This window comes from Quercus suber, unplaced genomic scaffold (genome assembly GCF_002906115.3).
Source record: "Quercus suber isolate HL8 unplaced genomic scaffold, Cork oak 2.0 scaffold_99, whole genome shotgun sequence".
Classification (NCBI taxonomy): Eukaryota; Viridiplantae; Streptophyta; class Magnoliopsida; order Fagales; family Fagaceae; genus Quercus; species Quercus suber.
Window position 1 is genome coordinate 806,168 of NW_027069564.1, and position 72,089 is coordinate 878,256.

Sequence of the window (72,089 nt, forward strand, 5' to 3'; positions counted from 1 at the left end):
ATATCATATCATATTATATATAATAAAAGTTGGGATTAAACGCCGTAGTTGCGCCACGTGGCTTCACCAAATTACAGAAATTTTATTAAATTTTTAAATTTTTAAACAACTAAAAAGGAATATTATACTATCAGAACTCTAATTCATTTTTATCATTAAGTAGTTTAGTTTAATTCCATAAGTACAACAAGTAACTTGCAACACCCTATCTCCTCCTTCAAATAAACTCTTTTCCTAGAGATACTAATCTTAACTACACATTTAGGAATTAAATTCCTTGACCAGCCCTATAAAAGAAGACTTTAATTCCACCGACTGGAATTAAGTTCCAAAGAATGACGACTTTGCCATACCAACAGGTGAATTTCTTTCTCTCTATCTACTTCTTTTTTATCAGCCACAATTTTTATATGAAAAACCATCATGGGAATTTTTCATTGAACTTTTAAGCGCACATGTATTTGAAAATTGTATTTGCCTTTTGTTTAAGCTAATTTCCTTATGCTTTTCTTTTTTTGAGGGGGTAATTTCCTTATGTTTAATCCAATTTAATTATTTTGTTGTCCAATATATATGTAAGTTGTCGTAGTAAATTCCAATCATAGACTATTAAATTTACATACAATTTTGCAATCTATATGGTTCTTTGTTTTTATTAACTTAGTTTAATTTTCTTCTTTATTTTTTTTATTTTTTTTTATTTTTTTCAGGTCTGTCAAAAAAGATTTCAAGCATCCTAAGAAAGGTTTGTAATTTAGATATAGAACTTTGCAATACAAAACTTGATTATTAAGAGTACGTTTGGTACACTGAATGAGGATTACGACATGAATTGTAATCTTTATTACTAGAAATAAAATGTGTTGTAATGTAATAACTAAACTTATTCATTAGTTTGGTTGTGAGTTATAACATTAAAATAAAACTTAATATTTATTTTAGGAAATTTCTTACTTATACAATTATATCTCTTTAAAAATTGTTATTTTTAAATTTAAGAGAGATATGTGTTATTTTTTTATGATTGTTTATTTTTATAATTGTTAGATGTATATGGAAAGTTTATTTATTTGGGAATATATTAAGTTTTGAAATTATTGCACTTACTAAGGAATAACTAATACAACCTTTTAAAGAAGAATAATCATTCCTCATTTTGAAGAATAGCTATTCATAAGGAATGATTATTCCTTGTAATAAAAACATAACCAAATTAAAGAATAACTAAACCATAGGAATAACTATTACATTACAGCACCTATTATAATCTACCAAATATGCCCTAAGGGATAAGCACAATCCAAATTCTTCAAGAGGTGATTAATATAAATCTATCCCAAGAAACAGTATATATCTCCAATAATTTCATAATCTCTGTTTATTCTAAAAAACAGTATATATCTCTATTAATTTGATAATTTCTACGTTGATAACATTTAATATATATATATATATATATCAAAACTTCTTATAGCTATCAACCACGTTCTCTTTCTCTCTTTTTTTTTTTTTTAATTTTTAATTTTTAATTTTTTATATGTTACGTTATGTTGAATCAACTCTTTTTTTTTTCTTTTTTCATATGACCTTTTTTTAATTCCAATTTTTATGGGATAAAAACAAACACATTGATTAGATATCTTTAATTTCAATAAGATTTAAATGAATTATATTTCAAATGGAACTCTGCCAATATATATAACCCTATATATCCTTTTTGGAGTGAAGATTATTTCTATATTGAATGCCTAAATCCCATGACAATGCAGGTATGCATTCTTTTTTTTTTTTATTATTATTATTTTCATTTTGTTTATTTTCTTTAGTGTTATTATTGGTTTTTTTTCTTCATGTGATTTTAATTAATAAATTCAAAACATTCCAAAATATAGTCAAGTTTCTAAAGGCTCCTTCTTTGTTTTTGTATTTTGTTTTTATTAAATTGATTAGGTTTTGTGTATTGGTTGCCATTTGTTTAAACTAATTTTCTTAGCTTTGATCTAATTTATATGCTTAGGGTTAGGGTCTTAGAATTAATGATTAAATATGTTAGAATTAATAGATTAATTTTAACAATTTTCTTATTAGATTTCTATGTTACATCAAATTATCAAGATGTTCTACACACGCATTCTTGAATTATCAACTTTAATTTTAATTTATAATATTATCAAGATTATATTAATTTTAGATTTATCAATTGTTTAGTACGTTTTTTTAAATAATTATCAATTAAAATTAAATTTGGAATTATCATTTAATTTAGTTTTAAGAAGAAATCTTACTCCTTATTTTAGTGAGATAATTATTTACACTTGATAATATTTTCTTTTATCTTTATTGAATCTATTAAAATATATAATTATTNTTTCTATATGTGAATGCCTAAATCCCATGACAATGCAGGTATGCATTCTTTTTTTTTTTATTATTATTATTTCATTTTGTTTATTTTCTCTTAGTGTTATTATTGGTTTTTTTTCTTCATGTGATTTTAATTAATAAATTCAAAACATTCCAAAATATAGTCAAGTTTCTAAAGGCTCCTTCTTTGTTTTGTATTTTGTTTTTATTAAATTGATTAGGTTTTGTGTATTGGTTGCCATTTGTTTAAACTAATTTTCTTAGCTTTGATCTAATTTATATGCTTAGGGTAGGGTCTTAGAATTAATGATTAAATATGGTTAGAATTAATAGATTAATTTTAACAATTTTTTATTAGATTTCTATGTTACATCAAATTATCAAGATGTTCTACACACGATTCTTGAATTATCAACTTTAATTTTAATTTATAATATTATCAAGATTATATTAATTTTAGATTTATCAATTGTTTAGTACGTTTTTTTAAATAATTATCAATTAAAATTAAATTTGGAATTATCATTTAATTTAGTTTTAGAAGAAATCTTACTCCTTATTTTAGTGAGATAATTATTTACACTTGATAATATTTTCTTTTATCTTTATTGAATCTATTAAAATATATAATTATTTATACATTTATTTTATAAACTTTTTCATAAAACCATGCAACGCATAGGCCTATTACTAGTGTTATATATATATATATAGGAAATGCTAACGTGCTCTTAGGGCACTGGTTAATAATCCATTTAAAGAAAATTTTTATGAGAAATGAAAAAAAGTAATTAATATTTTGACAGTTTTTTTCATTTTCTATAAAAGCGGTCAAAACTTTCTTAAAATGATTACTAACCAGTGCCCTAAGGGCACTCGTTAACATTTCCCTCTATATATATTATATATATTTATTGGATATCCAAATTGACTATTTTCTCCATAGACCTCCAGGTGACTATCTGTCTTTCTTTTCCTTAATATACTTATATCGTTTCAGTAACAAAAAAAAAAAAAAAATATATATATATATATATATATATATATATATATATATATATATAAAGGTTGTCCAGCGAATGCATTATACTCTTATCTTTACACGTTTACTCTAGGATGGAAAAGATGATGAGAAGACAAAGGGAAGGGAAAATTCTTCATATGAAGATTGCACAAAATATTTTGAGCCCACAATTAAGGTGGGCATTAGTCTGGTTTCCAGAAGCCCACAATTAAGATTTTTTGTGGAAAATTTTCACCCTCTTAATTTTTTTAACAAGTCGATCTATTTGGATTTGGAAGACAATTTTGTGATTCAACCCAAAGACAGTCAATTCTTTGTCTTTTTCTTGCGTGAAATTATGACCAAGATAACATAAGGTGAACTCCTTCGTGGAAATTTATGCTTGCTTTTATAAGTATACTAGCTTTTTCTAGCATGGTTGATGGGTACATTTTCAATTCTTGTCGGTGCGGCATAAATTTTGGGATTACGACAAATATCTTAAAGCAAAATTAAGAGAAATCTCAATACTAAGAACCCCTAGACTTAGTATATCTTGATCACACCACCATTTTTTTTTTCGATAATTATAACCTGTAGGAGGAATTTTAACCATAGATGTCTTAGAAATATTGGGAAATGTCAATTAGTTGAGTTACAAAACTCTTAACATATATAAGACCAAATGTTCATGCAAGATAACAAAAGGAAATCTTACCCATTATAAATTTTACACAACAAATTAAATTGGAAGTTAAAACAAAAAAAAATGTTGTGCAAATAAACTACTAGGGAAAAGATTAGTTGGAAGGAAGCAAAACCTTTAATTTTGTTAGAAATACTAAATCAATAGTATTGTATTTCCCAAGTAATAAAATATAAATAAGTGCTTTTATAAGGAGGCAGAGTTTGTGGTATAAGTATGTATACTGTACAAGCAAGTGAGCTATGCAAAATAAATAAAGTGGGCCAAAAGCCTATAGTCTATAACATGTGAACAAGCCCCTCAAACTCAAGGTGGGTGTGAGACCTACTTGAGGTTGTCAACCAAAGTACAAAGACATTTCTTAGGATGTGATTTGGTGAAGATATGTGCAAGTTGATCTTGATATGCATGCTAAGAATATAGAGAACATGTAATCTGACGGTAGAATTTTTAAAGAATTAATCTAATAAAAAGTTATTAGGAGGTATAACATTATTTAGAGTTATAACACGTGCAACTAGAGATATATGTGTGTGTGTGTGTGATTCTAAATATATAATTTAGAATCACATATTTTATATACGTAAATATTAGTTTAAATACATTAGTGCAATGTATTGTTTAAATAACATGTTTTATAAATTTTCAACATTTTTTTACTGTATTGACCAAAACATCAATAATGGGCTAAACATCCAAAAAAAAAATCCATGGACAGTTAGTACCGGCTAGTACAACCGTTTACTACCTTATATTTTATCTAAGACGATCTAGAAGAGTATCCTTATCAGTTTAAGGCTGGTACGGTATATTTTCCTAATGCACCAAGTATTGGATGGTATTAACCCCATTGTCCATAACACTCGAACATAAAAGGAGATTCCTAGTTGGCTTAAGGGGATTCTGTTGTCCATAACCTTTTATGTTGTCCATCTGATTCTAATTTTCCTCCTCTTGAAAATCCCATTTACCAAAACCAATTAAGAGTTTTAAATGTTTTGAATGAAAGCTTTGAAATTGATATGGTTTCCCTATATAATGAATTCATGCTTGTTAAAAACAAAAATAAAAGAAAATACTACCAAAGTAATTTTGCTCAATTTGAAAGGGACCGTATTAAAAGGAAATGGTTAGAAAAGATGAATCAATTGAAAAAGCACATTTTGTTTTTTGATTTTCTTGAAAACCATTATGTTTCAAAAGACGAAGTTTCAAAAAATCATTTGAATGTGATAAAGAAACCAAATTTTGTTAAAGAAGATAAATCCATCATTAGGTCTAGTCATCCACCACTTGAGACAATTTCGATAACTACTAATAAGACTGATGTTAAAGCCTCCCCTTTCAAAATTGCTGATGATCAAACTCCTATTATCAGTTTTATTGAACAAAACAATTTTACTAATGAATCTTTGCAGTTATGGGTCAACAACTTGACCGTATTGAAGAAAAAATTGTTGAAAAAACTATTTCTATTGAAAAACCTATTTCTGTTGAAAAATCTTTTCTATCAAATAGAAGCCTTTGATTAATTTACCCAGTCAAGATAAGAAATTTAAGTTTAAAACTTCCCAATCTAAAACTTTTGAAATTGTTGAAAAAATGCTTGTTGATTTAAAAGTTAAAACTGAGGGTAATTCTACAAGTACTGCTTGCACTATTTCTAGAAATGAAAAGGAAATTGTTTCTGAAGAAAATACAGATTCTAATACAGTATCTTCTGTTCTTGAAAAAAGGTTTTTGATGATGATTTACCGGAAATTAAAAGATTTGTGGAAATTCCAAACCTATGTTTTTTACAAAAAAATGTGTATTCAAAACCTACTACTCCTGATATGCAATTTGTAGAAAGACCTTTTCAAACTCAAAAAAAATGATAAATCTTAGAAAAATTATATCCATAAAAAACATAAAAAATACAGAACTAATTTTAATGATTTTTATGCTAAAAAGAAAAATGTTTCTAAAAAATTTGATAAACAAAGATCAGGTAAAGGTAAATGTTTTAATTGTGGTAAACCTGGACATTTTAGTAAAGATTGTAAACAAAAACCTAATAAGTTAAAAAATAAGTTTAACATGTTAAATATTGATGATAAAGATCAAGAAGAATTATTCAGAATCCTTGAATCAAACAATTTGTTTGATTCTTTGGAAGATGATTTTCCTTCTTCAACTGATTCTTACTATCAATCTGCTGATGATTCCTCTGTTTCACCAAATGTTAAAATTGGTTGTAGAGATTCCTGTTGCAATGTTATTAAATCTGTTAATACTCTCACTAAAAGTGAAGAAAATGAAAGTCTATTGGTTAAATTGATAAGCCAAATTGAAAACCCTGAATTACAAAAAGAATATTTTGATAAGTTTAAGAAAAACTTGATGAAAGATGAAACTAGTAAAAAACTTAAATCAACGATAAGTTTCGAAGAAACTTTAGAAAGATTCAATAAAAAGAAATCCAAAAATTTAACTGTTAATGATTTACAATATGAAATTAATATTGTTAAACAGGAGATAAGTGAATTAAAACATGAATTTAAAAACATTAAAAGTGATAATAATAATCTTAAACAAGAATTGTTAATGTTAAAAATTGATAAAAAAAAACTTGACAAATCTGATAATGAACAAGATGAGCTCAAAGATGGAGATGAATCCAGTCAACAGGCTCTTCTTTCTGATAAAGGTATTGTTGATGTTTTCCCTGATTCTAAACTTAATCTTGTTAATAAAGTGCTTCCTCCAAAATGGTTCACAAAAGTTAAAATTGTTGTTTCACATGATTATCATTTCACTATTATTGCTGCGATTGATTCTGGTGCGAATATGAACTGTATCTAAGAAGGATTGATTCCTTCAAAATATTTTGAAAAATCAACTAAAAGATTAGTTTCTACTAATGGTTCTCAAATGAAGATTAAATATGAATTGAATAATGCTCATGTTTGCCATGATAATGTCTGTTTCAAGATTCCTTCTGTTCTTGTTAAAAACATGACTGATAAAGTGATTCTTGGTCTGCCATTTATAAATGTTTTGTATCCTTTTCTTGTTAAACATGATGGAATTACTACTGATCCTTTTGGATAGAAAGTAAAATTCAAATTTGCTTCAAAGTTTGAGATTGATACTGATGATGCTTTAAATTTGATCATCTTAACTTCCTTCAGCAAGAAGTTAGATACAAGAAAATTGTTGAACAACTTTCTGATAAATTGTTGCAATCAAAAATTGATAATTTTCAGAAAATTCTAATTGATGATGTTTGCTTTAATGTTCCTAATGCTTTTTGGCATAGAAGAAAACATATTGTTGATTTGCCGTATGTTAAAGATTTTGATGAAAAGAACATTCCCACTAAATCTCACCCCGTTCAAATGAATGCTGAAACTATTGAATGTGAAAAAGAAATCAATGATTTGCTTTAGAATAGACACATTATTAACTTGTCTTACATTAAACATTATCCTGCTAATGTACTTATACAAGAACCAATGATGAGTTTTGCCAATATTTCACAGATGCTTTTGAAGGTAATACTTAAAGTGCCAAACTACTAACTATTACCAATTGCCTTAATATTCTCAATGATTCTTTGCAGGAATTGGGCAATGATGTGTGGATAAATACCACTAATAAGTGGCATCATAATATTACTTATACTTATACCACTAATAAGTAGATTATTATGGCTTTCTCGGCAGAAAGGAAGAATAAAGGAAAAGCTCCTGCATAGGACTATTCTCAAAACAAAAGGCTCCCAGTGGGACAACCTTTTAAATTGCATGAAGGTGCATCTTTTGGTGTAAAACCCAGCAGATCAACATCCCTTCAGGAATTTGTCCTGGCATAGGTGACATATTCCAGTGGTGATATGGTAATTACTTTGCAGGAAGTTCTGTCTAGAAGATTACAATTCCACAATGGAACCTATTCAGAACTACTAGATTCTATCAAAATTATTCTTGATAATCTCCTAGTTGCTTTTACTAGAAACCACCGTAACCTATTTCAGAAAACCTTCCAAGCACTTGAGATCCACCTTGTTAACCTTACTACACAAAATGAGACTTATATGAGCCACTATGCTAACCTTGTTTTAGAAAATAACCATGTTTCAAAAAATAACCTTCCTTTATAAAATGAGGCTTTTAGAAGCCATTTTGAAGCCTACATTAGTCAACTCTTTGGCAAAAAGGAAACCCATTCAATGGATAAAAAGACTATAATGGGAATTGATTATGCTAAATTGAGTCTTAAGACCCAATCTTTGTTAAGAAGTGCTATTGCCAACTTGCCTACAGATATATAATCTCATATTCTGAAAAGCAAGGCTATGTTCAGGTCTTTTGACTTATGGTTCAAATATTTCAAGAAACTTGTTACATCCACTATTGCTAATCCTGATGAATTAGACAAAGCTGATAACGTATTTATCTAGCTAGAATGGGAAGAACACTTTGGGAGTACTCTCAGAGTGTATGAAAAGAAACACTCATTTCCTGGTCTCCTAATTAATTATGATGATGGTTCATATGTTGTTGATGATTCAGATAATGATGATGATAGAGATCCTAACTGGCTTTCCCAAATGTTTGAATTTGGCTTTATCAGGTTCATAAAATTAACAAGCCATTATCAAGCTAGCCAACTTCCACAAATTATTTAGAATGCTATTAGAGGATTTAAAAGTCCTTTTGTTTCCATCAGATGCAAGTGCACTTTGCCGAAGTGGGAAAGAGATAACTGGATGAATGTCCAGCCCTCAAAGCATCTCATTCTCATCAATGTACATACTCACCAAGAACAATGGCTTGAAGGAAATTCTCAATTGTCCTTTAATGATCCTTATGCTCTTGCAGAATGTTGGAAAAATTATTTTAATAACCAAATTATTGATGTTGCTTGGAACCTATGGAAAGATTATCATTTCATAGGAAGCACAGATAGAATCTCTGTTTTGGGTCCCAAACCCTATGCTAATGCCATTGCTTGTTTACGGATAGCTAATCATTGTAATCCAAGAAGTCTTCTCATCCCAGGGAGAACTCTGGTGTTTGAGCCAATTTTATATTGTGGATTCTGTAATCAATATGCTATCTACCATGAGCATGAATGTGATAATGATCTTCCATGGGATCCTTATGATGGTTACCCATCCGATGCTCCTTCCATTGATTAATGAATGGCCTTCTTAGGTTACTGTTACTGCTATAGCACTACTATTTTGAGATTCTCATCGTCTGATGGTTCCCATTGATAAAGTTATTTTCCCATGCTAATGCTACAGTCAGTAACTGTTTGGTCAAGATACTCTTGATCAAGCAGTTGACTGATGATTGATTCTACTATTTGTCTGGCTTACAAAATGGCCAAAAATACTACAATATTCAAAAAATTCTATGATGATTTCCCATGCTCTACTGAAGTCTCATGCTCAACTGTGAAGTCCTATTCTCTACTGTTAAGTCTCATGCTCTTCTGATGAGTCCTTTGGAATATAGAGATTCCTTAGGCTCATAATTATGTTCTTGGAAAAAAGAAAAATGATTTTACTCTTGGTCTTCTCAAACTCTCTTTCGACAAAGACTAGGCACTTTAGATTGATGACAAGAATTTGCTGCTAGTTTTTGGAGTCAAAAAGTGAAAAAACACTGTTCACTGATTACTATTTATGACATTGTTCACTTTTTACTGTTTATGACACTGTTCACTATGAATTTTTACCTATTTAAGGGGGGTTGTCCCTTAAATTTAGAACATAATTCTCTTCTTAAAACCTTCTTTCTTTTAGAAGCTTTCCATTGAGTTAGAGAGTTTCTACTACCACCATTTCCCTACAATCTTTGTAACTAGGACTAGTTCAAGATTTGTAACTGTTAACCTGTTGAGATCTTGTAACTACTACTATCTACTGTAAGTGTTTTACTCTACTTTCAATAATAAGTATTTTCAGCTTTCAATTTAATATACTACTTGTTGCTACCACCATCTTGGACAGTTTTATTCTGCTTTGATATATATATTGTTTGGCCGGTTCTACCGCCTAACTATTGTTTTAAATTACTTTGATTATAACTACAATACCGCCTTTTTGGCTGGTTCTACTTTGCTTACTTTACTGTGCTTCCACCTTTAGCGCTGTGCCCCTATGCCATTGTTGGTATCAGAGCCATCTCTTTTCTGGCCGGTGATAGTGTTGTTGTATCTTTATTTCTTGTCCGTGTTTACCTGAAACTTTGATACTCTATTGTTGTGTTCCCTTTTTACTGTCATTGGCGCCACCTTAGATGTAAAGTGAATTCCCAGAACCGAACAGTAAGGCCCGTTTGAGCCAGAGAGGGCATGTAGGGCATGAGAGATATAGGGTTGCTAAGGGTATGTGTTATGAAATGCAATGGTGTTGAGAAAAACATGATAATTGAGAGTTAAACCTAGGATAGTATGGATAAGTTATGGAGATCCAACTCCTCTGTCAACTCCAGTACCAGTTATCCTCCTGATATTGTAAGTGAAGAAGATCACACTGTTGAAGAACATGAGCTCCTTGATTTCCAGAAATGGAATATCCCTAAAGTTGATACTAAAACTATTTATAAGACTAGTTTTGTTGAGAGTACTTTTCATCCCATTTACAAAGTTAGAACTGTTGAACAAATATTTTCTATTTCAAAAACTCATGAAAAATGTTGCTTGTTTTCTAAAAGAAATATTAAAGATTTCCTTGCTAAAAAACTTAGTTATTTGCATATTGGTATGGTTCAAGTTGCTGTTAAACTACTCACTAGAAAAGGCTTCTGTCCTCATGTGTTTAAGAGATGCTAGATTTTTGTTCTCATGTGTTTAAGAGATGCTTGATTTTTGTTCTCATGTGTTTAAGAAATGCTAGATTTAAGAACTTTAAAGATAGCATTCTTGGTATGATTACTGCTTCTTTGTATGATGGTCCTGTTTATTTCAACTGTTACCTTAATATTACTCTTGCTTTGGATGATCCTAATATTGTTAAAGCTTTAACTTTAAATATTGCTTCATCTGGTTATCACATGGAAGAAGGTAGTAAGCCTTTTGCTTTGATTTATTTCATTTATTATAGACTGTTAGGTACTCAATTGAATCCTGGTGCTAAGATCAATAGAGAACCTTCTGGTAAAACAATGTTATTCACATGTTCAACTCCTGGTGCTAAAGTTCAAGTTCCAAAAATGATTCAATGGCAAGATGTCAAGCTTCCCACTGAATGGTTGTTGGAACAAGAATCCCCTATTGCTAAACCTATCTTTGATGAGATAGATCTCACATATATTCAACAATATTTTGATGGTACTGTTAAAATAATTTTTCAAAAAAATCAACCCTTGAGGATCAACGAAGGAAGACATTCCTTTGCTAGATCTGAAAGTATTTCAAAAAGAGATCAAGATCTCAATGAATTTTTGCAAAAGAATTCTCTTGTGGAAAAACCTTCTTTCTTTAAGAAGCCTACATTTGAGTGAGAGAGTTCCCTACTACCACTATTTCCCTACAATCCTTGTAACTAGAACTAGTACAAGCTTTATAACTATTAACATATTTTGTTGAAATCTTGTAACTATTACTATCTGCTGTAAGTGTTTTATTCTACTTTCAATAACAAGTATTTTCAGCTTTCGTTTAATATACTACTTGTTACTACCGCTATCTTGGACGGTTTTATTCTGCTTTGATATATATACTGCTTGGTTGGTTCTACCACCTTACTATTGTTTTAAATTACTTTGATTATAACTGCAATACCGCCTTCTTGGATGGTTCTACTTTGCTTACTTTACTTTCAACATATATTATATTGTGCTTTCGCCTTCGGCGTTGTGTCCCTTCTCAATATATATAAGAACTAGGATTTTTTGGCTTTTAAAGTTTGAGGTTGTTTTCATTTTGTTCTTTTATGTTTCAAAATTTTCATTCTCATCATGTTTGTTTGCATTTTCATATTGGCATTATCGCTCATTCTATTACTAATTTGGAGACATTTAGGGTCCGTTTAGGATTTGCTTATTTTGCTAAAACTGAAAACTTTTTACTGAAAGTACTGTACATAAATGTAAAAGTTAGTTAAAATAATATAGTAAATATTAGTTTAAATACATTAGTCCAATGTATTAGTTTAAATAACATGTTTTATAAATTTTCAACATTTTTTTTTATTGTATTGACCAAAACATCAATACTGGCTAAAACATCCAAAAAATTCCATGGACAGCTAGTACCGGCCAGTACTACCGTTTACTACCTTATATTTTATCTAAGACGATCTAGAAGAGTATCCTTATCAGTTTAAGGCTGGTACAGTATATTTTCCTAATGCACCAAGTATTTGCTGGTATTAACCCCATTGTCCATAACTCTCATAAAAGGAGATTCCTAGTTGGCCTAAGGGGATTTTGTTATCCATAACCCTTTGTGTGTGTGTGTGTCTATATATATATATATATAAGAACTAGGATTTTTTGGCTTTTAAAGTTTGAGGTTGTTTCCATTTTGTTATTTTATGTCTCAAAATTTTCAATTTCATCATGTTTGTTGGGAAATTTAGACCCCGGTTGATAGAATTAATAAGTTTTAAACCCAAGTTGTTAATTAGATTTATTATGTGTAAGGTTGAAATTTATCAACCATCTTGTTAGCTTTATTTCGTGCCAATTTGCTTGTAATTTAGCACTTAGTAACCCTGTATTTAGGTGGGATTCATGTAAGGGTAGTGTGTGAAGAGAGTGTGAAGAATTGCTCAACTTTGTGCCAAGAAGCAGGAACTTGCGGCTAGGACTCACGACTGACTCGCGGCTTGCTAGCCACCAACTGTTGTGCATGTGAGAAGCATGCAGGGAGGTGAAGGGTCACGCCAGCTGTCGCACTACAGGACAAAAGTCCCAGGCTAGCCAGGCCGTTATCTCGCAACTTGAACTTGCGACTTGGAACAGTCGCGAGGCAAAACCACCAACTAGCCCTGTTTAGGAAAACTGACTCTTCGTATTTCAAACACACACCACTATATATAGATCCTTATACCCACGAAATGTAGAGAGTTTCTAGAGAGAATTTTGAGAGAGAAACCCTAGAGAAAAACAAGATTGTCTCATCCTCAATCTTCACTAAGAGACTTTTCAAATCCCTCTACTCTCTTCCTCTCCATTGATACATCCTTGAGAGGTTATTGACCAAATCCTTTTCTCACCACACCCACGTCTGTGAGAAGGTTCATTTTAGTGCTAAGGGAAGCTATTTGGAAGGAACTAATATTCATTGGTTGATGTTATGGGCTATAGCAGAATCCGGTAAGCTAGAAAAGAAAATGGTTCGGCACAACCTCGTTAGAGCAGGAAGCTTAGAGGGCTAAGTACCTAGGTAGATTAGGCTTGGAGGGTCTATTATTTTTCATGTATCCCAACTGCATTTTCTAGTGAATTTTTGACCGTTTGGAGGGCGGCGGAGAGGTTTTGCGTCGAGAGCTTCGGTTTCCTATTCAATAACATATCGCGTGTTGTCCTTGTGTTTGCATCTCTCTTCCTTTTATCTTTACAATTTAATTACTGCTGTGATTGTGATTATTTATGGTTTAGATTGTTTATCAATTCTGTTATAAGCTTGTTATCATTTTTCGCGCATATATTGTTTGGTATAAAGTTTGAATTGGTAAATAAGATAATATATGATGACCTAGGAAAACCAATGAAACAAACTAGTTTCACAGTAAAAAACTTGGGGGGAAACTTTACTGAAATGCAATCCACTATAGTAAAGAGAAGTTTCAAATCTAGTACAAAACCTTTGTCCCTAGACTCTACAATCCCCGTAGATGAACTCATAGCAGAAGCCTTCTACTGCTTCAGAACCTTTGAACTCTTTAATATATGAACATCACCTTTTGATGCACGAATCCCAATACGTGACTAACCAATTGCGTGGATCCCAGTACATGACTTAATCACCAACTAAAAGAAGATTGTTGGCTGCAAAGTTCTCCACTTCATCAACAATGAAGATCAAAAAGCACTTGGTTACAAAACCCTAAGGTACAAAGACGCAATAGCTTCTTTCAGAGAGAATAAGGCATCGGTCACCTTTTACATATGTTCTCCTTTTTATTTTCTTATGTGACAGCCTCTAAAATAAGCCTTATATAGGTCTAGGGTTGTGAGAAAAGAAACCCTACACATACATGTCAACATGGGCCGAAAATCAAAAATTTGAATTCCCGTAACCTCGACAAATAGCAAGTGTCGAGTAGGTGTCGAGCTTTAAACTTCAGTAGATACAACTATTGAGAAGGTGTCAAGTAGGTGTCGAGGGGATAGAAGTTTTCTCGATCGATCGACCAACTATCGAGATTGTGATAAGGATCAACTGAAGAGCTCGATAAATAGCCTCATTGTCGAGAGGTGTCGAGCAGTTGTCGAGATATCTATCCGCAGGTGTTAAGCTATCTGTCCAGTTTTATTAACAGCTTTTCTTCACTTATTTCTTCGTCTAATCTTCATGGCTTTAATACTAGACTTGAATAACATGTTTCTTCAAGTATTAAACACATCATAGATCTATCCAAATACAAGTGAAGTGCATTTTATCAAAGGATTAGCCAATTACACAAAATGTGTCCTTAATAATCTCTCTCTTTGGCAATCCGTGACAAAACCACAACAAACAAATAAGATATGAGAGAAGTCATAAATTACTCAACTCATATTCATTTGTTGAATACAAAAAAATCTATCATAACATAAACTCTTAAAAAATTTTGCAAGAAGAAAATTTATGGCAAGAAGACTTTGACAACCTGTATTTCTGAAACACTTTAAACAAAACTCATCAAAGCATCTTTGTGTGAAACAGAAATAATAGATTGCATACAAGTAAAGAAACATGTAAAGAAAGAAAAGAAACAACACATATAGAGGTAGGTGAAAAAGACATACATCACCATATATATATGAAAGATAAGCATAATGTATGTAAAAATGGTCACAAGACTAGTGTACAAGAAGAAGGAGGTAAGCACTCCCCCTAACAAGATGAAACACCACTCCCCCTTACAGAGGCATGTATTTCTCCCTCTAACATGTAGAATCTTAAAAAGAAACCACATATTCTTCACAATTTCTCCCCCTTTTTGTCATGATTGATAAAAGGTATAAAAAACTATAAAGCTTCACCCGAGAAACAAAAAGATGATCAAGGATGATCTAGGGGGTACAAAGAAATCCATATAAATGCATGAATGTAATGAAACAAGATGCTATGGATGACAAGATGATAGAAATATGCAAAACATGTGAAAAACAAATCTCTTAACAAAAAAAAATGTTAAGCACATTGATCCCAAAACACACACACACACACACTAAACAAGTCTAACTAATTTTATATTTCAAAAAAAAGTCAAAACAGTTTAGTGAGCATACATTAACACATGTAAACCTTGTGATGGCCAAATCACATTGTACTTGCACATGAATCAAGAGTAGCAAAGAATATTGCGTGTTGTGTGTGAAAAATATCGCAAGATTGCATAAGTGTATACATGTTATGACGATTTGAGATTTGAGAAAATCACTTTAACTCACACACAATCATAACTGTTTCATGGGGACTATCACCTTCGAGGTACATCCTATAACTCTCACATCTCCTAGAATACACGCTTGCAATCATATTTAAAAGAATTTTTTTTTTATCTTTTTGCTTTTTGCTTTTTATTTTCTTTGCATATTTTTTCTTTTATTTAACATATCATGCATGAGCATATAAGAGAAAGAAAAGAAATGCCCAATGATAATTGACATTCCAATTTTGCTATGCTGAAGCACATAAATGTCATTGACATCACACTTTTGCTATGCCAAAGCATACAAATATTTTTCATAATTGGAGGGCAACAGTGGTGAGATGGTTATTTATACCTTTCTCTTAGGATTTTCTAGTCCTTTTTGTCAAAAAGAGTGATATGAGTGTTAAGTATAAGAGATAACTTAATCTTACTCATCACAAGCAAGAGCCGCAAGCTCACTTGCTTAGTTGCACATCTAAGCTACAAAAGATACAAAGTTTAGAAAACTTTGTTTCAATGGCCATCCAAGGTACACAATTACCAATGTACACAAAACACATATTGTTTTTGTATTTTTCTAATTCTTCCCTTTTTATTTTTATTTTGAAAATAAAACAAAATAAAAACTAAACAACCAAACAAAAACAGACAGGTAACATGAAAGCAGAAAGAAAGATGCATATACATGAAGGCATGATAGAAAGATGCAGATGCATGCAAGTATGATTTCAAAAACAAATAATAAATCAAGCAAAGAGAATCCTACTCTAGGTAGAAAGAATTAAAGTAGAGGATAAACAGAAAAGATAATTAAGTCTTAGGCTCCTTTTTCACCCAAACAGCACGAGTCTTTGGCTGTGAAGATGAAAAGGCACATGTCCTAGTATGTCTACTAAAGGACATAGAAAAATTAAGATTCTCCTGAAATTGAGTTAAAAAGTTCAAGACTTTAAATAACTCTCCAAACAAAGGTGTAGGTCCTTGAGAGCAAACCTGTGACCATTTGGACAATTACTTTTGAGGATACAACTTAAAGTAATTAGGATGAATGTGTCCAGAAACACCACAATGGTGACAAACATTAGGTCTAACAAAGGATTTAAAATTAAACAAATCAATTTGGGATTTCATACCTTTATTACCTTTCTCATATTGTGACACAAAGACAGCCTTTGATCTAGAAGCTGTGGAAGGGGAGGGGCCAGAGGAAACAGCATATCCTAAGCCAGTCTTATCAAAACTAGGCTTTTAAGCACTCAAGACCTCATCAAGCTTTCCACTAGACATCCTTTCTATTTGAGTTCTAGCTTGACTAAGCTCTACCTCAAGATTCTTGACCTTTTCTTCTAATGAGGTGTTCTCCATAATAAGAGTCTCAACTAATTTTGTAGTCTCATCTAGTTTGACTAATAGATCAGCTTTTTCAGTTTTTACCTCATTAAGCTCTTTTCTACAAAGAAGAGAAGTTTTTTTTAGATTTTATGAATTCAGTGCATAGCTTATCATAGGCTTCCTGAATGATCATCTTCTTGGGTATTTCATCATCAGAAGAATCCTCATTGTCACTAGCACTCTCCACAATCACCTTACCGGTTATGGCAGCAAAGGCTATAACATGACGACATTCATCCATATACTCATTAGAAGAGTCATTCTCAGTATCACTCCAAGTAGCAACCAACCCTTTATCTTTCGACTCGTTGGTCTTTTCCTTCATGAGGTAGTTTGGACACTCTATTCTCATATGACCAAAACCTTTGCACTCATGGTATTGGATAAAAGGTTTCTCATTCTTGCCCTTCCTAAAGGATTTAGATTTCCTAGGAGGTTTGCCCTTATCTTTTTTCTTAAATTGAAGAAGTTTGATAATTTCATCAGTTATGAAGGTTGGATCCTCATCTTCATCTTCATCTTCATCTTCAGAGTCCTCAATCTCTTCCTTTATACCCATAAGAGCCAAGTTTATACTATTTCCACTTTTTCCCATTAAACCTAATTCTATCTCATAGGTTTGAAGGTTCCCTACAAGCTCAGTCAAAGGAATTTGATCAATGTTCATTGCTTCTTCAATGACAATGATCTTGGCACGGAATCTTTCAGGTAAGGACCTAAGGATTTTCCTAACAATTTTGGATTCCACAATAGATTCTCCAAGATTGAAAGTAAAATTCACAATATCCTTGAGTTTAGCATAGAACTCATCAAATGTCTCGTCCTTCTCCATCCTTATTTCTTCAAAGCTACTAGTGAGTCTTTGAAGTTTCACAGTCTTTACTACCTTAGTACCTTCATAGGTGGTCTCAAGAATGGTCCATGCTTCCTTGGAAACTTCTGTGGATGATATTTTCTTGAATTCTTCATTGGTCACCCTGCAAAATAAAGCATTCAAGGCCCTATTGTTGAAATTTGCTGCTATGATTGTTGCATCATCCCAATCCACCGGTGCTTCCTTTGACTTAATCCAACCAACTTCAACAGCTTGCCATACCTGTTCACCTAAAGCCTGCAAAACGACTTTTATACGAACTTTCCAGTACGCATAATTAGTTCCATCAAAAGAGATTGTCCACGATCCATGACAACAAGGGTCAAGGATCACACTCAAGAAATTAATCCAATCAGAGTGAACCCCCTCTGATACCACTTGTTGGAAAATTTAGACTCCGGTTGATAGAATTAACAAGTTTTAGACCCAAGTTGTTAATTAGATTTATTATGAATAAAACTTGTTAAAACAAACAAACATCAATATCATGTCAATAATGAATGCAGTAGAAAAGTAAGTAAGACAAGATATGATGTCTCAGGAAAACCAATGAAACAAACTAGTTTTAAGTAAAAGAACCTAGGGGGAAACCTTCCCAAAAAGCAATCCACTATAGTAAAGAGAAGTTTTAGATCTAGTACAAAACCTTTGTCCCTATACTCTACAATCCCCATAGATTAACTCACAGCAGAAACCTTCTATCGCTTTAGAACCTCTGAACTCTTCAATATATGAACACCACCTTTTGATGCATGAATCCCAGAATGTGACTGACAAATTGCACAGATCCCAGTACGTGACTTAATCACTAACTAGAAAAAAATTGTTGGCTATAAAGTTCTTCACTTCATCAACAATGAAGATCAAGAAGCACTTGGTTACAAAACTCTAAGGTGTAAAGACGAAATAGCTTCTTTCAGAGAGAATAAGGCATCAGTCATCTTTTGCATATGTTCTCCTTTTTATTCTCTTATGTGACGGCCTCTAAAATAAGCCTTATAAAGATCTAGGGTTGTGAGAAAAGAAACCCTACACATACATGTCAAAATGGGCCGAAAATTAGAAATCTGAATTCCCGTAACCTCGACAGATAACAAGTGTCGAGCAGGTGTCGAGCTTTAAACTTCGATAGATACAGCTCTCGAGGAGGTGTCGAGCAGGTGTTAAGGGAATGAAGCTTTCTTGATCGATCGACTAGCTATTGAGATTGCAATAAGGATTAGCTAAAGAACTCGATAGATAGCCTAGCTGTCAGGAGGTGTCGAGCAGCTGTCGAGATATCTATTCGCAAGTGTCGAGCTATCTGTCCAGCTTTATTGAATAGCTTTTCTTCACTCATTTCTTGGTCCAATCTTCATGACTTTAATACTAGACTTGAACAACATGTTTTTTCAAGTATTAAACACATCCTAGATCTACTCAAATACAAGCAAAGTGCGTTTTGTCAAAAGATTAGCCAATTACACAAAATGTGTCCTTAACGATGTTTGTTTGCATTTTCATAATGGCATTATTGCTCATTCTATTACTAATTTGGAGACATTTAGGTTCCGTTTAGGATCTGTTTATTTTGCTGAAACTGAAAACTTTTTACTGAAAGTACTATAAATAAAGGTAAAAGTTAGTTGAAATAGTACAGTAAGACCCATGAAAAGTACCAAAAAGTACAGTGGAGCCTATTACTCTATTTGTTTTAGCAATGATGTTTTCTAGAACATGAGTTATTTTCCAATAAGCATTTTTTTTTATAACTATCTCATTTTCTAATGTTTGGTGGCAACTTTAAATGGGTTGAAAAACAACTTCCTAACTTACTTTATTTAGCTTGCTCTGAGATAAAGTTGTTTCCCAAAAAATATTAATGGAAAACAATCTTTAAAAATAAATCATACATTTTATGTTGACCAAATATAGTTTTTCTTTGGCTTATCTTTTTTTACACTTCCAAAAATGGAAAACACGAAAAACTATCTTTACATAAGGGTTTCCATTGAAAAAAAAAAAACAGAGTGTGTGAATCAGTGGCGAAGCCAGAATTTTAATTCAGAAGGGGCAAAATTAAAAGATATTATTTAAAGTGAAATTGATCTAAAAAATATTAATTGATAATAATAATAATAACAAAATAAATAAACAATTGTAAGAAAATAAATATATTTCATATCATTAAAAAAATTTTAAAAAATATTCAAATCATACTACAAAATTTACAACAAAATTTTTACAAACTAATGTGGTAAAAATGTTATTAGTGTTACTTAAACAATATATAATGAATAAATGTTTGAAATTATTTTTTGTAATTGGTGACATATCAATTTGTAAGATATAAGTAGTAAAATATGTAGTATCTCTAGTATCAATCGACAATAAAATATTGTAAAGAGTATCATTAATAGTGAAAATTGTGAAAAAAATAATAGAAAAGAAAAAAGAAATTGTAAAACAGGTGTCAAATTTTGGACAAGATAAAAGCTGCCTACAAGGACAGTAAAATAGGTGACAAGGTGGAAGATTTGATGTTTGAGAAAACTTTTTTTTGCTTTCTTTTTTCTTTTGTTAGAGCCACTTTGTTTCAACCAAGGGGGAGTCCCTTTTTTTGTTTTTTCTCTATGCGTGGAACTACTTAAAAATTAAGGTTACATGTACATGAAAATTTTAGTAGTCAGGGGGGGCAGGTGCCCCCCCCTCGCCCCCCTCTACCTCTGCCCCTAGTATGAATAGTAGCAAAAACAAGCTGAATACTAAAATAAGTTGGCAAAAATAATCTTTACCAAATGGATACTTAGAATTTTTGGATGTTGCGGCTCAATGTACACATCACTTGTGTTACACTTAATGGACAGATTTATAGTGAAAAATGGACATGAGAGAAAATATGAAATTGAAATCATACACAAAGGGCCAAAATTTTTGAAACATAAAGGTGCAAAATGAAAACAAACCCAAAGTTTAAGTGCTAAAAGTTTACTTTAGTCTACTAATTTATTGTAATGTATTAATGGGGTAAATTAGAAAATGCATTGATTATCTATAGATGTTGCACTACATATTTATGTGGTTATTTTTATCAAATTATGTAAGAATAATTTTTATCAAAATTAAAAGAAAATAATGATTTAAAATATAACATTTTTCCATATATATATTTGGGAAACAATTGAGACAAAATCATCAAAAAGGTAAATGCAAATTTAATAACGCATGCAATTAAAGATATAAAAAAAATTGTGTACTTAAATTATTAAATATTTATAACTTTACTAAAATAATATGGTAATGTTTTATTTAAAGTAATATATATATATATAATTAATTTTTATTTGTCATTCTTACTCAAATTGAGTTGCTTTAACTACAATTGAAATAAGGTATAGAAAAAAATAATAATTACACACAAAGATATAAAAGATAATTACAAACTTAAATTAGTAAAAATAGTTAAATATTTATAAATTCACTCAAAAAATTGGTTCATATTCTTAATATCCTCTCTTTTTAATGACATGTTATATAAATTATCCAAATATTCTAACACATTATCAGTACTATACATAAATATATAATATAATCTCTTCACACAGGGCATTAATAGAGGGAATGACGCTAATACTCTAATTTAAAAACTTGAAACACGTGCCCTCAAAAAAACTTGAAACACGTGAAGGGCAAATCCGTCACATGGGACTGCACCAAATATTCCTTTTCTTACAACGTTTTTAAAGCTTGAAACACGCAAAGCTCTGAAAGCAGGTCGGTGATAACAATTTTAGACTTTTCCGGAAAACTCTTTAGTTTTTTATTTTAAAAAGGCTATTGGATAACAATTTAATGATTGACCCCAAATACAGAGTTTAGTCAGTCTACTTTTTATTCTTGCATAGAATAACCTAGCCACGTTTGGATAGAGCTGAAATCAGCTGTGTTGTGCTTTTTTTTTTTTAATAGATTTTGTACTGTTTATAAAACTCATAAGTATTTTATTCAACCAAAAAATATTTTAAAATTAGTTTTACGGTATTATTTACATATTTAAAAATTATTTTATTATAATATTTTTAATTTTTAATTTTTAGCAATAACTAGTTTCTCAAGCTAATGTGGAAACTGTATTAGAAAATCCGAAGATAAATGAGGGCCCCGGCTTCTATAAATATATACAAAGCTTTTCTCTCATGGCTCTCTTTACATTGTTTTCCATCCCAGCGTTTGGGTAAGAAAGTTGGCTGGCTGGTAAAATCCAGACAAATTTTCTTAACTTTTGTTACCGCCGTCTATACAATTTTTGACGTATAGAGCATCAACATTTAGGATCTAGATCCTCTGAATTTATTTTTCAGGTATTTTACTTAAATCTTGATCATTCTTTAATAATTTAATGGCCCAAATTTTGTCATGTCAGTATTCTACTAATAATACTTTTAAAATAATATAATAATGTGGCAAATAAAACAATTAAAATTATTATTAGTAGAATGTTGACATGACAAAATTTAGATCATTAAATCATAAAAGAATTATTAGAATTTAAGGAAATATCACACACCTTTGGTGTGATGGTCATTTTATAAGTATAAGTGTCTGTAGGATGTGGGGTATAAGGGTTGGGGTTTAAGGGTCGGAGTTCAAATGTTCAAGAGAGAGCTTCACACATATATTCACTTAGATTATTGGTAGAGTGCTCTGGAAAATCTAGAGAATTTGAATCCCAACATTTGTGGTGTCAAAAATTTAGTAATTTAGCACCACAAAGACTTACTTTATCTATTTTATCATCCAATTTTACAAAATATCCAATATGAGTAGTTTTATTTTAGTATTCAACACAATAAAATAATATAAAAGATACAATAAAATAATATATCTGCTATAATAAATAACACCCACAGCCACCACCACAGTGCTGTCTTAATAAAATAATTATTGGCAATGGGAAATAAGAAAGGAAGAGGAAAAAAAAAATATTTGAGCTACAGTGGTGTCTTAATAAGAAAGGAAGAGAAAAAAAAAATTAGTGGTGTGAGAAGAGAGGAGCTTGCAATTAGAAATAAGAAAGGAAGAAAAAAAAGAAAAAGAATCATTTAAATAATCTGAGCTATATTTTTTATTTTTTATTTTTTATTTATTTTTATTTTTATTTTTATTTTTTTTACATTAGTGCTATGGTGTATAGGCAAATATAGTTGTGTGCTATAGCTCAGCAGCAAAAAATTATGCCTTTAGCTCCATTGATGTACTTGGCTTTTGCTATATTTTGATGGCAAATTTAGCATTTTAGCAAAATGCCTCCACCAATATTAATGCTCTAATGATGAAGTAAATCATGTCACTTAAGATTTTAACATCAATAAAAGAGGAGAGTAATCCTAGGATTACAAATTATTCTACATTTTTTTTTTTTGCCACAATTTTGACGTAATAGACTATAAATGGTTAACCATTACTTTCACATAAACTGATTATTTTTTCTTCATTAATTACACTCTGTCACGTCATAGTTATGACAAAAAGTTATAAATTTTTTTTGGCCTCTAATGTAGCTGCTTGTAGCACTTAAGTTTTTTTAATATTATGCAGTAATATTCCCAATAAAAAAAAAAGTTATAAAATTTTTTTTGGTCTTGAACATCTTCTAAAACACGATGACACGAAATCTTCATGACAATTAATAACTTTTTGCATCATCCTTTTCGCTAATTGATGCCGAAAACTTATTGAGCATCATCAATTAGGTTGGCTCATATTGTATTGAATCCTCATTATAAAATAAATTAAAATCTAGAGATTCAGTGGAGGAGAGACAGAGAGGGCACGTACTACTTGTGTTACCACACAATCTGAAACATATTTAGGGATTTGCTACGTAATTATTATAATCAAAAGTTTAAGTAAGAGGCATAAATGTGGTCGGTAAGATTCTCGCGCTATATCTTGTTCAGGGCGTTGTTTTTGGTTACAGCAAGCACTTTTGGGGTATTTGTTTTATCGGCTTTGGAGCATCTACATTAGTGGATACAAAAATTTTGTAAATTTTGCAAAAAAATATTTATTTTTTCTATTTTACACTCTCATTTTTACAAAACACCCATATTAATTTGTCTATTATACACATTTATTCTAATAAAATATTCATCTTCACCTACTATCAACGATCAATCCACACCCACCATTAACCCACTAGCCACCATTATCAACCCTCCATCATCAAGCATCAGCATCAGCAACCATCATCAAGCACCGTCACCCCAAAATCCACTGATCAAACAAAGAATTAAAAAGATCAAAACCCCAAAACCCACTGATCAAACAGAATATCCCAAAACTGATTAAACAAAAAATTAAAAAGGATCGAAACCCCAAAACCGACTGATCAAACAAAGCTTTAGCAGTGATCGGTGGTGGCACGGCGAGAGCTTCAGCAAGTGAGCTTCAGAGATCGCATTGATGAGTGAGCTTTGGCGGCGATCGCGGCAGCACAACTAGAGCAAAGGTGGCATAGCTTGCTTCCTCGGCCGCTTGCTTCTTCGTTCATCAATGGCGGCTTGCTTCGGAGATCATCAGTGGTGGCTTGCTTCGGATATCAGTGAGTGAGAGTGAGGGACTAGAGATAAAAATAGAGAGAGGTGAGAGTGAGAAGCACGGAGAGAAAAAGAGAGAGTGAGGTGAAGGAGAGAGAAAAAATAGTAAAATATTAAATGCAAGAGCTACAATAACTGTGCATATATGTATGATTACTGTAGCATTTGTGCATTTATGCACAACTTTACACCCACTGATGTGGGTGTTTTTTTTATCAAACTGTGTAAAATGAGCTACTTTTTCTATTTTGCAAGATTTTGCAACCACTGATGTGGCTGCTCTTAGGCTTCTCACTTTGCTTTACTAACACCATGGGCTTTCATACTGTGTGATGTCTAAGCTTAAACACTTAATTTTGTACTACTTATAACTTAATCCTTTGTTCTCCAGCAACAATAGTTCAAACAAAATATATCTCATTCAAATACATACATACATATATATATATATATATATATCCTTTGTTCTCCGGCAACAATAGTTCAAACAAAATATATCTCATTCAAATACATATATATATATATATATATATAATTATATATTCAGTAATCAAATATATTTGTGATAATTCTTTATTTTTTACTTTAAATCAATGTAACTAAAAGAATTAAATAAAATTGTAACAATTATAAACAAAATTCAGTAGTTAAAATACAGGAGTATAAGCAAAATAAAACCAATTAGGATAAGGTTACTTATCTCAACTAGCTCACCACAAAAGTACTTCTCTTTAACACTTTTTCTAAAATTCTTAGATATCACCTAAACAATTTTAAAGCATCATTTACACAATAACCAAATAATTCAAGAAAAATTTATAACGGTACACGGCCAAAAGAGAGACTACTAAAAATATCCAATAACTATTCACTGTTATCTCACACCAAAATTACATCCAATCATAATATTTTTCTTTATATATATATATATATATTTTTTTTTTTTTCCTGTCACAACTAAAGACCTAGAGATAAGACCATAACTCCTATTACTATGTAGGCACGTGGGCCATCTTCAAGTACTTTTGTTCCTTTGATTCTTTTCTTTCTTTTTCTTTTTCCTTTTTATTGATAATTATAACCTGACTTCATTGACTTTCCTATTCACTTCTGTGGGCTAGATATTTTGCTGAAAACTAAAATTTTATTGTTAAAAATACAATAACAAACTATTTTTTAAATGACAAAACATTGTTCACACTGTGTCGTGGGTTTGCATCTTTCTTCATTTGTTTGCAACAGTTACGTGGGTCTCACACTTAAAATGTGTGAACATGGCCTAACGCTGCAAAATGTGTTATCTAAACGCATGCTAAGTATGGGTTTAGATTGCGTCTGGCATCTGGCGTTTAAATAGTGGGTCCCATATACTATTCACAAAACTCACAAGTACAGAATTCAACAAAATTTTCATTAAAATTGGGTCCTGCAGTATTATTCACACATTTAAAAATTATTTTACTATAGTATTTTCAGTTTTTAGTAATAAGCGGTATCTAACCAGATCGAAAGAAGTTGAGCGCTGCCTTATTTTAATTTATTTTTATTTTTTAACACATGACTTTACGTTAGACCTCAAAGCATGCCTAGACTACTAGGCTTCTGTATTCCCCCAATACCACTTCGGGTTCAGTTATATATCCTAAGAAGTCACATTAGGCACTATTTATCAAAGAAAAACCGTGCAGAAACCTAACCATTAAAGCGTCCTTGATAGTTTAAATTTTGTAAGTTTATTTTACTATTTAACTTATTTTTATTACTATTTTTAGACATTATTGCACTTTTTGATACTATTCATGAGTTTTACTGTACTATTTTAGCTAACTTTTACCTTTATCTATAATATTTTTAGCAAAAAAATTTCAATTTCAACAAAATAAACAGGTTCTAAACAGACCTTAAGCCTAAAAGTTTGCGGCCTCTATCTATGCTTAACGTAACAAAACTATAGAAAAAGATTAAATCATTGAACTCAAAAAAAATCTATAGGTACATCGTCCAGTTTACCAAAAAATAAATCTAACTTTTCTTAATTTGTATCATTAAACTCTAGAATATTTAAATAGTTTAACTACTGTCCAAAATACCCACACAAACAAATACTCTAATTTCTAATAAAACTTAGATTTGACAAGAAAGAGATTCTTAAACTTTTACCTCAATTATGTAGTTAAACCTTCTCTATTTGAATATTTTGGATAGTCTCGTCTTTCAAAATATCTATCATCATACGCTGACTTAAATTAACTTATATATAGCTAAGATTTCAACCTTATTTTCTACAAACCCCCTTAGTAAAATTAATTATAAAATTGACCTCATAAACAAATTTACTTAAATGCCCCTCCTTTTAATCTCTCTCTCTCTCTCTCTCTCTCGGGTATTACAAACCTCTTAGTTTGCTTTTCTTGGATTCTCTTTGGAGTTAATTAATTTTTAATCAACGAAAGTGTTGAAGGGGGAGGTCCAATACACTGAAGATAAATGGGATTCCTAGTAGGCCTAAGAGGTTTTGCACCAAGGTAAAATTTTATTTTATTTTATTTTTTACATGTTTTGGTCATAGATGAAGGATTTTTCACGGAGATAGGATTTCATTTCGGAAATTAAGAGAATTTCAGGGTTACACAGATGATCCAAATAGAAATATATATATATATATATATAAAGACAATTGTCCAGGAATGCAATATACTCTATCTTTACCCTAGCGTTAAGTTTACTCTAGGATTGAATAGAAGAGGAGAAGCAGAAGGGAAAATTCGTCATTTTAAGACTGCACCGAATATTGTGAGCCCAACAACAATTACAGAGGGCATGTGTTCGCATCTGGGGCAGGTTGGCCGTATCTATTAAAACTTGAAACAGTGGATGATAAAATAAAAATAATACTTTTCTTGGAAAAATATACCTCTTTATTTTAGCAAGGCTTTTGGATGACAATTTCGTGATTGACCCCAAAGACACGGTCAAATTTTTTGTCTATTTTCATGTGGAATTATGACTAAGATAACATAACATGAACTCCTTCGTGGAAAAGTACTATAGGAAAATACGAAGATAAATCAGGGCCTGAGCTTCTATATAATAATGATTATTACAATAAGAAGGACATAAGAACAAAAATTAATTGAAGATTTTATAATGTTCTAGTTGTTCCCACACACACACACACACACACATATATATATATATATTGCAGGTTCTTTTTTACCCAAGGAGCGCACAACAAAGATAATCTCGGCAATAGAATAGATTACCTAAAACTGTACTTCTTCCAAATTAATTCTACCCTTTCGTTACAAGAATCAGCAGATCTCCAAAGGTGAATTTATTTCCTCCTGACAAACATACAAGATAATTAACGAAAGAAAATTGTACCATTTATCAAGCATCCATATCTAAAATGGACAAGCTGTTCACCGTATAAACTTCCGCTCTTTATTATTATTATTTTTTATACAATATAGAAATTTTACTTTAGCATAATTTAAGTGTATATGTGTATGAAGTTCATTCTTGGAGACTTGAGGGACTATAGAGGGACCCTACACTCCACAAGCACTCATACTTATGAAGAGACTATCGCGTTAAGAGTGTGCAGTGGTGGTTCTTTATTATTAATGTTTGCTACAATTGTTTTCCCTGTAATAGAAATCTTTAGATTCGTACTTTGATTAAGGAGTATGTTTTTGGCTTTTAAATCTCTATGGATTACTTTCAACCTTGAATATTTATGGACATGTATCAATCCTTGAGCAATTCCTTAAACAATGTTAAAACATTTCTTCCAATCTTGTAGCTTGCTTCTATTTGAATCTGGCCAATATAAAAATTTATGTATAAACAATAATCTACTTTGTATAAAGTAATCTAGATTAATATATAAATATTTTGGAGAAAAAAAAATTAAAAACAAAAAAATAAATATTGAGTGTCAACGTAAAAGCATAACAAGATATGAGTGTCAACTCATTCTTAAACTCAATTAATTCTTCTCCTGAATTTCTTGATAGTCACTTTTTGGCTATTTCTCAACCAGTTGACTGTTACTCATCATCTCACGGTTACTCCACACCTAATACACATGCAACATAACAAAAGAAAATCATACTCTCTATCGTGGATCCATATCAAAAATGGATATTTCATATGCTGTATGAACTTCAAATTCTTTCTTAGGAATAGTTACCCCAACTGGTTTCCTTCCATTAGAAAAGGCTGGTTTTTTAGGCAAAGGCAATTGTGTACTTTCATTTGTCAACATAGATGGCATATCTGACATGGTAGGGCGATCAACAGCACCTTCTTCCATGCATAAGAGGCTAACATGAATGCATCTTAGCACTTGATTTGCAACAAATGAAGCACTCATTGTTGGATCAACTAGGTCTAGTCCTTTATCTTCTTTCCACAAGTCCCATGCCTAAAAATAAAGGTAATAATTATTTAAAATGTTGGATACACAGAACTATGAAAATGTAGATGATCCAAATTTTATATTTATATTAAGTACATATCTAACTAGATTGAGCACAAGATCAGACTGATTGAAGCTGTTGTTTCTTCTACCACTCATGATTTCAAACATCAAGACACCAAAGCTATAGACATCAGATTTTATAGAGAACACACCCTCCGTAGCATACTTAGGAGACATGTAACCACTACACCAAAACAAGAAACAAATATTTGCATTTCACATATGAATGAATGAGCTTATAAGAGCAGAAATGTTTAATTAGCAGCCAAATAAATGCAAGTATAGGGCTGCCTTGTTAACTTTTCTTTTTCCCCATGAAAGATGTGTGGTTAACTTACTATGTCCCAACAATTCTATTAGTATTCGCTTCTAGTTCATTTTGTTTGAAAATTCTTGCCATGCCAAAATCAGAGATCTTCGGATTCATACTTTCATCAAGGAGTATGTTGCTAGCTTTTAAATCTCTATGAATTACTTTTAACCTTGAATACATATGGAGATAGATCAATCCTTGAGCGATTCCCTCGATTATGTTGAAACGTTTATTCCAATCTAGTAACTTGCTTCTATATGAATCTGTTCAATATAAAAAGATATAAATGGTCAATAATATACTTTGTATAAAGTACAACAAATAATTATATATATTCATTGTGGAAAAAATAAAGTCTTCAAAAAAAATAAATAAATAAATGCTTTTCAAACCAAATAAGAGGTAGTCCATGCTTTTATTGGGCATGTATTCATAGATTAACATCCTTTCTTCTCCAAAAATGCAACAACCGAGAAGCTTAACAAGATTAGTGTGTTGGAGTTTAGATATGAGTATCAACTCACTCTTAAACTCAATTATTCCTTGCCCTGAATTTTTTGATAGTCTCTTTACAGCTATTTCTTGACCTGTTGGTAGTTTTTCCTATTGTGATGATCAAATAAGGTATAAGCCAATGTTAGATATAAGTTAGTTTAAACATCTCTCTTTATAGTTTTTTTTTTTAGAGATTACCCTGTAAACAGGTCCAAATCCCCCCTCTCCAAGCTTGCTTTCTAATGGGAAATTGTTTGTGGCAGTCGTTATACATTCGTAACTAAATACGCTTACATCATATGCTTTCTTTCTATTATTTGGAATTCCATTTTCTCCCATAGATATCTCTGAACTAAACAATTGTTTGTCATCATTTGTGTCATTATTGCCTGTATAAATTTGCATAAATTCATAACTTCCATATCGGTAACAAATAATCAAGAAATAATCCAACGAGTACAATCTATATGTGAACCATCTACCTTGAAGTACAATTATTCTCCTTCTGTGTAGATAACACAATATACAGAAAAAAATTACAAGCAGAGCAATGGCGCCAATGGCAATGGCAATCCATAGCCACTTAGTTTTTCCTGCATTTAGTCGTAGGTATATAGGCATCAATAATTATTTGAACCCCCCCCCCCCTCTCTCTCTCCTCTTGTGATCTTGAAAATTATACATTACTAGTTTATAACCTTATGTACATGTACAAATACAATTAAAAACAATCGCAGTTGACACGTACACACACACATATGTAATATATTTGTCTGTCTCTACCTAGTTAGCAACGGACCGTTCATATTCATAGTTGTTAGGACATATATGTTTCACATGTTAGGAACATAAGTCACTATTTTATGTAATTGGCTAATTCTTTGACAAAATGCACTTTACTTGTAATTAGGTAGATCTAGGATGTGTTTGATGCCTCAAGAAACCTTGTTTCAAGTTCAAGTGTTAAAGTCATGCAAGTTTGTTCAAAAATCAAGTGTGAGAAGTGTTGTTCATTAAAACTCGACAGCTAGTATCTATCGAGACTTAGAGTTGTCTGAATCTCGTGGCTTGACAATAGCTCAACAGATAGGGTGTCTATCGAGGTTTATGAAACTCAGATTTTTGAGTTTATTTTTCATCCAATCTGTGATTATATGTTTGGGTTTTCTTTTCTCACAACCCTAGACATATATAAGGATTATTTTAAAGGCCGTTGAAAGAGACATAAGTTGCAAAAGTGTTGAGCAAAGTTTTATTCAAGCAAATTGTGGTCGAAGACATAATTTGCCGTAGTTCATGTTTCTTGTGAAGAAGTTGCTATGTTTGTACACCGTAGGGTTTTGTGACCAAGGAGTTTTGTGATCTTCATTGTGTGATGAACTAAAGAACTTTACAGCCAACAACCTTCTCTAGTTGGTAATTAAAGATGCGTATTGGGATCCACGCAATTGGTTAGTCACGTACTGGGAGCCGTGCATCAAAAGGAGAGATTGTCACTACAGAACAAGTCCAATTGGGTATTGGGATAAGGGTTCACCTGTAGGTTAGTATAAGGTACTGGGATTCTTTTACTTGTAACCGCTTGTTGTGATAATAGTGGATTCTTGAGAGTGGGGACCTTAAAATCACTCGGTGTAGTTTTTACCATGTAGGTTTTCCCCATTCATAAACAAATCACCGTGTCAATTTATTTTCTGCTGCATACTTATTTTAATTGGTAATTTGTTTGTACTACCATGCTCATTGCATGTAATTAAACCTAATTAATTCACTTGGTTAATTAATTGGTTAATTCATCACAAGGGGTCAATACGTTTTTGGCCTATCAAGTGATATCAGAGTATAGGCACACTCTGATTAGGGTTAATCTTTGTTGTGTGATCCATTAACCCCTGTTTGTCATGGATAAAGGACAGTCTCTTATTATACCTCCTTTATTTGATGGCACTAACTATGTATACTGGAAAGTACGCATGAGAGCTTTCTTACAGTCTCTAGATGAGAAAGTGTGGTAAATTGTGGAGATAGGATGGACAAAGCCGAAGGAAGCACCGGCCGATTGGGATGATGCTAAGATTAAGGTAGCAAATTTCAACAGTAGAGCATTGAATGCCTTATTTAGTGCCGTCATAAATGATGAGTTCAAGAAAATATCCTTCACTGAAACTGCAAAGGAAGCATGGACCATCCTCCAGACAACCTATAAAGGAACCAAGGCTGTCAAGGACTAGAAGCTTCAGAGGTTCACTACCAGCTTTGAAGATATCAAGATGGAGGAGAATGAGTCATTCGATGAATTCTATGCCAAGCTTAAGGACATAGTAAACTCAGCTTTCAATCTTAGGGAAACCATCCTTGAACCCAAGATTGTGAGAAAGGTGCTTAGATCTCTACCTAAGAGATTCCATGCCAAGATCACCATGATCGAGGAATCAAAGGACATTGACAAGATTCCCTTGATAGAGCTAGTTGGTAATCTACAGACCTATGAGTTAGGCTTAACTAAGATTCGTAAGTCGGGTAAGGGAAGGAGCATGGCCTTGAAAGCCAAGAGCAGTGACACTGATGAGTCTTCAGACGAGAAAGATTCTAATGAAGTCCTATATTACAAGGCAATTTAAGAAGTTCATGAAGAATGCAAATGGGAAGGGCTTCGACAAGGACCACAGGCAATCTAGCTCCTCACAGTTCAAGAACCAAGACAAAGGGAAGAAGGATGCTAGGGATGGTAGTCAATACATTGTTCCCTCAAGACCAAAATGCTTTAGGTGTCATGGCTTTGGACACATGAAATAGGAGTGCCCCACATATCTCAAGACCATTGGGAAAAGTAAGGCACTTATTACTACATTAAGCGACACCGAGCCTAAGGATGATTCCGACCAATGAGGATGACAGAATCCTAAATGCCTTCACTACCACTATCAATCCTACTGAGGGAATTGTTGAAGATGTGTATGAAGAAGATGAATTGGTGGAATCCAAGTTTGAGAAGATAGATGAACAAGATAACATCCACACTACCTATGCAAAGTTATTCAAAGTCTTAGAAAATCATGAGAAGTTATATAGGTTGACCACCAATAAGCTTAGTGATGTGGAGCTAGAGCGAGAAGAAATCTCTACAAAGTTTGATGAAGCCAATCAGACTATTGGAGCACTAAGGTTTGAGAATAACTTCTTGGCTGAGAAGATCAAGAAGCTTAAGGCAGAACTATTCCAATCAGAGCTCAGCTGGAAAGGACTTTAAGCACTAAGCTCGATGAGATGCTCAGTCTTCAGAAATCTGCTTTCGATCGAACCGGTTTAGGGTACGATTTCTTTTCTCTTAGTATTGCTTCTACTAGTATTACTATTTTTGTTCCTTCTGCTAATAATATTGAAACTGAGAACAATGAAGTTAGAAATGAATTAGCTAGTGAGAACATAGATAAGGGTAAATCTATCTTAGGAGCACCCCCTAAACTTGCTTAGAATGAGACTAAAAGCCCTAGGGCTAAGAATGCTAACTCTTAAAAGCTTAAATAGAAGAAACAACATCTCTATCATCACTATGGAGCAGCTGGTCATACTTGACCTAATTGCTATAAGTAATTAGCCACACAACAGAGCAACAGCATGATCACATCAGGAAACTAAAATCAGTTTTTATCCTCTTTTGCTCCCCTTGGAAATATTCTCAAAGCCCTCGTATTCCTTTCAAACTTGAACGGTTTTAATTCTTTCCCCTCATTGCCGGATCAAGGATTTGCTAGGTAGAAAGGTTCTTCCAAGGTATGGAAGGGGGCTCCAAGTGATTCTATCACTTTTTTCCTCTCTCTCTCTCTTTCTTGTTTTTGTGTGTGCATTACTTGTGTGTTTTGATTTATTATTTTGAGTCAGTCTAGTTTTATACTTTGCTTTGTTTTGTTTAATATGTCTTTGTTTGGTTTTGTTTTCAGTTTTTGCTTTGTTTTGTTTTTCAAATAAAAAAAAATTGAAAAAATTGGAAAATACAAAAACAGTGTGTGTTTGTGTACATTGGTACTTGTGTACCTTGGATGGCCATTGAAACAAAGTTTTCTAAACTTTGTATCCCTTGTAGCTTAGATAAGCATCTCTATGCACAACCAAGCAAGTGAGCTTTATGGCTCGTGTTTGTGATGAGTAAGATTAAGTGATCTCTTGTACTTAACACTCGTATCACTCTTTTTAATGAGAAGGACTAGAAAATTCTAAGAGAAAGGCATAAATAACCATCTCTTCACTGTTGCCTGCCAATCAGGAAATGACATTTGTATACTTTGGCATAGTAAAAGTACAATGTCAAATGCTTAACATAATTGAGTATTTCTTTTCTCTCTCTTATATGCCCATGCATGATATGCTTATTAAAAGAAAAAAAAATGCAAAGAAAAATAAAAAGCAAAAAGATCAAAATGCTTTATATGATTACAAGCGTGTATTCTAAGAGATGTGGGAGTTATAGGATACACCTCGAAGGTGATAGTCCCCATCAAACAGTTATGATTGTGTGTGAGTTAAAGTGATTTTCTCTTATCCCAAATCATCATAACATGTATACACTAATGCAATCATGCGATGTTTTTTCACACACAACATGCAATATTCTTTGCTACTCTTGATGCATGTGCAGGTATAATGTGATTTGGCCATCACAAGGTTTACTTGTGTTAATGTATGCTCACTAAACTGTCTTAACTTGTTTTTGAAATATAAAATTGGTTAGACTTGTTGTGTGTGCGTGTGCGTGTGTGTGTGTATGTGTGTTTTTGGGATCTAAATGATTATCATTTTTCTTGTTGAGAGATGATTTTGAGAGCTTAATATGTTGTTTGGATCCTTGGTTAAGTTGCATGTTTGATTGCATTCATGTCTTTGTTTTTCTCTTATTTGAAAAAAATGTTTTTAAGCAATCTCAACAGCTCCTCAACACCTCTCGATACCTAGCTTATCTATCGAGCTCTTCAACTACTTTTTATCGTAATCTCGACACCTCTCTATAATAAGGTCAATCGATCGAGAAAGTTTTTGTCCCCTCGATAGCTCTTCAACAGATCCATGATCCATCGAGCTTCTTTTTGCCTTAGACGCCTGTTAGATAGCTTCATCTGTCGAACCCTTTAAAGCTTGACACCTCTTGATCTGTCAGAATTACTGAGCTTGTATATAAAGGGTTAGTGCGATTCAGCTCTCATTTCGCTTGATCTCTCTCGATCTCTCTAGACTTCTTGCCTCCCAAAACCTCTCTCTCTCACTCCCAACCTCTTCCTCAAGGATTTTTCAGCCTTAATCAAGTTTTCTTCACTTGGTAAATGTCTTAATCCATCATTTTCATTCATTCTCATATGTTTTCACCTAAAAATTGGGGTTTTTGGAAAATGTTTGGGATTTTTCATATTTATGAGGTTTTTGCAAATTTATTGGGATGGGTTTTAAAGATTTGATCTTAAAAACTTCATGCATTGCATCTCATATGCATTATAACTATATTTTCATGCATTTAGATGTGTGTTATATATGTTATCTGATTGTGTGCTGGTAGGATTGGATTGGATTGAGCCCATGATGCAATTACTTTTGCATGTCACATGTTCATGCATTCCCATGCATACGTTCTTTCTATTCATTATATTTTTGCTACTTGGGACTTTTTTGATTGTTTCTTTCTCCCTCTCTCTCTCTCTCTCTCTCTCTCTCTCTCTCTCTCTCTCTCTCTCTCTCTCTCTCTCTCTCTCTTCTATTTGTGTTAGTTTGCTTCTATGGCACCCAAACGTAAATTTACCTCTTCATTTCGGAGCATCCACTTCTTCTGATCCTACACCTTTTTCTGTCTGGTTCTGTGATGGGAAGGCTAAATCGGACTTCTTTGAGAACTTTTCCCAACGAGGCATTCATTCTGAACACCAAGTCATCTTGTCGAACTTCTTCAACACTGACCTTCCCACGGTCATCCACAGTATATAAAATAGTGACATATGTTCCTAAAATATGAAATACATATGTCCTAACAATCTCTCCCTTGGGCAATCCGACAAGATGACAGTTGAACTCTTACCCAGCATCTAAGGTATTGTACCTAAGTTTTGTCCATATGAGAGTATAAAATAATACTCTCTTTGAAGTTTTTACTTATTACTTATTATATTATTCAACTTTTTGTTTTATATATAATTGTGGCAACACTTAGACTTGTTTTAAATTTTTGTTAGAGAAGTAAGAACATGGGTTTTTAGTAGAAGGAAAATGATTTCCATATAATTGGCACTCTACTTGGCAAATTCATACGATATTAGCTACGTCACTTGTCATATTTTAGTTTTCCAGTGTTTGCTTTCGAATGGAATTGAAAAATTAATACTTTATTTAATCTTCGAAGAAAAGATATTGGAAACAAAATCAAAATAAAGATACCTCTCATATCATTTGAATTGTGGTAATTATCCAAATCAAACCTTTTGTTAGGTAGACTGTTGTTCTTCTTTCAATAGTTTCTTTTTTGGTTACCAGATAGTGCATCATTTAATGTTTGCTACCAGAAGTTAAAGTACCAAATTATTATTATTATTATTATTTATAAATTGTGGTGACATTATTTCATTTAAATTTTTTTTAGAGAATTAAATAATTTTTAGTTGAAGGACAACGAATTATATAAAACTAGTCACTAACTTGTGCTATGCACGAGAACCTACCTATTTATGAGGTAAACTAAAATAATTTTATAAAAAATTTAAGAAAATACACCATTGCATGATTTGCTCTTGTATAACTTCAATTTGTGTTACAATTTGATGAAGTCATTGCTTGAATGTGTAATGGCTTACAAAAAATTTGTCAAACAATTTTAGATACTGCAAAAATAAATAAATCAAAAATACAAACAAAAAAAATTAAAGAATCAGATAATTTATTGTTTAGGAATTATTGAAACAAAATATATATATATATATATATATATATATATGACATAACAATAGAGAAAGATGGGTCGCATTCAAAAGAATAATTTCAATTATTGCAAGCTTTTTCATCTTGTAAAAAACGGCTAAAGAGAGTTTGGTGGTTCATGTACGGAAATTACTTTTTAAAAAAATACATGAAAAACCATAAAATAATTTTTTTTAACAAAGTAGAGGAGAAGAAAATAATATAAGAAGACACTACAAGAAAAGAGTCTAATAGAGAGGGTAAAATGACCTCGCAAAAATTCAAATATCATCACAAAAGGTTATTAGCGAGGGCATATGGCCCTTGAAGGATGTCGTATTTGGTCTTGTTGCTAAAAGAGATTTTACGACCATACCTTCGCAAATAAATAATTTACAAGGGCAATCCACCGTCGTTACTGAACAAATCCGCCCTCACAAGTATATTATCAAACGACGAGAAAAGATGACAACTTATTTTTAGTAAGGAGAAGCAGTCGTTGTTAACAACTATTTGTGAGGACCTTTATACCCTCACAATTAGTTATTTGTGAATTCTAAATTGACGACATGCTTTTTAGAGACAAATAATGCCGTCGCTAAAATTTAATTGTGAGGGCTTTTAACCCCTCGCAATTATTTAAGAATAATAGTGACGACATTAAGTTGTTGCTTAAAATGTTTTTGCAAGGGGTTAAGTGGCATCGCTATTCTATAAATTGCGTGGAACTTTGTCCTCACTACAAAATTATTTATGACCAAATTTTTATGTCATCGGTGATAATATTTTATATAATTTTTGAAATATTTTATTATTTATTTATTTTTAATTTTTTTTATATCATTTTTTTAACTATCATGTTACAATAGTACAATAATTACTAAAAATTGATCAATTGAAAGATAAAAATTCATATAAGTTCAAACTTTAAAATATAGAATACACAAAGAAATCCTGAAACTAAACCTTGTTTTAATCTTAAACAACTAGAATTATGACAAGATCTATACTAGTCTTCCTCTAAGTTACCCTCCAAGCTGTTTTCAACCTCCCTCATGTTATTGATTGAGTTGTCCTCTTCATCTCTACTAGTTCCATCCTAAAAAAAAAAATTAAAAAAAAAAAAACATAATTCATACACTAGAATATTAGCTTTTATAAAAATAATAACAAGTAATGGTTAAAGAGAGTGCAAGAGAGATAGAGAGAATTCATGACATGTATTTCATTTATACTCACCCCCTAATCTCCATCCATCCATTTATCCACCATCTTTTTCCAAAAGAGTGTCGGAATGAAGGAAGGACCATTCTTATAACGATCTTCTTTCTCTGTGTACTTCTTAAAAATAGGATTTTTAATGTGAAACATCCAATCAGAATAACAGCGTTTCACCAATTCTACATTCTTTCTTCACTTCCTCATCTGGTTGCTTATGCTTAAAATGTTGAGCTTTATAGCAAGAGTTTTGAGCTCAAATCTTGGGTATTCACTAAAAGTTGTCCACGTTCCATTCAGTTTTTGGTAAAAAAGAATAGTAATCTCTCGAGTAGCTTTTGGTATGATGATTCTACCTTTACTTTTACCTTCCTTTGCCATGTCTGCCTTTTTTTTATATATAAGCCCTTGCCACTTCTACCTACTATTAGTTAGTATTAATATGATGAAAATATATAATATAAATACATATTTCCAATATGATTGTGTTAAAGACATGACCCACTAGTAAAAGATGATACTCTAGTATAAGATGATACTAGACCTTATCCTCAATCCAACAATACTTATTGCGACAATCAACACACAAATAATTGTTCTGCATATCTTTATTTATTGAATGTTTAAATGCATACTCAAGAAAATTTTCAACCCCATTAATATATCTAGTAGAATGATGCATCCAAAATTTATCAACTGACATTTTGTCTACTCCCTATAAAGCATCATATTATATAACTAACAACAATAATGGTTGCTAACACAAGTATAATTATGCACTCTTAAAAATAACTAACACAGTTAACATTAGGTCTTGTAAAATAGAAATATTAAGGATTCGCATATCTAGCCACAAAATAGAAATATCAACACAACCTAAAGCAAATCTCAAGCCAAACAATTGAGATTGGACAAATATGTTGTCAACATCGTCATCCTAATTAACTTTTTCAAGTAATCTATAGATTTTCAACTCACTACAAGCCTTACACATTTAAAACTCACATTAGAGAACTCTACAAAATTTCCGCATTTAACATTCCTTATAGTGTTCCGAAAATTACCACAATATATATATATATATATATTTTCAATAAGATACAAAATTAGGGATGGCAATTTCTACTCGGCCTGCGAGTCTGGGTTTTATAAAAAATTCGGCCTGAAACTCGACTCAAACCTGAACCCAAACCCGGCCCGGTAATTATGAAATTACAAAAAGCCTCCCTTATATATATATATATATAGAGCTATAACTAACCCTAAGTCCCTCAATTTTTAGCAGCAGCTCACGCCTCCCTCCTCACCCTCACTCCCTCATTTTAGCTCACGCCTCACCTCCTCACCCTCACTGCCTCACAAAAGCACATAGCCTTACTCACTCTCAGTCACAGCCATTCCTACACAGCATAGGCCTCAAACGCTACTGTCTCTGCCTCTCATGCCTCCTCATTCTCTTGCTTTGACACTATTTGCTACAGTCACGCTCTTCCTTAGGTACACCGTACTCCTCTTCTTTCTCTCTTTAGAATTTTTGCATATAATTTCTCTCTTCACCGTACACTGTACTCCTCTTCTCTACTTAAATTTTTGCATTTTTATGCTATTTTCCTCATTTTTGTTGGAGGGATGGTGGAAGCCATAGGTGAAAGGATATTTACATGTGAAATGGATATATGGGTTTACTTGAAATTGTTCTAGAATTTGATAGTATATAATTGTAGAAGAATGTAATATGGAAATTTTGAAAACTGTTTATTAAGAAATGTTACGGGTTATTGGTAAATAGGAAGATCATTTGATAGTATATAATTTTACTGTTTATTAAGAAATGTTACTGGTTACTGGTCATTGCATTGTTTATTAAGAATTTGATAGTATATAATTTTAAGTTTATGAAATAATCATTGCATTGTTCTAGTTTACTAAATAAATAATAATTTTCCTTTAGATAGGTTTGTACATTATTGCCAAATGCAGATATGAAAGTGTCAATTACAAGGTGAGAACTTGAAATTTTGTTGTAAAAATGAGAGCTTGTACATTCTGTTCCCCTGTTCTTTCCCTTCATATCTATATAGTTTGTTTAATGGAAGAAATTGTTTATTGTTTTTTGTGTTCGTTGGGAATGTAGAGCCTAAAACGGAGATGGAAGACAAACAAATCTGGTTCTTTCTCGCCAAGCGGCTCTCCCTTGAGAACTGGACATTGTCCCTTGCCATCTATGCGGTCTCCTTCGCCATTTTCACAATCACCCTCACCATTGTTGCCTGGCAGCTCACCCTCAGGATCACCATCACCTTTATACCCACTAAACAACGAGTAAGTGTTTAAATTTGTAGTTAATCATGTTTAATTATGATTGCATTGATAGAATTTGTGAATCTGCGTAATTATGAATTTATGCTTATTAATAAATGAGTATGTGTAATAATAAATTTGTGAGTATTTGTTTTGATTCTAACTCCCAAACTTCTGAACCAATTAAGAGTCCAAAATCCCCGATAGTGGTCTTAGTGGGAGAAGACTTAGAGGTAGAGGAAAAAGAAGGGACAGAGGACAAGGGAGAGCAAGAGCCTATAAATGAGGACTTGGATACAAGTAAAAAAAGAAAGACTACCTCAGAAAGCCGAGTTTTAAGGTAATTTTTTTATCTATAAATTGAATGTTAAAGACTTTACATTTAGAATGTTTATTAAGTTATGTTAAATTGCATGTTTAGACGTTATGTTAAATTGAATGTTTATTGAGTTATGTTATAATTATTCCTATTATTTTTCTAGGTTTGTTTATGTTCCTTCTCCACACATGAAAGATGTTCTTGCTGAAGTTCTTGTTGATTGTTTTTTAGAGTGGAATATTGATAGGAAGTTGTCCACAATAACTGTTGATAATTGTAATACTAATGATACTATGATAAAACTTCTCTTGAATAAGCTTGATACTAGTTCTCTTATGTCAGGTGGGTCTATGTTGCATATGAGGTGTGCTACACATATTTTGAATTTGATTGTTCAAGATGGGTTGTCTCTTATTGGTGATGGTATTGAAAGGATTCGTAATAGTGTGATTTATTGGATTGGATCACCAAAAAGGAGGCAGAAATTTGAAGAAAATGCACGTCAATTGCGTGTTCAATGCACCAAAGAGTTGGTCTTAGATTGTAAAACTCATTGAAATTCAACTTACTAATGCTTTCTACTACATTGATTTATAAAGATGTTTTCTCACGTTTGGCTAAACGTGAAACATCTTATACTTGTTTGCCACATGATTATGATTGGTAGGTAGCCAAATATATTTATGGGAGGTTGGAATTGTTTCATAGTGTGACTGGGTTTTTCTTTGGTCATAAGTACCCCATAACTAATATGTATTTTGCTTTGGTGTGTAAGTTGAAAATTGCATTGAATGAATGGAGTTTGTCTTCAAGTAAGTTGATAAGTACGATGGCAGAAAGCATGCTTGCTAAATTTAATTCTTATTAGGCTAATGTTAGTGTTGTTATGGCTATTGCTGTTATCTTAGATCCAAGATATAAGATGAAGTTATTGAAGTTTTATTATCCTAACATTTATGGTGATAATTCTTATTTGGAGATTGAAAAAAGAATCTTTGTTATGATTTGCTTGATGAGTATGGAGATGTAGATGAGTTCCCGGTAGATAATGAAGGAAGTTCTCATATGCCTACAAGTACTTCAAATCAAGTGGCACAAATGAAATTTAGGTTGAGTTGGGCAAAAGATTTGTTTGTGAACAATAGTTCAAGTAGTTTAAAGAAGCATAGAAGTGTTAGAATGGAATTTGATCATTTCATTGATGAGGGGGATTTGAAGAGGAGTGAAGACTTTGATATTTTGGCATGGTGAAAAAGTAATGGTCTCAAGTGTCCTACATTACAAATGATTGCAAGAGATATTTTAGCCATTCCTGTCATAGCTGTTGCTTCAGAATCTGCCTTTAGCACTAGTAGGAGACTTTTAAGTCTACACCGTAGTAGGCTACATCCCAAGACTATAGAGGCAATGATGTGTGCTCAGAATTGGTTATGGAGTGAAATCAATGGTTAACAATTGTCTAATTTCTATTTATATAATAAAAAATGTATTTTTATATTTGCTAGTTACAATTTGATGAAGTTTATTCCATTTTTTAATTCATTGTTGTTGTAGATTCTTCAACTATATCTAGAGATTGTAAATTTCAATCAATTCTTGATGATGGGGAGCATAATGAAGAGGATAGGAGTTGTGTCACAATTGTGGAGGATTAGACATTTTGTATTAATTTAGTAGCCTTTTTAATTTCTTAGAATTGTTGGATTAATTTTTTGATTTGTAATTATTCTAAACTTGTGGAATTTATTTTGTAGCTTTTTAATTTCTTGGACTCATTGGACTTTTGATACTTATTTCTTGGACTTATTGAATTTATTTTATTTTTATGTTTAGTTGGTGATTTTAGTTATGATTTTGTTGATTAATGATTAAATGGTTATCTTAGCTAGGTGATTTACTAATTTAAAATCTTAGTTATGATTTATTGAATTATGATATTAGTTATGATTTATTGATTTATAGATTTATAATTAACAGGTGATTTATTGATTTATGATTAGTAGCCTATGATTTGGATTGATTTGGTATTTGGGCCACGTTATCTAGGCTTGAATTAGAATATGCACACTTGAATGTAGGCAAAAATAAATTTGGGCTTCAATTTTTTTTTTGGTTGGGCCACAATTTGGGCCAAGGATTGGACCCAAATCGTATAGTAAAAAGGCCGAGCCCGCGGGTTGGGTTCGGGTATGGAAAAACCTGGCCCAAACTCGACCTGTTGCATTCCTATACGAAATTTGTACTTGCCCGTATACGATATTATTAAAAAAAGAAAAAAAAAACTAAAACTAATTTTAAAAACATATATAAATATATAGCTTCAATCAATATTAGTATAGAAATATATATGACTAATTATTTTATGGGTTTATTCTAAAAGAAAACATAGATAATAAATTGAACTTTGAATTATATGCTTAATTTAAATGACCTGCCCTTTGCAAAATTCTTCCTAAGTCCACCAAAAACCAATATAGCTTGATCCAAGTAGAGGGAGAAAAGGAACTCCTATGTTAGAGCTGTGAAATTATAGAACATAACAAACAACTTTCATTATAATACAACTTTGTCAATAATATTGGTTAATAAGGCAGGTCTGAGGATTTGAATTATAACACATGAAATCAACTCAATCAAAGAAATTAAATTAACTTGCATTATATACATAACTAATAAAAAATTCATCTCTTCCACCAAAAATAATAATAATAATAATAATAATAATAAGTAATTCAAACAGGACAACAAATCATGCATAGTCCTAAAACACAGAACAAAGGATTAGGATTTGTCTAGACTCAAACATGCATGTGGTTTAAACTTATAGTAAGCAATCATCAAAGAAGAATCAGCACAATTTAACACACCCCCCCCCCCAAAAAAAAAAAAAAAAAAAACTAATAAAAAATTCAAATTGGACAACAAATCATGCATAGTCCTAAAACATAGAACAAAGGATAAGGATTTGTCTAGACTCAAACATGCACGTGGTATAAACTTATAGTAAGCAATCATCAAAGAAGAATAAGCACAATTTAACCCCCCACCCCGCTCATATTTTATATGATAATGATATAAATCATATAATAGGTACATTCAAAACAGGATTGGTAGGGTAAAAACAATAAAAAACCAATCTATAGAAAGTTATTCATATATTTGTATGAGCTACTGAACTAATATTTATTAATCTATAATTTTTTTAGAAGAAGATATTGGAATAATATGAATCTAATACCTAGTTACTAGTTCATTTTTGTCTAAATTGAGAAGTATTGCAATGATAAGGCCATTAAACTAATTCACATAATAATTAATATAAAACTTTTAGTTCAGAAGGAATTGTGAGGGTTTAGATATTTGAAAACTTCAAGATTCACCATTTTAAGACACATAGACCACCCCACATACAGATGGCATCTCAAATAGACAACACCCAAGGGAACTTATATATCTAAATATGAATTGAAACAAACCACCTAGCACTGCATTTTAAGAACTACGACTAAGTCAACCAATACATGGGTATCATTTAAAGAATTGAGAGGGTTAGCAAATGTACCTACACCGTGCACTGCAACAAAATGTATTTTTAGTGACGAAAATTAGTGAGAAAATATTTTTCGTCACTAAAAATACAGCTTCAGTGACAAAATATGAATTTCGTCACTAATAATGAAAAAAATTATTACATTTAGCGATGAAAAATAAATTTCATTGCTATTGTGATCTGAAAAATAAGCGCCAAAGAGGGAAACTTTGGCGCCAACTTAATTGATCTATAGTGTTGAAATATTTCGTTGCTAAAAGTTGAAATTTTTAGTGACGAAATATTTCATCACTGTAGGTATTGCTGTGGATAGTTTTAGTGACGAAAATACTTTCTTCGCTATAAGTAAGTATTAGTGACGAAATATAGTCGTCACTAAAAAAATAAAGGTTTTGCACTTATATGTTTTTGGCGACGAAATCACATTTCGTCACTAAAAGTATGCTTTAGTGACGAAATATGGTCACTAAAAACAATAATAGATTTACCCTTATATGTTTTTAGCGACGAAATCATATTTCGTTACTAAACATATGCTTTAGTGATGAAATATGATTTCGTCGCTAAAGGTATCCAATAGTGACGAATCCGAGTTGGTCACTAAAAGCTTTGTACTTCTATGAACTCAGGCACCAAGTGAAAAATTGTTGCGCCAAACTAAATTTAGCTATAGCGACGAACCGTTTCATCGCTAAAGGTTTAATTTTTTGCGACGAAAACTTTTGTCGCTAAAGGTATTAGTGATAACACTATTAGTGATGAAAAGTATTTCGTCGCTAAATATAACATATAGTGACAAAAAGAAGTTGTCACTAAAAATAAATTATAGTTAAAAAGTATATTAACAGCGACGAATTCGAGTTTGTCGCTAAAGGTATCCAATAGTGACGAATTTGAGTTCGTCACTAAAAGCTTTGTACTTATATGAGCTTTAGCCTTTTTTTTTTTTTTTTTTTTTATATATCTAAATATGAATTGAAACAAACCACCTAGCATTTCATTTTAAGAACTACGACTAAGTCAACCAATACATAGGTATCATTTAAAGAATTGAGAGGGTTAGCAAATGTACCTACACCGTGTTTGATAGCAGCATAGACAACAGCAAAGCTCTCAAGGTGGCGTGGTTGGACTCTTTGCAGCAACAGTTGGGAATTCTGACAGATCCGTACAGTAATGGTAGCTGGTTGGGAGTTTGTAGTTGGAGAGTTGGGATTTGTGGTTTATGCAGGAAAGGTGTTTGAGTTTGGGTTTGAATGGGGATTTTGGTTTGGTTAGAGAGAGAGGCGTTTGAGGGAGATTTTTTTTTTTTTTTCCTTTTTTTAGTCAAAGTAGAGGTTTTTTTTAGTGAGATGGAGAGACCTAGCGGGGGATTGAAAAAAATTGGCCGCCTTTTTTTTTTTAAATGAGAGGGAAAGGGAGAGGAAGAAGGAGAGGGAAGGAGATAGGGTTTTTCTTTTTTGTTTTTAAGGTAAAAATGATATTGGGGGGATTTATTTAAAATAATAATAAATCCCTCTAAAACCAAAAACTACTTATTGTGGGAATTTATTTAAAATAATAATAAAAAAAGATAATATTGTGTAAGTGAATTTATTTAACGAAAATTTAATCTCAATATTAAAAAAATAAAAAATAAAATTTGTAGATATTTTTTGGCAAAACTACCTCAGTCTTTGGTCGTTGTTACTTTGAAATTTTGAGATTTGGAAAAACTATACATCACCCCAAATTTGAAAAGGAAAAACATTTTTCACCATTGAAATCTGATTTACCAAATTTTATTAAATTAATTTAACAGTTGGATTTCATGTTATATATGTTCTCAACATGCATGCCAATTTTCATGTCAATCGGGTGTAATTTACTATTTGATCTTTAAACTTATCTTTTATGCGTTATTTTAAACTACAAAAACTTGAATTTTAACAATTGATTGATGACATGACTATTAATCTTTGATTACCTTGAAATTTTGTAATGATGACAAATATATGAAGATAATGTAATCTAATGGTAGATTTGTCAAAATTGACATCAAATTAAGAAATATAGGGTTGGGTTTAAGTTACACCTGATGTAACTCTAAAAAATAATACACCAACCAATAACTTATTATTGAATTTATATTTTCAAAATCCAATTTTTGGATTACATGTTATAGATGTTCTTAACATGCATTCCAATTTTCATGCCAATCGGGTGTAATTTAACATTTGATCTTTAAACTCATTTTTTATGCGTTATTTTAAACTACAAAAATTTGAATTTAGACAATTGATTGATGACATAGCTATTAATCTTTGATCACTGTGAAATTTTGCAATCATGACAAATATATGAAGATAATGTAATCTAACGGTAGATTTGTCAAAATTCACATTGAATTAAGAAATATAAGGTTGGGTTTAAGTTACACCTAATGTAACTCTAAAAATATTATGCCAATCAATAACTTATTATTGAATTCATATTTTGAAAATCCAACCGTTGGATTACATGTTCTATATGTTCTTAACATGCATGCCATTTCAGGCCAATCGGTTATAATTTACCATTTGATCTTTAAACTCATCTTTTATGTATTATTTTAAATTTCAAAAACTTGAATTTAGACAATTGATTGATGATATGCCTATTAATCTTTGATCATCTTAAAATTTTGTAAGCATGAAAAATATATGAAGATAATGTAATCTAACAGTAGATTTATCAAAATTCACATCGAATTAAGAAATATAAGGCTGGGTTCATGTTATACCTAATATAACTCTAAAAAATGTTACATCACCGAATAACTTATTATTGAATTCATATTTTAAAAATCTAACCGTTGGATTACATTTTCTATATGTTCTTAACATGCATGCCAATTTTCATGCCAATCGGGTGTAATTATCTTTTGATCTTTTAACTCATTTTTTATGCGTTATTTTAAACTACAAAAACTTGAATTTAAACAATTGATTGATAACATGGCTATTAATCTTTGATCACCTTAAAATTTTGTAAAGGTGTTATTCCCAAGATTGAAGAGGTTTAATGTCCACTTAAGAAATAGCAATAGGATTTTGATCATATCCTTACAATGCATGTGTAATGATATGACAATGTGAAGTCACTTTCTTTGCATTTTCAAGACTTGTTGTGCCCATTTGCACAGAATGTGTGGGCTATGTTCAAGGGAAGAGTTTAGAAATGCAGGAATGAGGCCATTGATTTGTTCCTTCTCTTTAAGCAGATGCAGCAAAAGCTTAGCCAATTGGAGTTGGAGAGATGGGCAACCACAGCATGGGCAATCTGGAACGCAAGAAATAGATTCTACTTTTAGTAGGTCCAAGTCCATCCGAAGGCAATCTTTGAAAGTGCAAGTGGTTTTTTGGAGGAATATCAAAGAATAATGGCCTCACATGTCTAACGGGCTCTGGTATAAACTTTCTGCAGTTGGGGTTTGTTTTTCCTTTGCATTCCACTCTCTAGGTTTTAGCTTGTGTTGGGGACACCACTTCATGTAGTTGGTGTTTCCCCACTACGCTAGTTTTCTAACTAGCTTTACTTGTAATTCTTCTTTGTTTTCTAATAAAGCATTTCTATCCTTTTTAGCTTAAAAAAAAAAGTGACTTGACTTATTCGCTTTCCTTGATGAGAAGAAATTTTTATTCACTTTTGAGAGAGAGAGAAAGAGAATCCATAAGGCTGCTATTTTTGAATTTTAGAATACCATCTTGAAGTTGAAAGTGCTATCATTTTTTTAAGGGTAAAATTTATTAGAAAATAAGGACAGACCTTTCATATATAGGATGTATATAAAAGGCTTTAAACAAAAGGTTCATCTAAAGAATACAAAAGTGCTATATGTTTATACCTTTTTTTTTTCTTTGAATCTTAGTGTTAGTGAGGGCATATTTTTAACCCACACAAAAAATAAACTTTTTGCAAGGGATTTTTATTATCCCTCAGAAATAATTTGGTGGGAACATTTCCCTCCAAATATTTTGACATTTTAATGGTTATTTGTGAAGGTCGATCTTGGCCCTCACAAATAATTTAGTATTAGTGACAGCATTTTTTTAACCATCACAAATAATACACTTTTTGCGAGAGAGTTTTAATTGTCCCTCGCAAATAATATGGAGGGAAAATTTCCCTCCAAAATATTAACATTTTTTACGGCTACAACACATAATTGTGACAACTTTTCTTGTTGGTCACAAATGTTTCACATTTTACCAAATATTTACGAGGGCTTTATTTTGCTATCAGAAATAGGACTTTTTGAGAGGGCTTTCTGGGTATGTCAAAAATTCTTCATCACTAAAAGACATTTTTCTTGTAGAGACAGCTCATACCTCTACTCGGCTTTAAAAAAAAAATATTGGGATTTGCTTTACTTTTATAGTGTTCTTAATTAACTTCGCAAATTTGAAGATAAATTATCAATGTTTAAGTTTGAGTTTAAGTTGGACTTGTTAGAGAGATAGAGTACTTTCATTCCTTGTTAAGTTTGGAATAAACAAAAGTAATTTTATTTAAATAAAATAACAATGATGAGTTTGAGTTTAAGTTGAACTTGTTAGAGAGATAAAGTTTCACTTCTTGTTAAGTTTGGACTAAACAAAAATAATTTTATTTAAATAAAATGATGGAGTTTCACTCCTAGTTAAGTTTGGACTAAACAAAAATAATTTTATCTAAATATTGTGCTGATGTGGAAAATTGTGAGAGTTTCAGAGGTTTTGGTTATATATATATATAGAGAGAGAGAGAGAGAGAGAGAGAGAGAGAGAGAGAGAGATTGGCATATGCTACTTGGCAAATTCATACAATATTAGCTACTTCACTTGTCATATTTTAGGTTTGGAGAGTTTGCTTTGTAATGGAATCGGAAAATTTGTTAGTTGCAAGAGTTTTAGTGTTGGCAAACCACGACAAAGTATAAGTTTTGTTGAGTTTAAATGTATACATTTTAAGTTTAAGAAAATGACCCAAGTTCAAGTCAAGAAAGACACAAGTTCAACACAAGAAAAATGATTTTTTTTTTTTTTTTTTTNTTTTTTTTTTCCTAGTTTTTCTCCCTTTCCCTCACAGCCCATCCGAGAAAAACACATACCCACAAATCTAATTTCTCACATTTGCAACAAAGACGCTTGTACTCGCCGTCATTGTCGATTCAACGACACTTTGGCTCGGTGACGCTAAGGCAACGCACATAGCGACGCTTGGCCTTGGTGACGCTAAGGCGACAATCCTAGTGTCGCACTCAGCGACGCTTAGGCTTCGCTTCAGTGACGCACCGGTGACGCACTAGCAACGCATCGGCGATGCTTCGGCAACGCTTGTGCGACGCATTGGCGACGCTTGTGCGACGCATTGACGACACTTGTGCGACGCACCTGGCGACGCTTCGGCGACTTACCAGCAATGCTCAGAGCTCCCACCTAGCGACGCTTCAGCTTCCATTCACCGGTTCAACCTCCCATTTCCAACCTGGTGACCTTCGCCTTCCCTTCACCAATTTAGGTCTATTTTTTTTTTTCTTTCTCCTTTTGAGTTAATTTTTTGTTAATTTTTGTTTCTAAATGCTTGATTTAATGTTTTTTTCCTTTTTGTTTTTTTTTTTATTTATTTATTGAAATTTGTTCTCTGTGGTAGGATAATTTGTCTAAGTTTGAATAGGGCTGTGTTGTTATTGTTTGTGAACAGGATGGTGATTGTGGTTGTGGAATGGTGATTGTTGTGAAATGGTTTTGGGTCTCAGTTTTGAAATCAATCATAAACTTATTTTACATGTTGATGATGCGTATATCTGTTTTGTTCTATGAATTTGAAACTTTTATTTTGTTTTGTTTGATTTATTTTTTAGTGAGAAGTGAAAGTGATTGTTCTTTTGGGTATTTGTGGTTAACCATTTGATGAATATACATTTGAAGCTTATTATTGTGGATGTTTGAGTTGCAGGGCAGATGGTTTGTTTTGTACTCTTATGTAAATCTGAAAATTGAAAAGAAAATTTTATTTTTCATGGAAATCCCAGGTACCCATTTTTTGGGATTGTTCCAAAGATGGATTTTTTTTTTTGTAGAAAGCTGTGATTCATTTGTAAAGTTATAGAAATGATGGATTCTATGGAACTTTTTTTTTAAGGTGTTTTCATTGATGTATGAGCGTACTTATTAGGATGGAGATATGGTGTAAAGAATAGTGGAGTAGTTGTCATGTCTTTAGCAAATTTTTTCAGGGGGATATCCAATAGTTAAACATGATTACATGCTCTAAAAGGAAAATTTTAGATAGATTTCCTTGTGTGTTTATATTTGTAGAACTTCTTGATAGGGTAGTTTAACACCTTTATTTACTATACATTGTGTTTCCTTCTTTTTCAATGTTGGTTGTGATTTACCTAATTCTAATGACTTTATGTCAATTATCTACTTATTATTTATTATGTAAATCTTGGTATTCTAGATTGAGAGTCATCTTTTTATTGAAATTCTTACATTGTCTCCATCAAGAGGTAAAGCTTCACTTATCTATGTGTTGCATGTAGGTAAACTTCACTCATCTTTTTGTGCTTATCATTGGCTCTACTTAACTTTTCACTAAAAGCTATCTTTCTTTTATTTCCAGCTCTCTCTTTGCAGCTGAAGAAATTGTGAGGAACAAGGTGAAGAACACAAGTTAACTTTGGGATTTTTTCTAAAAGTTGTAAACTTAGCTTGAGCAAAGTAAGTATATTCTAGTTAAAACTTATAAAACTCTATATATACTTGTAATGTTGGAAATTTTGTTTTATGATGGGTTGTTGTGTTGGAGCAAGCGGGTGGCTTGCATGTGTTATAAGGTGGCTTAAATTCATATTTGGAGCGTTTTTATTTCTTGCAAATGTGAATGAAACTTGTTGATTAGTAGCATTGTGTTCTTCTATTCAATTTCAATACTTGTAAGCATTGTAGTTGTAATGTTGGAAATTTGTTTTGTGGTGGGTTGTTGTGTTGGAGCAAGCGGTGGCTTGCATGGTGTTATAAGGTGGCTTAAACTCATATTGGGAGTGTTTTTAATTTCTTGCAAATGTGAATGAAACTTGTTGATTAGTAGCAATTGTTGTCACTAAGTATATTAAATTCATATAATATATTTTTATAATACATATATACCTCATCATTTACAAAGATCAGTTTGAGCTTGAAGGAGATTCCAACTGGTAACGAAAACAATAAATACAAAATGTGGAAGATTATTGAGTAGCGGCTCTAACAAGTTGTATCAGACTTATAAAAAGCTTGTATAATCTCATGGTGCTGACTTTGCAAAAAGCCACCTGGCAAAGAATGTCACACTTGAGCAGTGGATGGACTCATGAAGGGAAATGGACCAATAAGGACTGGCTGGTAAATTATTTATGCGTATATTATTATTATCTTTCATATTTATTGTATATATTGTCAAATGATTAGATTAATTCTTAGATAAAGTAAATGTATTTTTCTATTCATAATCTAATAAATAATCTTGAATGTTCTTTATTAAGAAAATCAAGAATTAACTCTAAAAATAGAAGCAAAACTTCAGGCAAACATAGATGCGGGACAAAGGCACTTCTGTTAGGGTTGATGATAGGGTGCGTTGTTTTTTTTATTTTCTTAAGACCTTAGTATATTACATGTTGTGATTAATTTTTAAATAACTAACACTCGAATGTTAATTACTTAGACGAATAATAATGGAGGTCAAGTTCTTGAATTGGCAAAAGTCTACAAAGATGTTCATTTTAATCCAATACAAACAAGTGGATACACCATGAGGATGAAGCGACATATGGATGTTATCATTCCATCCCTATCATTCATCCTATCATTCGAGCATGTTAATGGCATATTTATTAGTTATTTTTTTTTTTTTTTTTTTTTGGAATCTCGACTTCAACTCGATTAATCAAGATTGGAAAAAATAGTAACAAGAAAAAGTCCATAACTTATTTGTTTCAAGCCCGATTTGTGATCCATTTGTTACTCCAATACAAGGAAATTATAAGCCATTCGTAGAAAGGCTTTGTAGAGAGAGAAAACTTTTTTTTTTTTGGGTATAGCTAGGGCATTTATAATCAAGTTCTCTCAATTTCACCAAACCGGAGACATTCAAAGTAGATGTGAAGATCAATTGGGGAAGAAGTTGAAGTCATAGTTCCAATCACAAACTTGCTACTGTGACTCAAATCTTCAAGAGGTTGTTGGATCCAGTCAGAGGTTTTGGTCATAAACACTACTACGTCATTTGTGAAGGACTTCACTAATATAAGAGTTTAGAGGTTCAAAAGCAGAAGATTTCTATTGTAAGTCATCTACGAGTTGTAGAGTCTAGGCAAAGGATTTACTTAGATCATAAACTTCTCTCAATATAGTGGATTTTCATTTGAGAACCCCCCCCCACCCCCAGCGCTCCCCCATTGGTTTTGACTTTGGGACAATTTGTTCAGTTGTTTTTTCCTAGGTTACCTAACTTGGGTTATGTTATTTCAATTGCATTTATAATTTTAAACAAAATTGGTGTTGATTGTTTAACCAAAGCCTCAAGCATAGTTTGATTAACGAATTACTTGGCGTAAAACTAGTTAACTAGTACAACTAAGGTCTAAAACCCCTATCAATTGGTATTATACTAGGTTTACTCAGATTGGAATTTATTTTATTGAATGTGATGCTTGACCCTTGTTTAATGGATCGTTTCATGCTCTTTGACTATATCCCCACTCTTTGATGGTTCAAGCTATGCTTATTGGAAAGTGCACATGAGAGTATTCTTAAAATCCCAAGGTGGGGGTGGGTTATGATAGGCTGGACTCCACCTGAAGAGCTCTATGAAAAAAATAAATAAATAAATAAACAGGTGGCTAAGGCTGAACTTAATAGTAAACGCTTGAATGCAATATTTATTGTCGTGTTTCAAGAAGAGTTTAGGCGATTTTCTAGTGTAGAAATTGTTAAAGAAGCCTGGACCATCTTAGAAACCACGCATGAGGGAACTTAGTCTATTAAGAACTCAAAACTTTCAAATGTTTACCTCTAGGTTTAAAGAGCTTAGGATCTAAGAAGATGAAAATTTTGATGAATTTTATGCCAAGCTAAATGACATAGTCAACTCTAACTTCAGCCTAGGTGAGAGGTATTTCGAGTGCAAAAATGTAAGGAAAATCCTTAGGTCCTTACTTGAGAGATTTAAGCCTAGATTCACTGCCATAGAGGAAATCAATGATTTAGATGCACTGAAAGTAGATGGCATGTGGAGGTCGAATCCTTCTAGACTTATGGGATGACATTACCCTAGGGAGGAAGAGAGTGATGATGTGGAAAATGTTCATATTACCAACTAGATGGCATGTGGAGGAATAGCCTAGTGCATGGCTAACTTTAGTGGGAAAATGAAGATTTAACATAGGTGGGTTTTATTTAAGCAAATCATAAACACGTTTCCAAGCATGAAATGTGGGAATACTTCTAGGAATTGGAGTAGGATCACTTGAAATAGGGGATACTGAAACCTCTATTTCCTATCATGGGAGAGAGTCCACAAGCTTGGCTCATACATGTTTTAGAGTTTGTTTAAGGGAGAATTCTTAAAAAAAAAAAAAAAAAAAGAGTTTTAATTTAAGTCCTTTAAATTTTGTTCCTGCTTATAAATTGCATTTATGTTCAAGTTCTTTAAATTATGTTCTTGCCAATAACTTCCCTTTACATTCAAGTTCATTAAATTATGTTCATCCTTGCTTTCAATTCATGTCTTTTACCTTTAAGCTCTCCTCATTTTCGTTGTTATCATTCTCATGGGTACAAGGGTTCAAGGGAGCTACCTCTCTAGCTAGCACCATGAACCTTAGATTATCAAAAAATAAGAAGTTTGGGTAAACAAACTTCCAAAAATATGTTTTCAAAAAGATAAAAGAGACCCAAATGACCATCCCTTTTCTTTTTCCCCTAAAATTGGTCTTTACAAGGAATAAAATGCAATCAATGCCATTTTCAAAATCCTTTTCCAAAAAGAGGTTAAGTTTGGGTTTTTTCTTTTTGCATAAAAATGAATAAAAACCGTGATTTTCTCTAAAACCATGGAAACCCATTTCTTAAAAACCTTTTAAAAAAATGATTTTGACCTAAGTTTTGGGCATTTTCTTTCAAAAAAATGGGAATTCATTTTCCTAAAATAAAATGGTTTTATTCTTAAACTCTTATTCTTTCAAAACCCCTTTTTTAACTAAGCTTTTCTACCTTAGAAGATGAACAAAAAACCACGGTTTTCATTAAAACCATGAAAACCCTTTTCTTAAAAACCTTTCTTTTTTAATGATTTTAGATCCAAATCTTGGGATTTTTCTTTCTGAAAAAATTGAAAATTCTTTTTCTTAAAACAAGTTTTCCAAAATGGCTTTGAAACCAATATGGCTTCTTACGCATTTTTGTTGAGATTTGTGTCTATGATTCACATCCATTGAATCAATAGACTCCTATCAAGCTAACTTGTTCCCCCTCCCCCTCCCCATACACTAACCAATTTTGGGTTTGTTGTGTTTTGCATGAGAATGAACTTGGAAAATAAGTTTGCTTATTGATTAAAAGTGCATATGATGACATCATTCCTCTCTTCTCTTTTAGCTTGTTTTAAAGTTATATTTCACACTATAAATATATGGTAAATATTATACTCACATGTTAGTTATACATATTTAATTTAGTTTTCACATGCTTCTCACATATATTCACTTGTTATTTAATGTATAAACAAACACTCACATGATATGTATATATATCATTTGAACAAAAATATTTCAAAAAATCAAAATGCCAATTATTTAATTTGTTTTCTTAAAATGTGTACTTTGTGGTCAAATTAAAATGAGATACAATCCTTTGGATAGGTGGTGTGGGGGTGCTGAACACCTTCCCCACCTGTAACCGAACTTCCGAGTCCAAAATTTTTGGTTTGTGACGTTGTTTTACCTTAATTAATTAATAACTCTTGTCTTGGCTTTTTTAATTAATTAGGTAAAAAAAAATTAGACAAATAGGTGACTAATCATACCTTAATCCAATGGTTAGTTATGACTCATTAAAAAAGAAAAAAAGAAAAAAAAGAAGAGACTCACACACACACCCCTCACCCTAAAAACACTTGCACACATACGACACATCACCAAGCACCATTGTGGAAATGCTCCAAGGGACGAACCCAAGAGGGTCTTGCACCCGTGCTAAAGGGCGTCCACAATAGTTTCAACCACAAACTTGCTGATGTAAATCAAATCTATAAGAGGTTTTGGGAGTTGATATGAGGTTTCGGTCAAGAACACTTATACATCATCCATGAAGGCATTCATACATCAATAGTTCAAAGATTTTGAAGTAGTAAAAAGTTTCTATTGTAAGTCACCTATGGGCTGTAGAGTCTAGATAAATGTTTTACTTAGATTGTAAACTTCTCTCAATATAGTGGATTGTCTTTTGGGAAGGTTTTCCTCAAGTAGTTTTTACTTTGGGACAATTTGTTTCATTGGTTTTCTTTGTGTGTTATGTTATTTCCGATGCATTTACTATTTTACATAATATTGGTGTTGATTGTTTAACCAAAGCCTTAACCATAATTTAATTAACTAATTACTTGGTTGAAAATTGGTTAACGGGTATTGCAGGGGTCTAAAAACCCTAACAAACACTTTCTTGAATTGTAGAAGAACAGATATTGGAAACAAAATCTAAAAAAAAAAAAAGTTAAGAAAATCTATAACACTGAAAAGACTACATTTTCTTAAAAAATGTTTTTTTTTTCATTTTTTTTGGGGGGAGGGGGTCATAACAATCAACTTAATTTACTTCAAAAAAAAAATAATAAGGAAAAACCCTAACCTTTATCTCAACTGAATTAGACCTGCAAACTAGTATTTTTTTAATTCATTTTAAAAATAGAGTGAAAACGAAATTAAAGAAAGCACGATCCTGACTGAGTAGTTGAATTCTCTCGGATTGGAACTGGAAGGAAAAAAAAAGGATAAAACCTTAAATAAAAATTCATAAAACACTATCATACTTTTATTAAAAATAAAATTAAAACAGACAAACACATATAGATCAGATACTTCTCATATCATTTAAATTGTGGTAATTGTCCAAATCAAACCTTTGTTAGGTTTACTGTTCTTCTTTCAATTGTTTCTTTTGTTGGTGATAGTCAATCATTTAATGTTTGATACCAAAAGTTAAAATACAAAACATTTTTTTTTTTCCATTTGAAACATTTAAATTTGTATAAATTTTTTACAATACTATTAATAGCATGGCTGCTGTTTATTAAATTCTACATCGCCTCATCGTTCCAAACTTGAAATATTTATGTTATTCTTGTCAAGATATTTAACTGAATATCTTGAAAAAAGAATAACATAAATATTGTGGGATATGCTCAGGGTTTGGTAGCGTGAATCAAGCTTATCCGTTAGAAGTGTTAAGTTAGTTGCAGTATTTATATATTTTTCAATTTGATTTCTATCTAGCCTTTCGCTTCGGAGTGTAGGTGGCAACTTAGCTTTTATATTATCTTTCAGACATTGTGGAGTCCTTTTAATTTTTATCTAGAAATTAGCAAAAATTTTAGTTGTCAAAAATGGTGAATCTCTGTTGCGTGGTTCAGGATCAAAGAAACAAAAAGGCCCCCAAAAAAAAAAAACATATGTCAAAGAGAGAGGTTACACCAAAGATTGTGAGCTTGAAACAAAGATGGAGAAAGAAAAGAAAAATGCTACCGGTAAATGAAACAGAATTATAAATAAATCTAGCTGGTGACCATGACGTGGTAGATTGTGTGGTAAAAAAAATAATATTTTAATAACACTATTAGTCCTGTCATATTTTTCTATCTACCACTTAAGGGTAGGAATCTTTTCACACAATACCAAAATGTTAGAAATTAAATCGACAAACAATGTAAAAACCAAATATATAATTTAGCCCATTTATTATTATCATTTTTTTTTCTCTGAGAAAGAGTAATAGTCAATTTGGTTTGATATATCTAATATATCTGACCGATAATGCAATACAACTGGGTCTCGGAAATCTAATATTTCATAATGGCCCACACAACCCTACCGCAACAGTTATCTCATTTTCAGACAAAACACTTACCATTACCTAGTAGATGTAAAGTAAAAGTTTCTTTAAAAGAAACATATGATCAAAAGGATCAATTTAAGAGATATTTTCCTATCAATTTGGATTTCTATACATCAATATCCTCCGTTGTAGCAGAAGATCTGAAAACCGATCAGCTTTAAAATAATAATAATAATAAATAAATAAATAAATAAAACAGAATTTCAGTATACATATTAGTTGCTGCTGGCTGGGTTTTTTTTTTAAAACAAAATAATTAACTGATGGTTACAAATATGAAAGAGAGAGAGAGGGTATACCTTCCATGGAATAAAACTCAAGAAAGTTATGATCTTGAGAGCAAGATTGAAGAAGAAGGTGAACATCAATGAGAATGAGAGATTGTGTGTGTTTGGGTTTTATGAAGTGCACAGTTTTGATTGTTTTTATTTAACTATGATTAAACTGTTGTATGCTTTCACAGGAAAATTTATCGCATTATAGTGTTAAGAAATGCTATTTACAACATTTTCACAATACTTTTACAATAAATCTTATGTGTCAGGTTGTTACTTGCTGTTACTAGTAGATAAGAAAGTAGTTTCAGTGATGGGTTGAAGTTAAAATCTTGTCACAACCTGCTAATTAAGATTTGTTGTGAAAGTCTTATAAACATGTTGTGAAGATACATATCACTCCTCATATAGTGATACCACTTGTCATTATGAATTAACTTTCTCTGAATTTTTTTTTTTTTTTTAGATAATCAACTTCTACTTTTATATAAATCATTAATTAGATATTAGATATTGAATAACTTTTTTTTTTTTTTTTTAATTTCAATTTATGGTTCTCTATCATTAATGTAACTCCAAAAACTTGAGCTAATATGTTGAGACTCCAACTAAGGACAAAATTGGCCAATGCCCTTTTTCCCCAAATTATAAAGCCTTTTGCCCCATTTCCCAAACTAATTAAGGAAATGCCCCTCTTTTAAAACTCGATTTGCTCAAAATCGAGTTAAGCCCTATAGTAGCGTTTTTAAGAAGCCTATAATGACGTTTTAAGGACTTATAGTGACGTTTTGTAACTCGACCTCCATAAACTCGAGTCATAGGTCAAAAAAGTAAAAGAAAAAATTACCTATAACTCGAGTTCATGGAGATCGAGTTACAAAATGCCACTATACGTTCTTAAAACGTCACTATAAGCATTTTTAGGAGCCTATAGTGACGTTTTAAGGACCTACAGTGATGTTTCAAGGACCTATAGTGACGTTTTTAACTTGACCTTCATAAACTTGAGTTATAGGTAAAAAAAGTAAAAAAAATTACCTATAAAGTTGTGAGGACTCTAAAATTGTGAGGAAAATCTTTCGTTCGTTACCAGAGAGCTTCCGTGCCAAGGTGACAGCGATTAAAGAGAGTAAGGATCTTAATGATATCAAAGTCCAAGAACTGATTGGCTCACTTCAGACCTATGAATTGTCACTGTCCACACAAAGGAAAAGTAAATCTCTTATTCTTAAGATGGTTGATGAAAGGGTCAAAGTTCACGACTCATCGGATGAGAATGTTGTCGATAAAGATGTGGCATATTTGGTGAAGAATTTCCAAAAGTTCTTAAAATTCAAGAGCAATGGAAAATTTGGCAGCAAAGGGAAATTCCAAAATTCCAGTGAAAGTTCAATATGTGTATAAAACACCCTTGAACGTTTAGACTCCAAATTATAAAAATACCAATTCAAGCTTTATATCAAACAATTAATGTGCAGAACATGATAACAAGCTTATAACAGAATTGATAAACAATCTAAACCAAATATAAACATATCCACAGCAGTAAATATAAAGCAAAGATAAAGAGAAGGAAGATGCAAACACACGGACAACACACGATGTGTTATCGAAGAGGAAACCGAAGTCCTTAGCGTAAAACCTCTCCGCCGCCCTCCAAGCGGTAAATAATCCACTAAAGAATGTAGTTGGGATACATGATCAGTAGAAGACCCTCCAAGCCTAATCTACCAAAGTACCTAAGCCATCCAAGCTTCTTGCTCCAACGAGGTTACGCTAAACCTATTTCTTCTTTAACTTCCCAGATTCCGCTACTAAACCACCTTCCAAACTACTTCTCTTAGCACCAAATGAGCCTTCTCATAGACATGGGTGTGGTGAGAAAAGAATTTGGCTAAAGGTTTCTCAAGAATGTAACAATGGAGAGGAAGAGAGAAGAGGAATTTGTAGAGTCTCTAAGGTAAAGATTGGGGATGAGGCAATCTTGTTTTTCTCTAGGATTTATCTCACAAAATTCTCTTTAGAAGCTCTCTCAATTTAATGGGTATAAGGGTCTATATATAGTGGTGTGTGTTTGGAATACAAAGAGTCAGTTTTTGCCAAACAGGGCTGATTGGCAGCTTGGCCTTGCGGCCTGTCCAAGTCGCGAGTTCAAGTCGCGACGTAACGGCCTGGCCAGCCTAGGACTTTTGTCCTGTAGTGTGACAGCTGAAGCGACCATTTAGCTTCCCTATGTGCTTCTCACGTGCCTGGATTTGGCGGCTTGCCAGTCGTAAGTCAGCCGCGAGTCCTACCTGCGAAACTCTGCTTCTTGCACATACTTGAGCTTTTCTTCACATCTTCTCACACACTACCCTTACAATAATCCCACCTAAATACAGGGTTACTAAGTGCTTAAATTACAAGCCAATTGGCACGGAATAAAACCAATAAGATGGTTGATAAATTTCAACCTTACATCTGGGAAGGAGAAAAAGGAATTCAAAAGGAAAGATGGAAAGGAATCTCAATCCAAACAAGGAATCACTTGCTTCAAGTGCAATGGACACGAACATTTCAAGAAAGAGTGTCCCAACTATTAGAAATCGAAGGGCAAGGTGTATGCCACAAGTCTTAGTGACTCGGATTCATCCAATTTTGATTCTGAGGAAAGCTATGACAGAGAAGGGAATTACTCCGCTTTTACGACCATTGCTCATGTTGAGTCTTCGGAGGACTTGAATTTGCTTGTACAAGAGCTTGGGGAGCATAGTGATGAGGAATCAATGGGAATTGTAGAAGAACTGGATGGTGAAGAAGATGAGAATACAGGGGGTCTTCAAGAAAACTTCAATTCACTTATTGAGAAATCGGGAGAATATGCACGTGTGGCCAAGGCAATTGTGAAAAAGATGAAGAAGGCAAAGAAGGACTATAGAAGTCTTCTGGTGCGACATAAGGAGGCCAAGTGTGAGATAGAGACACTGAATGGAGAGCTAACCGAAGCCTATTCAAAGATAAAATTTCTTGAGCTTGAGGTAGTTCAAGCAAATGCCAAGGTAGAAAGACTCTTCACCAAGAAACTAAATGATATCATTTCCTCTTAAAAACAATTCTAAAAAAAATCCAGGTCGGGATATACCGGGAAAGTAGTTCAGCTGTCAAAATCACTAAAGAAGTGAAGTTTGTGAAAGCCAAAGAACCTGTAGTGGCTACCTCTACACCTAAGAAAGTAGGAGATGAAAAAAGAAAGAACGTGGCTGACCAAAGGGTCTTGAACAAGCCCCATAATCAATCAATGATCAAACCTAAAGCTAAAGGGAAATCTCTTCCATGATCACAAAGAGGTCTGAGAACGAACCACTTTTACCATCATTGTGGACTTCAAGGACACACCAAACCAAATTGTCATAAGTTTAGAGCATTGAAGAATGTAACTGATCAAAGGTTAAGAGGACCAAGAAATGACAAGAGGACTTAGGCTGTTAAGTTATCAAGAGGTCGAAATGGTGATCCTAGTGTGATGGACGTGATGAAGATGATTAGTGCATTCACCACCTACTTGGAAAGCTTCACTAGAAGGTTTGGAAGTCCTAACTCTCGTACCCAATCCTATAGGGATATCATCCCAAACGCAAGTGACGTGTGGGTGAAGAGGGGTACTCATGCATAAGCATTAAACCATGTCCATGCATCAATTCTTCCTATGCTTTGTGACTATGCTTAGTTATGTGCTTGTTGCTTGTTTGTGTTGAAAATTGTTTATTTGTTTCTTTTAAAATGTTTTTACATTGTTGTTTTTTATCAATCTTTTCTTACTTTTATGTCAAAAATCCAAAAACACATAAAAAGTAGAAAATCCAAAAAGTTTGATCGACTCTGTTGAGTTTTTGTCTCAAAACATGTTTTGCCTTGTACCTTTGTACTAATGGGTTTGTGAATCTACAAGCTTAGCTTGTTCCGTATGCACTCATATCTATGTGGAAGAAATCTTGAAATCTATGTGACTGTTGTAAATAAATCTTCAACCTTGTCATGAATGATTAGTGAATGATTTTGTTGATCTTGAGACATGCATAGGCTTGTGCCTATATATCTTCCCACTATTTTATTTTATTGCTTTTACTTAAAGAGCTCACCAAATGTAAATCTCCAAATAAAAAGAGATATTAAGCTACAAAAGCCTGTCGCACATACTAGTATTTGACTAGGAAAAAGGGAAAGTGACCAAAAATTAAAATGTATGATTTCTAAAAAGCCAAAGTCTAACTCATCAAATTAAAATATCAAAAATTTCAGGCATCGATCTCACAATGAGATGTATTGATTCAAAGAGATCAAATGATATGATGTTCATGGAGCCAAATGAAAAGCTTTAAAGAAATGAAATCAAGTTCATGTGGGAGGTCATATATGCATATTTCTATAATCGAGACGAGTCACATTATCTAGTGCTAATTGTGTATGTCTTGGTTAAATTGATAATTAAAGCTTCACATTAGACTAAGGACTATCTCATTTCTGATATCCACACACATCACACATGTCTATATTTAATGAACGCCATATTCATTTTTGTGATTGTACTTGATTAAATGTGTTTTCACATACTCAATCTTTGTTGATCAAACACAAAAAGATTTTTAAGTCTTTAAGTTTGTTTTTGGAAAGTATTTTATTTTTACAAAAATTATCAAAAGTTCAAAAACAGTGGTGCCCTGTTTTGGTGACTCAGTCTCGAGTTGGTCAAGTCTCATGCCCCAATCGCAAGCCCATACAAAGATTTTTTGTGGCTCATTGGCGGGTCAATGTCCCAGTCTAGAAAAATACTTAGAATATTTTTCAAATTTTGGTTTTTATGTTTCTCGCGACTCATTGTGGCGACTTTTTCGTGGGTGGAAGGTCCAGTCGCAAGGGGTACACAGAGATTTTCGTGGCTTACCTCGCAACTTTCTCGCAGGTAGACCTTCCTGTCACGAAAAATACTTAGAAAAATTTTTCAAAATTTTTGTTTTAAGTGTTTTGGCAGTTGGCCCTGGCGACTTGCACGCAGCTTAACTCAGTCACGAAAATCGCGTGTTTTGCATTTTGAGAGCAGTTTTTAAAATCTTTTCAGTTTTTCCCTTGAATTTTTATGACGGTTAATTGTCTTCCCCATTTCAACTCTCTCTCAAACTCACCATGTCACTCTCAAAAACCTCAATTTTTGCATCATTTCAACCACCAATATTTAAGAAAAAGGTATGGGTTTTCTCATTTTCCTTAAGTTCTTCATGATTATAACCTTGTTTTCTTGGATCTGTGTATTGTGGTTTTGATTTGAGATATGTGTGGTTTCGGATATAGATTGGGGTTATTTTGTTGAGTTTTTTTGAAAGGGTTTTGTTGCTTTTATCAATCTGATGCTTGATATGTTTTATTCTTATGCTTGCTTTATGTCTTGAGTACTTTTGTTGTTCTATCATCAGTGTTGCATATCATACCCATATGTAATGTCTTAAAGACATGTGCTGCATTTTGTTTAAAAATTGCAAGTTTTGATCCTTATGCTACTCGTATTGTGTTTGTGCACATTGTCACATTGAGTTTTTGGGTCATTGTTGGTGTTAAATCTGTACTGTGCTCTACTGTGCATTAAGTTTTGAATATTATCTTATGCCTTATTGCTTCTAAAACCTTGTGTGGAATAAATTTTTGGTATTAATCTCTATTGCTCAATGTGTTTCTAATCTGTTACTAATGTTGTGAGTGTCTATCTATTGTGCTTTGTTCTTGTGGCCTTGTCTGCTATGTTTACAGATGACTCCTACCAAGAAGAAGACCATTGCCAAGAAGGGTGATAAAAGACTGAAAATGGACAACTCCAAGTTTAGATCTACTCAACACTTTGAGAGATACAAAGTGTACTACCTGAATGCAAAAATCATTCAAGAATGATTTGTGGACTTAGTGGATGAGGGGAGAGGTTGGGATAAGTTGTTGAGTGACTTGCCTAGAGTGTGTGAGCCTTTGATCAGGGAGTTCTTTGCAAATGTTGTGCTAAAAGAGGATGAAATTAATTGCTGGATAAGAGTAAAGAAATTCACTATAGATGCGGGTGATATAGATGAGGTGCTAGGACTTGAAGGTTTAGATGATCATGACTTCACCAATTACAAGGCCAGGATGTTATCCATAGAAATTGTCCAATCTCGGATTGGTGGTGTTAAAGAGGGGAGATGTCTCAATACTAATGCCTTCCCAGTTGACATGAGGTGTCTAACCACCATCATGATGTTCAACTTGTACCCAAAAGGAAGCTAACTACAATCAACAATGTTAGAGCTATCTTTCTCATGGAGCTCAAAGAGAAAACCTTCATAGACATCAGCTCTCACATATTTGACACAATTATGGATGAGACTAGAACAACTTCAAGGACCAAGCTGGTTTCTCCCAGCCTTCTTATGAGACTTTTTAGATTGAAAGGTATTGAAATCCCTCAAGATATCAGTCCCATGACTACATTCTCAGCCATCAACAAACAAACCATCACAAGGATACAAGTTCATCTTCCAGGTGAAGAAGAAGAAGGTGAACCAATGGAAACTGAGACAGAGGCTGCAGAAGAACCCTCAAACTCAAGAGGTCGTGGCAAGAGAAGCAGAAGTTCATCTTCATCAATTATACCTTCAGATGCATTCCAGATCATCCTGGAGAGGATAGATGGCCTTAGAGATGTCCAGAATGAACAATCTGACAGGCTAGCTGCACTTCAAGATTAGATGAACATCCTTTCAGCAAAGTTTGATAGCTTTTCCACTCAATAGTGATCCTTCGGCCATTCCGGTCAAAAAGGGGGAAAATTTTTTGTTAGGGAAGCTCTTGAGTGGGAGCCTACATAAAACTTAAAGTGTTACCATAGATTTACATTAAGTTTATGTTGTTGGCGCTGGTATTATGCTTTGGATAATGTTGTCTATATTTTTTTGAGTTTGCTACACTTTGGTTAATAGTTTTGCTTAAACTCATGGTTGTTTCTGTTAATTATTTTGAAAATTGTGGATCATTGGTTTAAGCTTCCTTATATAAGATGTTATTCAGTTTTAATTTACTGTTTGTACTTGTTGCTTTTGTAAGCTTTTAAGGTTTTTGTACCCATGTTTTGTAGCTTAAGTACTTGATGTTAAATTTCATGCATTTTCTTTAAGTACATCACTCTTGTGCCCTTTGTTGGATTTTATATCCTTAATGCAATTTCCTAGTGTTCTTGCATTGGTTGAGTGTTGGACAAAAAAATGATACTTTGCAATTGAGCTTATTAGCTTGCATGTCCGGATGTTCATTCCTTGTGTGAATGAGCATTGTGATCACTATTTATAGTGATTGTTCATTTTTGGTCAAGCCTTGGTTTATTACTTATTTCCATTTGCTTGATCGCATTATGCTTGCTCCATATGCATTACAAGTTTTCTGCATACAATGATCATATTGTGTTGTTGTGTTTCAAGAGATATTTTTTTTTTATGGTTTAAGAGCTTCACAGATTCTAGAGTTAGGTGTGAGTGAGTTTTAATCAACTGTTCCTAACTCACGCGTTAAGTCTAAAGTTTGTTGTAGGGTTTTGTCACGAAATAGCCAAAGGGGGAGATTGTAAGGTTGAATTTAATCAACCATTCTATTGGCTTTATTCTGTACTAAATTTTCTTGTATTTTAGCATTTAGTAACCCTGTATTTAGGTGGGATTCATGTAAGGGTAGTGTATGAGAGAGTGTGAAGAAATGCTCAAGAGTGTGCAGTGAAGCAGGGACTTGCAGCTGGATCTCGCGGCTAGCTCGCGGCTTGTAAGCCGCCAAAAGATGCTCACATGCCAAGCATGTGGAGAAGCTGAAGTGTCATGCCAGCTAGAGCACTATAAGACAAAAAGTCTAGACTGGCCATTTAGTTATCTCGCGGCTTGAACTTGTGGCTCAGTCAAATCGTGAGGCCAAGCCGCCAACTAGCTCTATTTTGGAAAAATGACTCTTCGCATTCCAAACACCCACCACTATATATAGACCCTTATAACTATGAAATGTAGAGAGCTTTCAGAGAGAATTTTGAGAGAGAAATCTTAGAGAAAAACAAGATTGATACACCCTAGAGAAAAACACATTCAGTTTTTATTTTACTTTTCTTCCTTAACATAATATTCGTATACCTATGTGACTATGCTCAAAATAATTGGGTGGAATACCATTGAATCGGTTGTGATTTGTGAATGCGTCAACTATTAAAATTAAATAGGAAATAAAAAATATTTATGTAAAGACAGTAGTGAAGGGAAGCATAAAATAGAAATAGAGAAAAACATGAGAGAATTATGCGGTAAGTCCTGACGTCCTATATCCTCAGAGAAAACTCTAGACAACTACATCTTTATTCACTTAAACCGATAACACATTACAAAATAACCTATATTTATAATAGAATTTGCATAAATTGAAAATATATATGGCTACTATCAATTTATGACTACATATTTTGATTTCGAATTTCCCTTCAATATAATTGATTACTACATGTATTACATTCCTTGATTTTGTCTTTAATTTATTTAAAGTAAATCATACTCTCCAACTTCGGCATTCATGTTTTATTGTTACAAATCTTAGATATTCACTCGAACAATGATTTGCTTTCTCAAAGTTCACATTTTGCAAAAATTTTTGTTTATGGATTTTGTTAATGACTACCCTAAGGGTCTCTCTAATTGGAGAATGGAAAAGTGGGAGGATAAAAAAGATTTTAGTTTTCCTGATTTGTATTTGGTTGGGGGGTGGAAAAGTGTTGTGATGGAAAAAAAGAAAATTGTTTGGTTGAGAAGATAAATTGGAGGATAGAGAATCAACTTTACATCATTTTTTTTTTTTTGTGGGTGAAAGAGCACTAGTTATTTTAATGTATATAAAATAGATACACACAATTTATAATGCAATTTCCGGATAAAAACACACAATATATGTAAAGTTATAATTTACAACTATGTGTTTTGTTAGCTTTAATTCCATACCAAATTTGATTGTAATTATGTTCAATCTTTTATACCATGTATTTACTATGGGATTTAATTGTAAGGGTTGTGTGAGAGAGAGTGTGTGTGAAGACTCAAGGAAAATTGATGACTGAAGTGTTTTTGCGGGTAGCTCGCGACTAAGCATCTCGCGAAATGATGTATGTGCCCTACACATGACTGGAATGCGAAGAGTCAGGACAGGATGGAGACAGTTGTGTTTCGCGAGTAGGTCGAGGGTAAGGCCTTCCCACGAGACACCCAAGAAACATTCTGTTTTGCTAGATTGTCATTTCTGATACAAACTATCTGTACTTACATTATATATACCCACATTACCCACAAATGTTGAGGAGTGCTTCTAAGAGAAAACTCTAACCACAAACCTTGAGAGTTAGAGATTGTTATACCCACAATCTTCTACACAATTGCTTGTGAATTTTCCTCAACTCCTACCTCTCCATTTCTATACCATTGAGAGGTTGATAGCCCAAACACTTACCACACCCTTTCAAAGTGTCAAGTGAGGTTTTGGTGCTGCTGGGAAGTATTGGAAGAAGCCAGGCTTTGGTAGATGCAATCAGGCGTATTGCAGGATTTGGAGAGCTAGACAAGACACGGTTCCGAGAAGCCTTGTTGGAGTAGGAGTTTGGAGGGCTTAGGTACATCGGGTAGATTAGGTTTGAAGGGTCTCTTGCTAACCCATGTATCACAACTAATTGTCTAGTGGATCGATTACTGCTTGGAGGGCGGTAGAGAGGTTTTTTGCCAAATTCTTCGGTTTCCTCTTCGATAATACATTGGCGTGTTATTTTGTGTTTGCATTCTCTCTTCCCTTACAGCTTTGTGTTTTCAACACATTTTCGAGTTTTCAATATATATAATATATATAATGTCAAAAAAAAAAAAAAAAAACACAAGGAAGAAGAATATATAAAAAAGATAAGATGACTATCAAATATTAATTAACCACAACCATGTCCCCAAACTCAAACATATCCTTGAATTCAAAAAATGAAAAGAAAAAAAAAGATAGATCATGAAAGAAAGAGGAGTGAGTAAAAAAGAAGAAAAGAAAAAAGTAGAAGTGAAAAGAGGAAGCAAGAATGAAGAGAGAGAGAAAGAAAAGAAAAAAAGAGGAAGAATGAAAAAGAAGCAAAGGCAAGAACAAGCCAAGACCAAATAGTCTTTTCACAATACATACAAGTTTTCTCTCTTATTTCTCTATTTTGGAAAATGATTTGGTGGCCAGAGGAAAATAACGGCCTCCACCCATTTTCTCTCCCCCTGCCTCCCAACCAAAGCCTTCAACCATTTTCTCTCATATTTTCCTCTCCCCTTTTTCAAACCTCCCCAAATCATCCCAACCAAACATACCATAAGAGTATTTGTTGGTGAATTAATTTACAAAAAAAAAATTATGTGAATACAAAAAATCAACTAATTTTTTAATAGTTTTTTTTCTCTCTCCCACAAAAATGATATCAAATTTTTTCCTAAAATAGTCAATTAATAAATGCTTTAAATGCACTTTAAGCATAGATAAAACATATAAATTCCTGGATAAAATTTAGTTACAAAATTAGTTGTAGCCATAGGCTACAACCTTACTCAATATCATTTTATTGGAGGTAAATTTTGACAAATTCACCGTTGGATTACATCTTCTTCTTATATCCTACATATTTGCAAAATTTCTAGAAAAATAAAGATCAATATTTATGTCATCAATAAATTGTTTAAATTGCAAGTTTTTGTAGTTTAAAATTATGCATAAAATATAAGCTTATAGATCATATAGATAATATTCGACTGACACAAAATTTAACATGTGTATTATGAGAATAAAGAACGGTTAGATTTTCAAAATCTGTAGTAATATTTATTATATTAAGTAAGGTTGTAGTTTTAGGCTCCAACCAATTTTGTAGTTAAACTTAGTCCTAAATTCCTTTGGTGAAGGATTTTTAGGGAGAATATTGTCATCTTTTAGTACTTTAGATTCTATTATGAAAATTTCCTGGTTTGGGTCAGTGAGAGAAAGAATTTTTAAACTTCAGTCAAAAAAGTATGGTTTGATAATTTTACCGTGTGTTTGGTGGAGAAGTAATAGGTAGGAATTGGTCATTTATGAGATTTTAATTCTAACATGTAGGACTGTAGATTCTATGATGAAAATTTCCTGGTTTGGGTCAATGATAGAAAGAAGTTTTAAACTTTAGTAAAAAAAAGTATGGTTTAATAATTTTACCGTGTGTTTGGTGGAGAAGTAATAGGTAGAAATTGGTCATTTATGAGATTTTAATTCTAACATGTAGGACTATAGATTCTATTATGAAAATTTCCTGGTTTGGGTCAATGATAGAAAGAATTTTTAAACTTTAGTAAAAAAAAAGTATGGTCTAATAATTTTACCGTGTGTTTGGTGGAGAAGTAATAGGTAGGAATTGGTCATTTATGAGATTTTAATTCTAACATGTAGGACTATAGATTCTATTATGAAAATTTCCTGGTTTGGGTCAATGAGAGAAAGAATTTTTAAACTTTAGTCAAAACAAAGTATGGTTTAATAATTTTACCGCGTGTTTGGTGGGAGAATTATTAGGTAGGAATTGATCATTTATGAGATTTTAATTCTAACATGGAAGACTCTTGGTTTGGATGAACATAAAAAAAAAAAAAAAAAAAAAAAAAAAAAAAAAAAAAAAAAAAAAAAAACATTTTAGATCTTGTACAGGATATATGGGCTCCATATCCTAACCAAAAATTACGCCAAATGAGATGTCATTATCATAAATTTTTATTTAACAATTATATATCTTAATAATTTTCTATTAATATTTTGAGAATCTCATTGATAGATTATATGTTCTTTATATTTTTCACATGCATACTAGGTTTTGTGGCAATATAATTTTATCTAATATTCAATCTAGAAGTCCATCATTTTTGCATAATTTTAAATATAAAAACTTGAAATGTAAACATTTGGTCGATAACATAGTTCTTGATCTCAGATCATCATGAAAATTTACAAGCATAAAGAGTATAGGATGAAAATCAAATCCAATAGTAGATTTGTTAACATTTTTATCCAATAAAAAAATTAAGTGGTGTAACATAGTTTAGAGTTACACTAAGTATAACTTAAACTTATATAAAAATATTAGTAATGTAACATAACTTAGAATTAAATTAAGTATAACTTGAACCCATATTCCTCAAGAATTCTTTGCATTTAGCCTTTCACATCATCAAAACTTTGCATTCATGTCAGTATATTATTTCATCATTTTCTTGTGTTAGTGGATATATGCATTTATTTATATGAATTAATAATCTATATATAGATGTTGCACAAAACATATTTGTCTAAAGAAGTTACATGGTTCTCTCTCCCTCTATGATTGCATGAGAAGATACTAAATTTTTTTTTCCTCTCTCTAAAATTTTGTTATTTTGAAGGGGAGAAAGACTCACTCAAAATGCAAAAAGCCTTGTAACTCAATTAATATCTCTTGATATTTTCAACAAAAATATTTATGGTTCAAATCTTACCTCTCCAAGTTTGAAATTATATATATATATATATAATCAATATTTGTTGTAAAATCTCTTCAAACTCTATGGTTTTTATTAATCTTTTTTTTTTTTTTTTAAAGAAGAGAGCTATGACAAAGTTACACTCAACATAATTTTAAGCATTATTAAAACCACTTAATATTTTTTTATTGGATAAGAATTAAAACAAATTTATTGTTGAACTACATCTTCTTCTTATATTCTTAACGCTTGTAAAATTTCAAAATAATCAAAGATTAATAGTTGTGTTATCAATCAAATATATTTAAATTTCAAGTTTTTTTAATCAAATAGTATGTAATATCTAAATTTTAAGATGTATGTTAAAAATAGAAAATATGTAATCTTACAGTGGGATTACATATTATTTGGAGTTATTAAGTGATGTAATATTACTTAAAGTTACATAAGATGTAATTTGAACCCAAATATATATATAACGAATTAAATATATATAGATGTAATTTTTTGTTGCTATTACACTACTCAATATATGTGTGTGTGTGTGTGTGTGTGTGGTTTAATATATTCAAAATTGCACTATTAGATTATACATATTTATTTTCCTTAACATACAAGCTGAATATCGTGTTAATTGAATGTAATTTATTATCTGATCAAATATTTACAAATAAAATAAGTATTGATCCCTAATAATTTTTATAAAAATATAAAAGACAATGTAATATCTGATAAATATTTTACATTTTAAACTCATTTTGGTGATGTGTAATAAATAATTGAAATTAATTTCTTAAGTATAATTGATAACACAAAATAGAATCAAAATTAATTTCGCAAATATTATAACACATAATAGGTATTGTTCATAAATTATAAATAAAAATTTCTTATCAATATTTTCAAAATAAACTAATAGCGTACGCGTCAATCACTATCGGGTAGTTTAAATATAACTTTCAAAGACAGCGAGTCTCTCCTCAATTGACCCAATTTCCACAAATACTGCCTTTTGTTTTCTTTAATCGAATTATTTACATTACATCCTAGAGCCTTGAAGCACTCACTTCGACAAATCATATGTAAGGAAGGAAGGAAGAAAAATGAGGCACTGTTATGTAATATTATAATTCAACTTTTAAAACCGAATTCAATGTTAAATTGAACCTTCGACCAATGATATCATTCCTTATATTTTATTATAAAGTAAAGCTAGTGATACAACATGTTCACAATAATTTTATAATAAATTTTAGATGGCAAACTATTAGTTATAGGTAAAAAAAAGTAATGAGTTTAGATGATAACCAATAATAGATCCTTAATTCCCTAAAATTTGTTATGAAAATATTGTAAATGTAACAATTTTCTTTGATATTTTATTAATCATAAGAGTAAGATATGCATGTCTAGTGGTAGTTAAGTCACGTTGATGTATATCTCACAAAACATGACGAGTCCCAATGACTTTGACATTAGCAATTTTCCTTTCTCATTTTCATATCATGCTACACTGGCCTAGCCACACCAGTCCTGGGATTAAGAATTTAAGATCCTTAGAGCATCTACATTAGTGGATGCAAACTTATTATCTATTTTGCACCCAAAAAAAAAAAAAACTACTTTTTATTTTATTTTATTTTATTTTACACACAAATTTTTATAAAACACCCATATTAGTTTATCTATTATACACATTTATTCAATAAAATATTCATTTTTTTATAATTTTTTCATTATTCTCTCCCTCACTGCCTCTCTCACAGACCTAACACTACCAACGATCACTCCACACCCAACCACTATCATCACTACCTAACTAGCATCATCAAGGAAAACCAACCCACAAAACAATAAACGCAAGATTTCATCATTTCCTAAGTCATACACACAAAACAAAACAAACACACAAAAACCAAACGAAAATTACAGAACCCAAAAGAGAGAAAGAGAGAGAGAGGGAGAGAGAGCAAACCAACACTGTCGCTGC

At 32.1% G+C, this 72,089-nt stretch overlaps 2 protein-coding genes and 1 long non-coding RNA gene across 7 annotated transcripts; 1 reads left to right on the top strand and 2 right to left on the bottom strand.

The window, feature by feature from the left end:
- Nucleotides 1-17,110: 17,110 nt before the first annotated feature.
- Nucleotides 17,111-31,986, bottom strand: LOC112006043 (G-type lectin S-receptor-like serine/threonine-protein kinase At1g11330). Its single transcript, XM_024038348.2, has 8 exons — nt 31,788-31,986; nt 29,997-30,187; nt 29,674-29,906; nt 29,329-29,562; nt 29,024-29,174; nt 28,700-28,933; nt 18,029-18,163; nt 17,111-17,506 (listed from the first exon to the last, which is right to left on the bottom strand). Exons 1-8 carry the CDS (start codon nt 31,984-31,986, stop codon nt 17,111-17,113), a joined length of 1,773 nt encoding a protein of 590 aa, XP_023894116.2.
- A 5,619-nt stretch (nt 31,987-37,605) lies between these two features.
- LOC136068119 (uncharacterized) lies at nt 37,606-39,066 on the bottom strand. Its single transcript, XR_010629524.1, has 2 exons — nt 37,968-39,066; nt 37,606-37,827 (listed from the first exon to the last, which is right to left on the bottom strand). It is a non-coding gene; the product is annotated as an uncharacterized LOC136068119 (long non-coding RNA).
- Nucleotides 39,067-39,206: 140 nt separating this feature from the next.
- Nucleotides 39,207-47,711, top strand: LOC112005988 (uncharacterized). Of its 5 annotated transcripts, none has more exons than XM_065774837.1 (5): nt 39,207-39,443; nt 39,898-39,948; nt 40,081-40,268; nt 40,436-40,587; nt 47,358-47,711. In XM_065774837.1, the coding sequence occupies exons 3-5, from the start codon at nt 40,095-40,097 to the stop codon at nt 47,515-47,517; spliced, it is 486 nt and encodes a 161-aa protein (XP_065630909.1). In that variant the 5' UTR covers nt 39,207-39,443; nt 39,898-39,948; nt 40,081-40,094; the 3' UTR covers nt 47,518-47,711. The 5 variants fall into 5 exon arrangements, 4 of the variants coding, with proteins under 4 accessions (XP_065630909.1, XP_065630910.1, XP_023894054.1 ...); XM_065774838.1 differs by having other exon boundaries at nt 39,902-39,948; XR_010629523.1 differs by lacking the exons at nt 39,898-39,948; nt 47,358-47,711 and adding an exon at nt 42,121-42,398.
- The last annotated feature ends 24,378 nt before the right edge of the window (nt 47,712-72,089 follow it).

Excerpts from the sequence above, each read along its gene's own strand:
- LOC112006043 (XM_024038348.2), bottom strand. The coding sequence starts at position 31,986 with ATGGTCCATGCTTCCTTTGCAGTTTCAGTGAAGGATATTTTCTTGAAC. Across the intron at positions 29,907-29,996 it reads GATTTGGACCTGTTTACAGG|GAAAAACTACCAACAGGTCA; the intron begins GTAATCTCTAAA and ends TCATCACAATAG. Across the intron at positions 29,175-29,328 it reads AATAGAATTGTTGGGACATA|TGGTTACATGTCTCCTAAGT; the intron begins GTAAGTTAACCA and ends GTTTTGGTGTAG.
- LOC112005988 (XM_065774837.1), top strand. The coding sequence starts at position 40,095 with ATGGAAGACAAACAAATCTGGTTCTTTCTCGCCAAGCGGCTCTCCCTT. Across the intron at positions 40,269-40,435 it reads TTATACCCACTAAACAACGA|AGTCCAAAATCCCCGATAGT; the intron begins GTAAGTGTTTAA and ends GAACCAATTAAG. Across the intron at positions 40,588-47,357 it reads TCAGAAAGCCGAGTTTTAAG|ATGCAGCAAAAGCTTAGCCA; the intron begins GTAATTTTTTTA and ends CTCTTTAAGCAG.